Here is a 59,519-nt window from a genome sequence, read left to right on the forward strand (position 1 = left end):
CACACCAGTATTCACCACTGTCCTCTGGATAAACATTTACAATGTGGCAGGATGAACCTGCTGATTTCACCTTATTAGTACCACATGGGGGTATTTTCTCTTTGGACTCATGTACATGTTTACATCCAGTTGAACCATCAAACTCCTCACAATGAAAAGTTACAGACTTATATTGAAAGAACTGCAGTTTGTTTGGGACGATACAGATAACTGGATCTGAGACAAAGAAGAAAGAGTCAATTAAAACATTTGATCCACACAAAACTACTGAAACATGAACATGAACTGAATATAAATGACTGGGAAATGCCTCTAAAATCAAACAATAAAATTAAAACAAATTATTACATAAGTGTAATAAAGGATATAGGTGACGCCATTCCTGTGATGATTAAACAAACGTTTATTTTTTGAGTTTCAAAAAGGGTCAGTTCACCAAAATCACAACATATTTTCCTACTTTTCTCAAATAATTTACCACAAACACTTCCCAGCAAAAAATGTATTGTTCAAAACGGTAAATAATTTTCATATCAACGAGGAAGTCAGTGGTACTTACCATCATTCTGAGCATGTGCACACAGCAGGGTCACCACAGTCACCACTGATGAGAAAATAGAAGAGAGCTCAACATCACATAGACACTTATTTATAGCACCTATATGCTTTGTATTATTTCTGTTCTCTTGCTTAAAAGTATGATACATGATCACTGTAGGGACACAGATAAACCATTCAGATGCTAAAATCTGTGAGTGTATTGCTCGAATTTTCTGAATATTTGTGATCTAGAAATGTCAGCTCAACATCTTAAAGCTAAATTAAAGCAATAATAGCTACTCTTAGGTCTATAACTACTTTTGAAGAGCAGTGTGTCTAAAAAATATAACTGGTAAAGACAAACACATTCTACAGTCTTTTTGTTTTGTTTTGAAACATCACCGAGATGTTCCCGTGCATAAAACAAACCTGTGTTATCTCGTTTTTGCTGCGAGAACCTCTAACTGTAAAATTATTATTTATATTATTATTATCTTAAACTTTAAACAACTTATCATTTTGTTTTCTCGTAAATGTCACAGTAAATGGAAACAGACTCAGTACTCACACAGTCTGATGCAGAGAGCTGCGACCTCCATGTTGTCTTGCTGCGGACTGTGTGAACATCAGACTGAAGTGAAATGTAGGTGGGAAACCTCTTCCTGTATGGCCTATTTCTGCTGATGATTCTATTATACGTGTTTTAGTTTGAGAAGCTTTTTTTCTGAAAGGCGGAGCTGCTTATGAGCAGAAATAGCCTGAGTGGTTGTGTTGTATTAGTGGGTGGAGCCAAAGAACAAAGCAAACTTAAGAAAAGGGTCTCTGGTTAAAATATAGATGAAAACATAAATATCCTAGCTATCACCAAGGCTTAAACATGACTTAAGAGTCTGCAGTCATGCTAGCAGCTCTGTGAGGCTGTACTTAGATATAGTGGTGCTGTGAGATAAATGCTAACTACAGCATGCTAACATGCTCACAATGACAATGTTAACATGCTGGTGTTTAGCAGCTGTTTCATCATCATGTTCACCATCTTAACTTAGTGTGTTAACATGCTAACATGTGCTAATTAGCACTAAACACAGAGTACAGCTGAGGCTGATGGGAATATCTTTAGTTTTGTAGATATTTGGTCATAAACCAAAGTACTTGTCAAATTGAAATTTTGACCTGATGATGGCTGATGGAGAAAGATGTATAACTTTGCTAAGGGAAGATTTGTGGAAGACATTCTGAACCTTAAGATGCCACAGTGTGTGCTGTTGTCCCTTCTTTATATTAAGTGTGGAAGGGAGGCCTCTACACAGCTTATGTCCTGGAAATGTTAAGTTTTTATCTAAACAGACACCCCCTAATTTTTTGTTAATTATTTGAACTAATCTAACTCTGTTTATACAGTTTTGACATCAGGTCAATACTCAAAGATGTCAGTAGGCAGCGCTCTAATGCCACTGTGGATACCTGAGGGAGGTCACTCCTATCTGCTCTGCTCATGCGCAGCTCAATATTAAATGAGCATCGGCTCGAGCAAGACGCTAACTTTGGCTCTCTTCCTTCTTAAGCCACAGGTATGTTAAAACTTGCTTTTCTATGATTAGGTCTGTTTATTAACTAATGTAAATGCATTGCAAATCGTTCTGTGAAGTTGTGACATGGTTTAGAGATGTATTTGGAACGTATTTTTGTTGCTGTATGTTTTCGTGGGCGCCGCCATTGATAATAGTTACCTCCGTGAATTTCGGTTTTCTACTATTTTGTCAGTGAAAGTTACAGACCTTTGCATGTGGTAACGTATAAAAATGTGCTTAAAAGATTGTTTTAGAGTATAAGCCAGTCAGTCGCGAGTTAACGGTAAATAGAGATGCTATATTCAAACCAGTTTCACTTCCGGTCGCTCGTTAACAAGGCAGAGTCGCGCCATTTTGTTAAGAGGTTAAGTGCAAGTGCAAAGAAGTGTTATGCTAATGTTGCAGAAAGGTTCTGTGTGCGTCATATCAGTGTAGGATGAGTGTAAGTGTGGTGTATGTGTTAAAATAGGAGTGATTGTAGTAATGTCAGTAAAGTAAATGTGTGTTTTGGGTGATATAATTTTTGTGCTGTATATTATTACATTATATTGTAGTTAAGCCTATTCTTATTTATTTAGAAATGTAAGTCATATTTTGAATTCCTATGAAGTTATTTTTCTTTAGACAAAATGTTTTATATTGTTTATTGTGAATTTGGTTTCAACATTTATTTTATTTTTGTAACATGTTTAGGTGTGAATGTGAAATATGAACCTTGTAGCTGTAGGTTTCAGGAAACTGACGTAACTGATAAATATGTACAGTTTTATACTGTTGTGTCAATATTAAATGAGCATCGGCTAGAGCAAGACGCTAACTTTGGCTCTCTCCCTTATTAATCCACAGTCCACAGACCATGTGTTTATCGGCTACACAGTGCATCCTTGCCTTTGTAACCTTTGCTGCCGGTCCAGATTTCCCCTAGGTCTGGCGCCGGTAACACTAACGTGACCCCTTTGTGACCTTGGTGTCTGTCTGTTCCACTACATGCCTTATATGCACTTCCATCCTGTTTTCCCTAAGTTTTTGCTAACTATGTAACTGACCGAATAAAGGAAAGAAAGACAGTAAGCATATTATATAACCCCTCGTCCATCCTGTGCTTATTAGAATTTCGTGATGTATCTCTGATACTGACGTGATTTTCGAAAGGCCTCCATCAAGTTTGCTCTACCACCTCTGTTTCCTGGATGATGCAGAAGGATAGAGATCTAATTCAGTTTTTTATCTATCAATGGCGTTAGATGAAAATTCAGAGAATCAAAGTTATTACAATTGACTCTTTGGGGACCATGAATGTCCGTACCAAATTTCTTGACAATCCATCCAATATTTGACTTTTAAGTAACTTATGAAAACTTATTTATTAAGTTATTTTAAGTAGCTTATTAAGTATTTCAAAAAGTCAGAGAATCACCAAAGTCGCTAGAATTTATAATTGAATATCTGTAGCAAATTTCATTATAATCCATCCAATAGTTTTGAAGATATTTCCCTCTGAACCACAAATATCAACCTCATCTTGGCGCCAGAGGAAAAGTCAATGGATCACCAACATCCTCTGGAGAACACAGATGGTTGTACCAAATTTCATAGCAATCCATCCTGTAGTTGTTGGATTATGCACTAAATAAGGACTGAACAGTAAAACAGTTAGGGTTATCTGTGAAAACCACCATCAACAAAAGAAGATAAATAATGACTCAGTGAGTACCAAGCAAATTTAATTTGAAACGCGCATAAATCAGTAAATCATCAGCCTTGTGAACCCTTTCCTGTTTAGTTAGATGTTGCCTAGCAACACTGAGCAGCAGAAATTCTGAGGCCCAGGAACCAAAATTAGTTATATAATTGAATTAATGAATTATTTTATAAAGTCATTACGTATGGCAAAAAAAGCTTAATATCAAAGACATCTATAAGTGGACAGCATCTTCAACACGTGCTTGTTTTCTGATTTATACCCTATGATGACTACAATGTTAATGGTAATATTCAAACTCTGAAATTTTTAAATTGTAAAAATAGAGATTTACTGGATTAGAGTAATAAAAAAATGTAACTCTTTGACCAAATAAATAAATATATCGACTTCTATCCCATACATCCGACATGGACACCAACTTGGGAGCGAGAACATATTCTTGCCTTACCATGGCTGGTAAACGGCCAAAGTCTACTGTAACATCATTATCAAGCACCAAGAAGCTTAACCAGCTTACCTGGAGGTTATAAATCCTGAAGATCTTACTAAGGACTTCGGCTGCTTTCCCTGTGTGCAGCTTTCTTCCTGAACAAGCTCTGAAGACGAGGGGCACGTGGTCCAACTCAGCATAGAAGTAGTTCTTCAGGTTGATGTTCAAGATTCTGTGAAACTCAGCACAGATCTGCAAAAAAATAAAATTACTATTTAAGTAGTAGTAGAGTATAGTGTCCTTTGTGAAAAGGAAAAATAAGACAAACAGCAATGAAAAATGCCACACTAATGCCTGTCAACGGCAAAACACTGACGTTCTTCTATGACCACTTGTCAGCTTTGGAAAAAACTGACACTACCAACCCATGTGGGGTAATTTAATCTACATATGAGTGAAACTATCCAAGTTCTCACAGACAAAGTCATACAAAAGAATTACACTTAATAGATCTGCTCAAATAGGTGTAGTAAGAAAAATATTTTTACCTGTGACTCCATTTTAAGTGCAGGCCAGAGTCATTATCAGCCATCAAAATCTGGATCTTGGTATGATGGGCTGAAGTCAAAGTCTAGTTTAACCTTTTCTTTCATCATAGTTTTTAGCTTATCCACAGTTTCTGGACATGAATACAGAGTCATCTTCCCCACAATGTCTGTGGAGGTGACATGGGCATGAAACAGGAAGTTTTGAGCTGCCTATTATTAAGAAAAAAAGGGAGAATTGATTAATGAAAACCATTCGGTTGGATAACGCATAATCAGGATTTTGCTCAAAAGAAATGCCAGCAATGTACTTCAAAAACAATCTGTTCATTTAGTCTCTATAGGCTTGTTGTGGTGGGCAGTGTCAATGGTGGCGCTGATTATTTTATAATATAATAATATTCAAGACCACTGAGTAATTGAAAAATCCTGTTAATCCTGATTTCTAATTCTCGAGATATATTTTGTTCACCCGTGCAGACCCCCCACTCTTTGGGAGCGGTAGCCGTGAACTTTCAGATATGCCTTTATCCTAGAGGCATAACTTTTCTTTGACTCTAAGCGCTTACAAAAACTCACACTTGTGTTTGTTTTGATTAGGTATGGCAGCAGTCTAATTTAAGAAAACCTTAACATTTGATCTGTTGGGCTGGTTGTGTTCCATGTTATTCCAATCTACCAGATTCAACTTAATGAATGTTCCAGGATGGAGATAACATGCAGCTCCCAACTCAACGCTTAAAATTTTTTTACATTGGGTTAAGAAAACTTCAACACTTAAATCTTTTTTACTTGTTGAGTCCCATAGCATTCCAGTCTACCAGATTCAACTTAATGAATGGTCCAGGATGGAAATGCGATGCGACTCCTAACTTGATGCCTAAATTGATTTTTACATTGGGTGTCAGGGAAATACTGCTCTGATCTTTCTAGCTATCCCTGATTTATTGCCAACCTAATCAACCCTCCCGCAAAAACCACAGTTGCTAACATCCGAACAGCTATACATACATTAAATATGACCTCATCACATTCATTCCTTTCCGCACCATGGTTTTGCTGAGGCATAGCAAACACAAACATCAAAAAACAGACAAAAACACTTAACACATATTACACCCGCTACTTGGCTTCTTATAATTGCTTAAATTTAGACAGGTTAGGTTCAGAGGAATAGATCATTTACCTGGGCGGATCACATCTCCCACACAGACACCACTATTAATTGGCAGATATTAAAAAGGCTCTGCTTACCTTCCCTTCCCTTCCCTTACCTTAATCAACATTAAATCTTGACCACATTAAGATATTACAATGCATCAGTATCACAGTATTTATACTTCCTTTGGCTGGTTTAGATTTTCAACTGGAAATGTCCATCTTCAAATATTTAATGTGTAATTGTTAAAATGTTACCACAGAGCTAAGGTTAATCTGCAAAATTGGACAGTAAAGTTAAAAAGTAGAAACTGCTTTTGTCCCCTTCTGCTTGAAATCAAGGAGCCATTTTGTTTCACAACAGTCTGGTAGGAAATCTTGCTACTTAGCAACAGTAACTAAGGGGGCGGGGTCAAAGTCCAGTAATCTCACAAGAGTTGATATTTAAACTGAAACAGAAACACAATCCATCAGTCAGAGAGGAGACCTGCTGGATTTCACTGACCAGGATCACTACAAGAGCAGAATGGAGGAGAACCAGAACACAGAGCACCACACCAACAACCCTGTTAAAAGAGAAGAACCAGACTCAGCCTCTGCTTCCACCAATAAACAGGTCAGTGTTCATGACTTTATGATAAAACCAGTTTTTTGGGCGTAAAAACTGCAAAAAGTTCTCAGTGTTTGCTGGTTTCACCTTGTTGCAAGTAATATAAACACAACTAGAAAACTGTTTACTTTGTGTTTGAGGAAGAATGAACAGAATCAGACATTTTAGACATTTCTGAAGAGGATTTCCAGTTAATGTCAAGATGATGTGCTTCACTGTGGCTTCACTGCTGCTGTCAGTGTTTTTAACATATGTGCATAATTCCACCCAAAATAAACAGAGTTGTTGAGGTCCTGCAGTTTTCATTTCTAATGAAGGGGAAGACATTGCTTTTCACTTCATAATTTATTTCCTAAAATTCCATGAGATGTAAAAAAGAAAAGATCAATGTTTCTCATGCTTATTCTGCAGAGGCACTGAGATCCTCTCTCGATCCTTCCTAGTTAATAAGTTTTTCCTTTAGCCCAAATTTCTTATTTAAGTTTCATTTTATATTTATGATGGAAATAGAACAATATATATCCACCAACTCACCCTAATTCAAAACATTCAAATCTGTAACACACATCACATCTTTATCTAGATCCACCCTCTAGCTCCTGCCACATTTTTCTCTTACATAATTTCAATATTTTAACTCCTTTATTTTTTTGCCAAATCTTGATTCTACACATGTTGCTATTTTCAAGTGTTGTCACTTGATGTAATGTTGTCTTGTTTATAACACTGACTGCTGTGGTAGTAATAGACAGACCCAGCATTTAATTTGTCTTTCAGAAGTGATATATTTTTTCTTATCGATATGGCTCATGTGATATTTTAGCTAAAAATCTCAGGCCACATTTCAAGACTGTAAGGGGCTGTCACTTCAAGGTTTTGTGTCCAATAATCAGTGTTGGCGGTTTGCTGTATAGCATCAGTCATCATGTTGGATCTCAATATTGATGGCTTTTACTCCATTTGCAGCAGTTTAAAGTTACTCATAATCTTTACTCCAGTACACAAAAACTGGCAAAAATGTGCTCAGTTTCTGACACCAGCTGTCCTAGATGTATCTATCAGTCTCTGTAATTATCTAATTGTCTTGCATTTCTTTTTGTGATTCTTTGTGTTTTGGTCATTATTACTGTCAATGTTCTTATTTTACTGAACAGGGAAAATCTAGTAGTGTTCAAGAGTAAAACATTCAAAAAAAGATCAGCATTGGTCTAGATTTATTTATCCTGACTATTTATGGTCTCTGGTCAGGGTCAAGCTTAAAAAATACTGGATCCCATGTTTCCAACAATGCAACTCTATCTATGATTAAAATCTCACATTTTCTCTCTTTCATTATGTTTGTCCATTGCCATAGAAACAGACAAGAAGAAAGGGACTCAAACATCACCGCTGTCAGCACTGTGACAAAACCTTCACGACATCAAGATATTTAAAGATTCATCAGACAGTTCACACAGGAGAGAAACTTCACAGCTGTGACCAATGTGAGAAAGCTTTCACTAAAGGCAGTAATCTAAAAATCCACCAACGTATTCACACTGGAGAGAAACCATTCAGCTGTGATCAATGTGGGAAAACTTTCATCACGAACAATGATCTAAAACGACACCAACGCATTCACACTGGAGAGAAACCGTACAGCTGTGACCAATGTGGGAAAGCTTTCACTATGGACAGTAATCTAAAAATTCACCAACGCATTCACACTGGAGAGAAACCATTCAGCTGTGAGCAATGCGGGAAAACTTTCACTCAATACAATCAAATAAAAAGGCACCAACGCATTCACACTGGAGAGAAACCATTCAGCTGTGAGCAGTGCGGGAAAACTTTCACTCAATATAGTAATCTAGAAGGCCACAAACGCATTCACACTGGTGAGAAGCCATACTGGTGTGACCAATGTGGGAAACATTTCACTCACCAAAATGATCTAAAACACCACCAATACATTCATACTGGAGAAAAACCATATAGTTGTGATCAATGTGGGAAAGCTTTCACTTCAAGTGGTCATCTAAAAATCCACCAACGTATTCATACTGGAGAGAAACCATACAGCTGTGAACAATGTGGGAAAACTTTCAAGACAAACAGTGAACTAAGAAACCACCAACGTATTCACACTGGTGAGGAGCCATACTGGTGTGAACAATGTGGGAAAACTTTTGCTCACAGGAATTCCCTAAAAGCCCACCAACACAGTCATTCAGCATTGTGTTGAATGTTTTAAAGGCAGGTTAGTGGTGTCCCCCTACCTCCTGTCCATGCCTTCAATAACAATGTTGTTCTATCCTGATCTTCTCTACAGACTGAGGGCAGTCAACAGTAACTTTAGCTGTGCACATGAGTTTTAATGCTCAGTGATTGGCTGTTTCTTGCAGAAATGCACCTTGGGAGTCACAGTTAATTTCTACCCTGAACGATTTTTACTTTTCATTTTTGTTTCATGTGGAGTTTGAATAGAATGTGTCAATCGAGTTTGTATATAATTCAGAGCTCCATAATTTCCCTTTTAAATGATTTTAGAAAGTCAGAAGACAGCAGCTACATTTTTGTAGCTGACCAGCTGACATTAGCCCTGAGTTTAAAGTCTTTCTGTGAACATTTTCTCGATCACTATTGGTTTAAATTCAACATAGTGTTGAGTGTCAATAAATTATAGTTCTGAGTAGTTACTGATAAGGGGGTAGTTTGATCATAAACAAACCAGCCAAAGCAGATGATGACAGGCCGTTTGTCTGTTGCCATAGAAACAAACAGGAAGAAAGAGACTCAAACATCACCGCTGTCAGCAATGTGTCACATAACACATAGAAAGGTTGTAATTTTGTAATTGTATGCCTTTTTGGACAGACTGGTTTTATACCAAAAAGTTAAAATAAATAAAATAATTAAAATAGCTTTCTTCTCCATTATATATAGTTTAAGAAATCAAAATGTGATTATACACCAGCAGTACCTTACAGGAATGGAATGTCTTTAGATTGAGAACAATAGAGTAGTTACTAATAAGGGGACAGTTTTATCGTGAACAAAGCAGATGGTGACAGGCAGCAACTTGATTTGTTGTGAATGTGAAATAGTTGATTCTTCCACTTGCCATTATTAGTCTATTCTTGATATTACTGTAAATTAATTGATTATTGGTTACCTTTACATTTTGATATTATGTGTACTGTTTTAGTGTTTTAATGATAGTGTATTATTATCAGTTCACCACTGAATCTGATGTGTTATGTTTAACATGAACGCCCTCTGCTGGGCTCCTAACTCTGTTACCAGTCTGCTGTTTCACTGTTGTAGGTTGACGCATATAAACTCAGTTAAAAACATCTTAGTAAGTTTGATTTTTATGTAAAAGTATATTGTATGTTCTCCCAATGACCACAGCAACTACCGTTTTTGATGATGTGGTTGGTTTTATTTTGTGTTGTGTTTGTTTGATTTTAGCTTCATTGTAAATCTTCCATAACTTCTTTCATTGTTTTAGTGTTTTGTAGAATTTGTTACCATGAAACTGACTGTGTGAGAGCTGATATCATTTTTTTTACCAGAATAAACTGCTTGATATAACCAAAAGTGATGGTTTGTGCCTCATTGATCAAACTTTGCAGTAGAGTGGTGATAGCATAGTGTTGTGAGTAGGGATGGGTATCATTGTCATTTTATAGATACTATGTATTGGTTGGGTACCCTTACTTGTCCCGTTTCATTTTCATTACTGTACTTTATATATTATTATAAAGAAGAATATATTCAGAACAGGATGAAAGGATATTTTAAACATTGTTTCTAGAATAGCAACAGTGATGTTTACAACAGCAAAGTCACTATAAACTCAGTAATATCTCACTGGAAATTATTCTAAAATGTCAATAACAAATAATATTCCTTACATCAAAACACTGGGTAGGGATGGTTATCGTTAAGATTTTATCAATACTGCTATCTATTGGTTCAATTCTCTTAAGGGCTCTTTTTCATTACTTTTTAAAAATATATTATTATTATGAAAGAATAAATTGAAAACAGGATTAAAATTGATTTATATTTCAAACATAACTAAATATTGTTTTCAGAGTAGCAACAGTAATGTTCACAACAGCAATGTCACGATATAAACTCCATAATAATTCACTGGAAACAAATCTAAATTGTTAATAACATAAATAATAGTCCTTACATCAAAATACTGAGTAAAGTTTAGAAAGAAGACCTGCCTGCAGGTACCACTGGTAGAGGGAGGAGGGCTGGTTTGAGATAGTAATGTACATGTGTAAAGTTTTTACACATAGAAAGGTTGTATTTTGTAATTCCATGTAAAGTTAAAACATGTCTCTTATCCATTTTCAATTGTTTAAGAAAACAAACTTTGATTTTATGCCAGCAATAGTTACATGAATGTAATGTCTTTAGATTTAGATTGAGAACAATACAACACAGTTTGATACATTTTAATATGTGATTTAAAGGTTGGTTAAGCACCAAATCACAAGAATCTCACTAAAGTCAAAAGCTGAGATAGCAGCTACTGAGATAAGCTAAGCCAGCTGCTTCCTCTTTTAGTTATGTAGGATATTTAAGGGAATTTATGTTAATTCCACATGATCTGATGTTCTGTTTTATTGAAAACACTGACCTGTGATAAAATTCAGATTATGATTGATTTGAGAACAGCCTGCAACAAATTGTTATTATTTATTCATCAATTTGAAATAGTTATAAATGCTCATTATTATTTTTTAGTGTCCAAGCTGATGTATTTTAAGTTTGCTTTTGTTTGATCAACAGTAGAAAATCCCAAAATAATTCAGTTTACAGTCATGGGAAACAGAAAAGCTTAAAAAAATTTTTTCCAGAAATAGTTGAATTGTTGGATTCAACGACTATGAGGTCAGGAAGGTGTGAGGTGTTGAGGAGTTTTCAGACTCTGTGTGACGATCTGACGAGTACTTTGTTTGAAACACATTGAGACTTTAATGTCCCTGATCTTTCTGATGGCTGTTCAGTGAGGAGCAGAGATGGTAAACAGGTTTCAATCATTACAGTCTGAGTCGTCCACACCTCCTCATTGTTCTGCTTCAGTGCTGGAATGTAACTAAGTACATGTACTCAAGTACTGCACTTAACTACAATTTAAAGGTACTTTACTTGAATATTTCCATTTTCTGCTACTTCATACGTCTGTACCAACACATTTATTTCACAGCTGTAGTTACTGTTCAGATCAACATTTTATAAGTCTTTCATGTTTATTTTATATGTTCACATGTAAAGATGCTCCTCTTCTCTCTGTTACTCTTATTGCTTGTTGATATTAAATTTGCATGGAATAAATGTTCAGCAGATCCATATGCTGCTATATCAGAGGTTGGGCTAATGTTAGCGGCTCTGTCCTGCTCTTTATTTGCTCATCTGTTAGTCGTCATTTATAAAACTTTTTTTAAAAAATCAAACATACTGTTTGGAAATACAAACAATAAAGCATGAATATATCATTTAATGTACTTCTGCTGTACATTTGAACGTTTTTATGTTAAAAACTCTGTTTAAATGTCTCTGGATCATTCTCTACCGGCTCCATACGGAGATACAAAATGCTGTTTCTTCACGTCTACACTTCTTTTTGCTGGTTCACATTTTCAGTTGGAAACATTAAAATGTTCATCTTCAAAATATGTAATAACAACATGTTAAGATGTTACCACTGAGCTAATGTTTATCTGCAAAATCAAAAAATAAAGCTAAAAAGTAGAAGCTGCTTCTGCTTCTTTCTGCTTTTAATCAAGGAGCCATTTTGTTTTAAAAAAAATTGAGCGGGACCTGGCTGGAGACAAGATGGTGGATGTCTGAGTAGACATGTTTGTAAAAATGAGTCATACTTTATTTATTAAATGTTTATTTTTATTAGAGGTAAAATTCATTTTATCCATACATAAACACATGAAAAAAAGAGACAGATACATTGGTCAGCAGCCCAAAACAGAACAATAACCCAACTTAACTATTCTCTGCAGTCTGAATAAAAAGATGCATCGAGAAGTTACAATATCAATCAATGCCACATATTACAGGATTTATAGTCTAAGCTTTTAAAGAAAATACATTATGCAAAACTGTAAATTTTGTAATTTAATAATGTAAATTTTAAACTCAAGGAGCCATTTTGTTTCAAAACAGAGTGGCGGGAAATCTCGCTCCTTAGCAATAGTAACTAAGGAGGCGGGGCCAGAGTACAGTAATCTCACAAGAGGGGATATTTATGCTGGAACAGAAATGCAGTCTATCAATCAGAGAGGAGACTTGCTGGATTTCATCGCCTGGGACCACTACAAGAGTGGAATGGAGGAGAAGCAGAACACAGAGCACCACACCGACAACCCTGTTAAGAGGGAAGAATCAGGCTCAGCTTCTGCTACCATCAATGAACAGGTCAGTGTTCTTGACTTCATGAAAAAATGGGCTTCATAATGAGACTAAAGACACAAGGATGAGTCTCGAGGGTCTGTGTCTCATTGTGTTGTTGGAGGGAAAGTCCTGAAAAGGAGAACTAAAACACTTCCAGGCTTTGTGTTCACAGAGTTTTTCAGCAGTAAAAAATACAAAAAAGTTTCAGTATTTCATGGTTTCACCTTGTTGTGAGTAATATAAACAGAGCTAGAAATAACCTCCGTTTACTTTGTGTTTGATGAAGAAAAAACAGAAATCAGACATTTTAAATGTTTCTGAAGAGGATTTCTAGTTAATATCAGTACTGAACTTCATTGTGGCTTCACTGCTAACAGGCAGCCTGTATTCAATGTTGCTAATATATCAGCAATGGTGGAAGAAGTATTCTGATCCTTTAAAAGTACCAATACAGGAATGTAAAAATACTTCATTACAAGTAAGTAGAAGCACATGAGTATAAGCAGCAAAGAGAAGATGTATTTAAGTGCTCTGCTTGATAAATTGCTTGTATCTTATCCCTTACTGGCAGATTTTGTTCCACTTATGGCAGCGAGCAGTCATAGTTGAGTTAAATAAAAAAAAAACTGAAGTTTGTTTCATCCTGTCCCAATTTATTTTTCAACCAAACCCCAAATTTACCTGCATTTGGCACTTGGAGGGTGTTAATTTTGGACCCTGAATAGGACCTGATCATCTTCACATGTCTTGTTTTGTCTGACCAACAGTCCAAACCCCAAAAGTATTCAATTTTGCAGTATATAAAAACACACAAAAGCAGAAAATGTTTGCAGTTGAGGAGCTGGAACCAGTAAGTGTTGCATTTTGCTTAAAGAATGACTAAAATGATTAATCAATTATCAAAGTAGTTGCTGATTATTTTGACACTAATCTTCAAACCTCTAAAGTTACTGGATGTCACCTACCATGGGGAAATTACAAATACTTTAAATGCATAGTTTTAAAACCTTTTAAAACAAGATTCAGCATGTTGGTCAGCTTAACTTTTCTCTCTGGCAGGTCAATTCAATTTAGTAATAATGACAGTATTACTACGTTAATTTCACTGTAAAATGTTACTCATAGTTACTTATCATCTCTACTTCACTCTAGAGAGACAAGAAACAATATGCTGAATTGTATGTCAACTGAATGTCATTATTACTGTCAATGTAATAATCCAAATGTTCTGTGGACCTGCTCCTGTAGCTGGTTAGAAACGCTTTACTCTAATTTGAGCACTGTGGTTTATGTTCCACAAACATGATCTAACAGTTACTTTCAGTTAGAGATCATTCATTCCATCATGCAATCTCACTTAATCTCTCTCTCTTTCTCTGTATGTTTAGAAACAGACAGGGAGAGAGGGACTCAAACATCACCGCTGTCAGCACTGTGACAAAGCCTTCACGACATCAAGACATTTAAAGATTCATCAGAAAATTCACAAAGGAGAGAAACTTCACAGCTGTGACCAATGTGGGAAAGCTTTCAACAAAGGAAGTACCCTAAAAGCCCACCAACGCATTCATACTGGAGAGAAACCGTACAGCTGTGACCTTTGTGGAAAAGCTTTCACTCATGCCAGTCATCTAAAAACCCACCAACATATTCACACTGGAGAGAAACCGTACAGCTGTGACCAATGTGGGAAAGCTTTCATTATGGACAGTGATCTAAAAATCCACCAACGCATTCACACTGGAGAGAAACCATTCAGCTGTGAGCAATGTGGGAAAACTTTCACTCAATACAGTCATCTAGAAAGCCACAAACGCATTCACACTGGTGAGAAGCCGTACTGGTGTGACCAATGTGGGAAACATTTCACTCACAAAAATGATCTAAAACACCATCAATACATTCACACTGGAGAGAAACCGTACAGCTGTGACCAATGTGGGAAAGCTTTCAACAAAGGAAGTGCCTTGAAAGTCCACCAACGCATTCATACTGGAGAGAAACCATACAGCTGTGATCAATGTGGGAAAGCTTTCACTTCAAGTGGTCATCTAAAAATCCACCAACGCATTCATACTGGAGAGAAACCATACAGCTGTGACCAATGTGGGAAAACTTTCACGACAAACAGTGATCTAAAAAGCCACCAACGTATTCACACTGGTGAGAAACCGTACAGTTGCGACCAATGTGGGAAAGCTTTCACTACAAAGAGTTCTCTAAAAGTCCACCAACGCATTCACACTGGTGAGAAACCGTACAGTTGCGACCAATGTGGGAAAACTTTCAGTCAGGACGGTCAATTAAAACGCCACCAACGCTGTCACACTGGAGAGAAACCGTACTGGTGTGAACAATGTGGGAAACATTTCAGTCAGGACAGTCATCTAAAAAGCCACCAATGCATTCATACTGGAGAGAAACCATATAGCTGTGACCAATGTGGGAAAGCATTCACTTCAAGTGGTCATCTAAAAATCCACCAACACATTCATACTGGTGAGAAACCATACAGCTGTGACCAATGTGGGAAAACTTTCACTCGAGACAGTCATCTAAAACGCCACCAACGCATTCATACTGGAGAGAAGCCGTACTGGTGTGACCAATGTGGGAAACATTTCACTTGCAACAGTGATCTAAAACGCCACCAATACATTCACACTGGAGAGAGACCATACAGCTGTGAACAATGTGGGAAAACTTTCACTCAAGACATTCATCTAAAAGTCCACCAGCGTATTCATACGGGAGAGAAACCATACAGCTGTGAACAATGTGGGAAAACTTTCACTCAAGACAACCATCTAAAAATCCACCAACGTATTCACACTGGTGAGGAGCCATACTGGTGTGAACAATGTGGGAAAACTTTTGCTCACAGGAATTCCCTAAAAGCCCACCAACACAGTCACTCTGCATTGTGTTGAACATGTTTTAAAGGCAGGTTAGTGGTGTCCCCCTACCTCCTCTCCATGCCTTCAATAACAATGTTGTTCTATCCTGATCTTCTCTACAGACTGAGGGTCAACAGTCAACAGTAACTTTAGCTGTGCACATGAGTTTTAATGCTCAGTGATTGGCTGTTTCTTGCAGAAATGCACCTTGGGAGTCACAGTTAATTTCTACCCTGAACGTTTTTTTATTTTTCATTTTTGTTTCATGTGGAGTTTGAATAGAATGTGTCAATTGAGTTTGTATATGACTCAGAGCTCCATAATTTCCCTTTTAAATGATTTTAGAAAGTCAGAAGACAGCAGCTACATTTTTGTAGCTGACCAGCTGACATTAGCCCTGAGTTTAAAGTCTTTCTGTGAACATTTTCTTGATCACTATTGGTTTAAATTCAACATAGTGTTGAGTGTCAATAAATTATAGTTCTGAATACTTACTGATAAGGGGGTGGTTTGATCATAAACAAACCAGCCAAAGCAGATGATGACAGGCCGTTTGTCTGTTGCCATAGAAACAAACAGGAAGAAAGAGACTCAAACATCACCGCTGTCAGCAATGTGTCACATAACACATAGAAAGGTTGTAATTTTGTATGGTATGCCTTTTTAGACAGACTGGTTTTATACCAAAAAGTTAAAATAAATAAAATAATTAAAATAGCTTTCTTCTCCATTATATATAGTTTAAGAAATCAAAATGTGATTATACACCAGCAGTAGCTTACAGGAATGGAATGTCTTTAGATTGAGAACAATAGAGTAGTTACTAATAAGGGGACAGTTTTATCGTGAACAAAGCAGATGGTGACAGGCAGCAACTTGATTTGTTGTGAATGTGATATAGTTGATTCTTCCACTTGCCATTATTAGTCTATTCTTGATATTACTGTAAATTAATTGATTATTGGTTACCTTTACATTTTGATATTATGTGTACTGTTTTAGTGTTTTAATGTTAGTATATTGTTATCAGTTCACCACTGGATCTGATGTGTTATGTTTAACATGAACGCCCTCTGCTGGGCTCCTAACTCTGTCACCAGTCTGCTGTTTCACTGTTGTAGGTTGACGCATATAAACTCAGTTAAAAACATCTTAGTAAGTTTGATTTTTATGTAAAAGTATATTGTATGTTCTCCCAATGACCACAGCAACTACCGTTTTTGATGATGTGGTTGGTTTTATTTTGTGTTGTGTTTGTTTGATTTTAGCTTCATTGTAAATCTTCCATAACTTCTTTCATTGTTTTAGTGTTTTGTAGAATTTGTTACCATGAAACTGACTGTGTGAGAGCTGATATCATTTATTTACCAGAATAAACTGCTTGATATAACCAAAAGTGATGGTTTGTGCCTCATTGATCAAACTTTGCAGTAGAGTGGTGATAGCATAGTGTTGTGAGTAGGGATGGGTATCATTGTCATTTTATAGATACTACCTATTGGTTGGGTACCCTTACTTGTCCCGTTTCATTTTCATTACTGTACTTTATATATTATTATAAAGAAGAATATATTCAGAACAGGATGAAAGGATATTTTAAACATTGTTTCTAGAATAGCAACAGTGATGTTTACAACAGCAAAGTCACTATAAACTCAGTAATATCTCACTGGAATCTCTTCTAAAATGTCAATAACAAATAATATTCCTTACATCAAAACACTGGGTAGGGATGGTTATCGTTAAGATTTTATCAATACTGCTATCTATTGGTTCAATTCTATTAAGGGCTCTTTTTCATTACTTTTTAAAAATATATTATTATTATAAAAGAATACATTGAAAACAGGATTAAAATTGATTTATATTTCAAACATAACTAAATATTGTTTTCAGAGTAGCAACAGTAATGTTTACAACAGCAATGTCACGATATAAACTCCATAATAATTCACTGGAAACAAATCTAAATTGTTAATAACATAAATAATAGTCCTTACATCAAAATACTGAGTAAAGTTTAGAAAGAAGACCTGCCTGCAGGTACCACTGGTAGAGGGAGGAGGGCTGGTTTGAGATAGTAATGTACATGTGGTGTGTTTAAAGTTTTTACACATAGAAAGGTTGTAATTTTGTAATTCCATGTAAAGTTAAAACATGTCTCTTATCCATTTTCAATTGTTTAAGAAAACAAACTTTGATTTTATGCCAGCAATAGCTTGTATGAATGTAATGTCTTTAGATTTAGATTGAGAACAATACAACACAGTTTGATACATTTTAATATGTGATTTAAAGGTTGGTTAAGCACCAAATCACAAGAATCTCACTAAAGTCAAAAGCTGAGATAGCAGCTACTGAGATATGCTAAGCCAGCTGCTTCCTCTTTTAGTTATGTAGGATATTTAAGGGAATTTATGTTAATTCCACATGATCTGATGTTCTGTTTTATTGAAAACACTGACCTGTGATAAAATTCAGATTATGATTGATTTGAGAACAGCCTGCAACAAATTGTTATTATTTATTCATCAATTTGAAATAGTTATAAATGCTCATTATTATTTCTTAGTGTCCAAGCTGATGTGTTTTAAGTTTGCTTTTGTTTGATCAACAGTAGAAAATCCCAAAATAATTCAGTTTACAGTCATGGGAAACAGAAAAGCTTAAGTTTTTTTTTCCAGAAATAGTTGAATCGTTGGATTCAACGACTATGAGGTCAGAAAGGTGTGAGGTGTTGAGGAGTTTTCAGACTCTGTGTGACGACCTGACGAGTACTTTGTTTGAAACACATTGAGACTTTAATGTCCCTGATCTTTCTGATGGCTGTTCAGTCAGGAGCAGAGATGGTAAACAGGTTTCGATCATTACAGTCTGAGTCGTCCACACCTCCTCATTGTTCTGCTTCAGTGCTGGAATGTAACTAAGTACATGTACTCAAGTACCGCACTTAACTACAATTTAAAGGTACTTTACTTGAATATTTCCATTTTCTGCTACTTCATACGTCTGCACCAACACATTTATTTCACAGCTGTAGTTACTGTTCAGATCAACATTTTATAAGTCTTTAATGTTTATTTTATATGTTCTCATGTAAAGATGCTCCTCTTCTCTCTGTTACTCTTATTGCTTGTTGATATTAAGTTTGCATGGAATAAATGTTAACACCTAAATATATGAATGAATAAACAGCAGATCCATATGCTGCTATATCAGAGGTTGGGCTAATGTTAGCGGCTCTGTCCTGCTCTTTATTTGTTCATCTGTTAGTCGTCATTTATAAAACTTTTTAAAAAAAATCAAACATACTGTTTGGAAATACAAACAATATAGCATGAATATATCATTTAATGTACTTCTGCTGTACATTTGAACGTTTTTATGTTAAAAACTCTGTTAAAATGTTTCTGGATCATTCTCTACCGGCTCTATACGGAGATACAAAATGCTGTTTCTTCACGTCTACACTTCTTTTTGCTGGTTCACATTTTCAGCTGGAAACATGAAAATGTTCATCTTCAAAATATGTAATAACAACATGTTAAGATGTTACCACTGAGCTAATGTTTATCTGCAAAATCGAAAAATAAAGCTAAAAAGTAGAAGCTGCTTCTGCTTCTTTCTGCTTTTAATCAAGGAGCCATTTTGTTTTAAAAAAAATTGAGCGGGACCTGGCTGGAGACAAGATTGTGGATGTCTGAGTAGACATGTTTGTAAAAATGAGTCATACTTTATTTATTAAATGTTTATTTTTATTAGAGGTAAAAGTCATTTTATCCATACATAAACACATGAAAAAAAGAGACAGATACATTGGTCAGCAGCCCAAAACAGAACAATAACCCAACTTAACTATTCTCTGCAGTCTGAATAAAAAGATGCATCGAGAAGTTACAACATCAATCGATGCCACATATTACAGGATTTATAGTCTAAGCTTTTAAAGAAAATACCTTATGCAAAACTGTAAATTTTGTAATTTAATAATGTAAATTTTAAACTCAAGGAGCCATTTTGTTTCAAAACAGAGTGGCGGGAAATCTCGCTCCTTAGCAATAGTAACTAAGGAGGCGTGGCCAGAGTACAGTAATCTCACAAGAGGGGATATTTATGCTGGAACAGAAATGCAGTCTATCAATCAGAGAGGAGACTTGCTGGATTTCATCGCCTGGGACCACTACAAGAGTGGAATGGAGGAGAAGCAGAACACAGAGCACCACACCGACAACCCTGTTAAGAGGGAAGAATCAGGCTCAGCTTCTGCTACCATCAATGAACAGGTCAGTGTTCTTGACTTCATGAAAAAATGGGCTTCATAATGAGACTAAAGACACGAGGATGAGTCTCGAGGGTCTGTGTCTCATTGTGTTGTTGGAGGGAAAGTCCTGAAAAAGAGAACTAAAACACTTCCAGGCTTTGTGTTCACAGAGTTTTTCAGCAGTAAAAAATACAAAAAAGTCTCAGTATTTCATGGTTTCACCTTGTTGTGAGTAATATAAACAGAGCTAGAAATAACCTCCGTTTACTTTGTGTTTGATGAAGAAAAAACAGAAATCAGACATTTTAAATGTTTCTGAAGAGGATTTCTAGTTAATATCAGTACTGAACTTCATTGTGGCTTCACTGCTAACAGGCAGCCTGTATTCAATGTTTCTAATGTATCAGCAATGGTGGAAGAAGTATTCTGATCCTTTAAAAGTACCAATACAGGAATGTAAAAATACTTCATTACAAGTAAGTAGAAGCACATGAGTATAAGCAGCAAAGAGAAGATGTATTTAAGTGCTCCGCTTGATAAATTGCTTGTATCTTATCCCTTACTGGCAGATTTTGTTCCACTTATGGCAGCGAGCAGTCATAGTTGAGTTAAGTAAAAAAAAAAAACTAAAGTTTGTTTCATCCTGTCCCAATTTATTTTTCAACCAAACCCCAAATTTACCTGCATTTGGCACTTGGAGGGTGTTAATTTTGGACCCTGAATAGGACCTTATCATCTTCACATGTCTTGTTTTGTCTGACCAACAGTCCAAACCCCAAAAGTATTCAATTTTGCAGTATATAAAAACACACAAAAGCAGAAAATGTTTGTAGTTGAGGAGCTGGAACCAGTAAGTGTTGCATTTTGCTTAAAGAATGACTAAAATGATTAATCAATTATCAAAGTAGTTGCTGATTATTTTGACACTAATCTTCAAATCTCTAAAGTTACTGGATGTCATCTACCATGGGGAAATTACAAATGCTTTAAATGCATAGTTTTAAAACCTTTTAAAACAAGATTCAGCATGTTGGTCAGCTTAACTTTTCTCTCTGGCGGGACAATTCAATTTAGTAATAATGACAGTATTACTACGTTAATTTCACTGTGAAATGTTACTCAAAGTTACTTATCATCTCTACTTCACTCTAGAGAGACAAGAAACAATATGCTGAATTGTATGTCAACTGAATGTCATTATTACTGTCAATGTAATAATCCAAATGTTCTGTGGACCTGCTCCTGTAGCTGGTTAGAAACGCTTTACTCTAATTTGAGCACTGTGGTTTATGTTCCACAAACATGATCTAACAGTTACTTTCAGTTAGAGATCATTCATTCCATCATGCAATCTCACTTAATCTCTCTCTCTTTCTCTGTATGTTTAGAAACAGACAGGGAGAGAGGGACTCAAACATCACCGCTGTCAGCACTGTGACAAAGCCTTCACGACATCAAGACATTTAAAGATTCATCAGAAAATTCACAAAGGAGAGAAACTTCACAGCTGTGACCAATGTGGGAAAGCTTTCAACAAAGGAAGTACCCTAAAAGCCCACCAACGCATTCATACTGGAGAGAAACCATACAGCTGTGACCTTTGTGGAAAAGCTTTCACTCGTGCCAGTCATCTAAAAACCCACCAACATATTCACACTGGAGAGAAACCGTACAGCTGTGACCAATGTGGGAAAGCTTTCATTATGGACAGGGATCTAAAAATCCACCAACGCATTCACACTGGAGAGAAACCATTCAGCTGTGAGCAATGTGGGAAAACTTTCACTCAATACAGTCAAATAAAAATCCACCAACGCATTCACACTGGAGAGAAACCATTCAGCTGTGAGCAATGTGGGAAAACTTTCACTCAATACAGTCATCTAGAAAGCCACAATCGCATTCACACTGGTGAGAAGCCGTATTGGTGTGACCAATGTGGGAAAGCTTTCAACAAAGGAAGTGCCTTGAAAGTCCACCAACGCATTCATACTGGAGAGAAACCATACAGCTGTGATCAATGTGGGAAAGCTTTCAACAACGGAAGTGCCTTGAAAGTCCACCAACGCATTCATACTGGAGAGAAACCATACAGCTGTGATCAATGTGGGAAAGCTTTCACTTTAAGTGGTCATCTAAAAATCCACCAACGCATTCATACTGGAGAGAAACCATACAGCTGTGAACAATGTGGGAAATTTTTCACGAGAAACAGTGATCTAAAAAGTCACCAACGTATTCACACTGGTGAGAAACCGTACAGCTGTGACCAATGTGGGAAAACTTTCACTCATAAAAATGATCTAAAACACCACCAATACATTCACACTGGAGAGAAACCGTACAGCTGTGACCAATGTGGGAAAGCTTTCACTCATGCCAGTCATCTAAAAGCCCACCAACGCATTCATACTGGAGAGAAACCGTACAGCTGTGACCTTTGTGGAAAAGCTTTCACTCATGCCAGTCATCTAAAAACCCACCATCGTATTCACACTGGAGAGAAACCATACAGCTGTGGCCTTTGTGGAAAAGCTTTCACTCGTGTAAGTCATCTAAAAACTCACCAACGCATTCACACTGGAGAGAAACCGTACAGCTGTGACCTTTGTGGAAAAGCTTTCACTCATGCCAGTCATCTAAAAACCCACCAACGTATTCATACTGGAGAGAAACCGTACAGCTGTGACCAATGTGGGAAAGCATTCAATCAAGAAACTGCTCTAAAAACACATAAACGCATTCACACTGGAGAGAAGCCATATTGGTGTGACCAATGTGGGAAAGCTTTCACTACAGACAGTAATCTAAAAAAACACAAACGCATTCACACCGGAGAGAAACCCTATAGCTGTGAACAATGTGGGAAAGCTTTCACTCACGACAGTGGCCTGAAAAGTCACCAACGTGCTCACACTGGAGCGAAACCATACTGGTGTGAGCAATGTGGGAAAGCTTTCACTTCTGACAGTAGTCTGAAAACCCATCAACGCATTCATACTGGTGAGAAACCATACAGCTGTCATCAGTGTGGGAAAGCTTTCACTCAAGGCAGTACCCTAAAAGTTCACCAACGCATTCACACTGGAGAGAAGCCACACTGGTGTGAACAATGTGGGAAAACTTTTGCTTACAGGAATTCCCTAAAAGTCCACCAACACAGTCACTCAGTATTGTGTTGAACATGTTTTAGAGTAAATGACTCAGAGCTACATAATTTCCCTTACAGCTTCATTTTTGTGAGCTTTCTTTACTCAACATTAAAATCAAAAGGGCTGCGAGCTGAACAGCTGACATTAGCCCTGAGTCTTTCTGTGAACATTTTCTCGATCACTATTGGTTTTAAATTCAACATAGTGTTGAGTGTCAATAAATTATAGTTCTGAATAGTTACTGATAAGGGGGTAGTTTGATTATAAACAAACCAGCCAAAGCAGATGATGACAGGCTGTTTGTCTGTTGCCATAGAAACAAACAGGAAGAAAGAGACTCAAACATCACCGCTGTCAGCAATGTGTCACATAACACATAGAAAGGTTGTAATTTTGTAATTGTATGCCTTTTTAGACAGACTGGTTTTATACCAAAAAGTTAAAGTAAATAGAATAATTAAAATAGCTTTCTTCTCCATTATATGTAGTTTAAGAAATCAAAATGTGATTATACACCAGCAGTAGCTTACAGGAATGGAATGTCTTTAGATTGAGAACAATAGAGTAGTTACTAATAAGGGGGCGGTTTAATCGTGAACAAAGCAGATGGTGACAGGCAGCAACTTGATTTGTTGTGAATGTGAAATAGTTGATTCTTCCACTTGCCATTATTAGTCTATTCTTGATATTACTGTAAATTGATTGAGTAATAGTTACCTTTATATTTTGATATTATGTGTACTGTTTAGTTTTTTAATGATAGTGTATTATTATCAGTTCACCACTGGATCTGATGTGTTATGTTTAACATGAGCACCCTCTGCTGGGCTCCTAACTCTGTTACCAGTCTGCTGTTTCACTGTTGTAGGTTGATGCATATAAACTCAGTTAAAAACATCTTAGTAAGTTTGATTTTTATGGTAAAAGTATATTGTATGTTCTCCCAATGACCACAGCAACTACAGTTTTTGATGATGTGGTTGATTTATTTTGTGTTGTGTTTGTTTGATTTTAGCTTCATTGTAAATCTTCCATAACTTCTTTCATTGTTTTAGTGTTTTGTAGAATTTGTTACCATGAAACTGACTGTGTGAGAGCTGATATCATTTTTTTTACCAGAATAAACTGCTTGATATAACCAAAAGTGATGGTTTGTGCCTCATTGATCACACTTTGCGGTAGAGTGGTGATAGCAGAGTGTTGTGAGTAGGGATGGGTATCATTGTCATTTTATCAATACTACCTATTGGTTGGGTTCCCTTACTTCTCCCTTTTCATTACTAAAGACTTGTTTTTTAAAAATATATTATTATAAAAAAATATATTCAGAGGAGGATGAAAGGATATTTCAAATATAACTAAACATTGTTTCTTGAATAGCAACAGTAATGTTTACAACAGCAAAGTCACTATATAAACTCATATATCTCACTGGAAACTATGCTAAAATGTCATAACAAATTAAAGCTGCAAGCAGCGATGATCGGGCCCTCGCACCCTTGCGCACATCGTGGCATGCGGCAGTTGAAGGGCTTCTGTCACGGGCATGTAGATGTCTCCAGACCTGGGTTGTTTTCAGACAGTGCAAGAAGGAGATAAACATCACTTCCTCTATCCACTATTTTACCTGCTGCTGGGGGTACTGTGTTGAAATGTTGTAGGGGGCACTATGGAGCCAGTTTGCATCACCGACTGAATATTGGCATGTAGACGTGTTAAGGCTTGGACTGTTATTAAACATGAAGTTTCAGGCAGATCCAACCATGTACACTAAAGTTATAGCAATTTCCTCTGTCATGGCGAAACATCAAAACTCAACGCCATGCCACAGCCACACGCTTCAATGATAATGAAATCCTTTAATAACTTTTGATCATGAAATAGCCTAGATGACACACACTGATTTTGAAGTCGTTATGATGAATTCTGTAGGAGGAGTCCGTTAAAACAAGAGCCCTGGAAATGGCCAAAAAAAAGCGAAAATTGACCAGTTTTTCCAAGATGGCCGACTTCCTGTAGGACTTACAATATGGCTCCAAGAGGGTTTTTTGTGTGTCTTGACATGATACATATGCCCTGTGAATTTCATTTTTCTACGTTAATCTGGAAGGCGGTGCTTCCATTTTGAAATTTTCAAGGGAGCGCTGTTCATTCTCATTAAAATCAAAAACTGAGATAGCAGCTATTGAGATATGCTAAGCCAGCTGCTTCCTCTTTTAGTTATGTAGGATATTTATGGGAATTTATGTTAATTCCACATGATCTGATGTTCTGTTTTATTGAAAACACTGACCTGTGATAAAATTCAGATTATAATTCATTTGAGAACAGTCTGTTATTATTTATTCATCAATTTGAAATAGTTATAGATACTCATTATTATTTCTTAGTGTCCAAGCTGATGTATTTTAAGTTTGCTTTTGTTTGATCAACAGTAGAAAATCCCAAAATAATTCAGTTTACAGTCTTGGGAAAGAGAAAAGCTTCAAAAAGTTCCAGAAATAGTTGAATTGTTGGATTCAACGACTATGAGGTCAGGAAGGTGTGAGGTGTTGAGGAGTTTTCAGACTCTGTGTGACGACCTAATGAATACTTTGTCTGAAGAACATTGAGACTTTAATGTCCCTGATCTTTCTGATGGCTGTTCAGTCAAGAGCAGAGATGGTAAACAGGTTTCGATCATTACAGTCTGAGTCGTCCACACCTCCTCATTGTTCTGCTTCAGTGCTGGAATTTATCTAAGTACATGTACTCAAGTACTGCACTTAAGTACAACTTAAAGGTACTTTACTTGAATATTTCCATTTTCTGCTACTTTACTCATCTACGGCATCACATTTATTTCACAGCTGTAGTTACTGTTCAGGTCTGCATTTTAGGAGGAAAACAGATGATGTGTTTTATATGTTTGTATGTTAAAATATGTATGTGCATATTTATATGTACACACATATATGTATGTACATATAAATATGTACATATTTATATGTTGTGTATTGATAAATCCATGGTGCTGTCCGTGGTGCTGAAGTAGCAGATGGATTTGTACTTGGGCTGTTTTCTCTCAATCCAGCGTTTCTGTCAATTTTGTCTTGGATATATAATTTTCTCAAAAATATATACTATAAATAGTCAATTCTGTTCTATATTGTAGCCTATATACTCTAGAGAGTAGTGTGACCTTCATGATCAAAGTCACAAGAAGCAATGTGTAGTCACAGAAGAGGGAGAGGATCATAGACACTCTGCTGCTTGTAGTATTCCTATAATATACCTACAATATTTCTATGACCATTCAGTAGCATCTCTGCTGCTGAAAATACACCCCCAGACCACCTATTCCACCTATGTAACAAAATATTTTACAGATACAGTTCATACTACAGATGTTTGGTGTAAACTGGGAGTGGAACAGGTAATGTGACTGAGGAATTTAACCTGCACTGACCGCACAACGCTCAGATGCTACAGTTACATAATTCAAGTTCAAGTTTATACCTTCAAAACTACAGTGTGTTTTGAAAAATAAGCATTAATTATATAATTATAAAATGCTTAATGTCCATATTTAGTAAAAGACGAGGCCTTCCCAAAATATGGATTTAGTCTAATAGCAGTTCTCAATTAGTTCTAAATTAGTTTTAGAGGCAAGTTAGCAGTGTCCCCCTGTCTCCTCTCCATGCTTTTAATAACAGTGTTGTTCTATCCTGAGCTTCTCTACAAACTGAGGGGACTCTTTTGGGGACAACTGTTTACACCGTCACATTGCAGGGACTCACCTCCCTTTTGTGACAAAAAAAGCAGAAAGACACACATTGTTGTTCCAGGCTATCTCTATCTATCTATCTATCTATCTATCTATCTATCTATCTATCTATCTATCTATCTATCTATCTATCTATCTATCTATCTATCTATCTATCTATTGTGTATATATGTATACATAATGTGTGTGTGTGTGTGTATATATGTGTGTGTTGTTAAGGACTTCAGTACAAAGCAATATCAAATATTAATGAAAAATTCATTTTTAATATAAGACATCATTATTACAGTGTATTCAAATGTGTGTCATGCCCCGGCTGGCTGTGTTATCTTTTTGTTTCTCCCAGTGTTCTTTGTCTTGTACTTCCTGTTTTATTTTGATACTCACCTTTTGTCTCGTTTCAGGTCCTTCACTTCCTGCCCTCGTTTGTCTCCGTCTTGTGTGATTACCTGCCTTGTCCTAATGTGTTTCACCTGTGTCTCGTTGTCTTCCCTCCCCCAGTGTGTATAGTCTCAGTGTGCCAGTTCGTCTTGTTTCCTGTGTGACAGTGTTCCAGCCTATTTTTCCTTGTGAGCCTTCTAGTTTTCCTGACCTGTTTTTGCCTTCGACCTTACCTTTTAGCCTACTGATTTGGATATCTTGTTTTACTGACTGATCACCTGTGTACTGACCCAGCTGTGATTAAAGGACTGATTTTTGAACCTGCCAACTGAGTCTGTCTGCATTTGAGTCCAAGCTGTTGTTCAGTTCCTGACAATGTGAATCTTTAAAAAAGTAATATAATTTTGTAGTTTACAATACAAAGATACATTTCTAAAACTTGAATGCAAAAACATCTCTACTGTGCTTCAGTCTTATTTGATTTAACTGGACATCAACAAAAGGCAACAGTGGAAAAAAAAAACACATCAGGCTTGAAATTAAAAATAAATGCAGTTTTACGCTTTTGCATTACACAGACCAAGTTGCATCTATGGGAGAAAGAGAGAGCAACATCTAGTGACTGAGCAGAATTTCACTTTCTGAATGATGGACAAAAGTGAGGAGAGGAGCACATGACACAAAAGGAGAAAAATGTACTTTATTAAAATGTTTCCTTTAGTAAAAGTACAAAAGTATTATCAGTAAAATGTACTTGTGGACTTTTGTCACACATACCATGGCATATTCATTGTTATTGCATCAAGTCTGTGAGGGCGCTAGCCCCTGAGGGGATAAAAGGTGCTATTACAGGAATTTAGACTTCACTCAATTTAAAAACTCCTGACCCTGTAACACATTTTAATTTTTTTTTTCTGAATGGTAAATAATTTATGAAATATACTGAAATAAACCTCACTACATCAGTGAACTCAGACATCAGTAATAAAAAATGTATGTCTTCACAAGTAAATATAACAGCTAGTAACAGACTGGTTGTTCTGCTTTCAATATTGTTATTGAATTATTATTTATATAAAGCCCCCTTGTGGATTTGATATATTGTGGCTTTTGAGCTCTCAGTACTCGTAGACTTTCCAGCAACACGTCTGTTAAGTCCACAAGTCTGCAAGTGCATTGAAGTCCAGACATTCAGATTCAGCCATTGTAATCATGAATTCAAGTCCCTTGTGGATTTTCTTTGTATCTTTAAGGCATAAAAAATAAAAAAAGAGAATGTTTAAGATGCAGCATGACATTAAAAAGCTGTTAAGTATCAAATAGAAGCTCAGCTAGGTAACTGGCAAAAAAATTACATAATTATTTTTCAGAAATCAGTTCTCTATACATTGAATTGTGATACTTCAGTCAACCTGCGATGGTTATGGCTTTTGCATATGCGGCCTATTATGGTTGTATTATCATCACGAATAGAATATCCTAACACTGACCACAGAGGAGAAAAACATAGTAAGGATAAGTCTATGACACAAAAATCTACATGGAGCAGGTAGGTGAAATTTTTAAATGATTTTCAGAGCAAACATTTAGACAGAGATGCAGGGGGAAAACACACATACCTGATAAATATAATAATTCATCTCAACCAATAGTTAAAAGGTCAATATGACATTAACATTTTTCACATAGTATGGCCACAGTGAGTGTATTTAAAATAATCTGCAGCAGCTCTATTCTTGTAAACAGCGTCTTCAGACATGAACAGGCAGAGCAGAACAAGGTGGTTCCACTATAAAAACCACAACCTCTTAAAATAGGTTTTGATTCCATGAATTTGCCGAAGCTCTCACGCTCAGAGGATGGTGTTGAATCATTGCTGTTAAGGCCATACTCAGTTCATTTCTTTTGGTACTGGAGTGATTAAAATGCAACAGATCAAAATACTTTGGGTTAAAAATTACAAAATGTTCATTAATTCACCAGCTCTTTGTGTGCCCAAATGACTTTCTCCCGTGCACATATAACAGATCTTACAATAGTCTCTCCTCCGTCCTTCAGTCAGGTGTCTCTAAGTAACCTGCAAGACACACATGATACAAAGGCTATAGCTTTCATGGTTCACATGGTTACAACATTAACATTCACGTTTGTGCTAATGCATTTGAACTTAAGATATACAACCCCCCATCAATAAGTAATGTACCCCCTTCTCCACCATCTCTCTTTATAGCAAGACCGAGATGGCATTAAAATAGAGCAAAGAGACACTGGAGACCAGTATTACCCTCAGTCTTGCCTAATCGACTGCACAATAAAGGTGATCCTCTTCTCTTAAAAGTGGGTCAGTACGAGTGGGAACTCGTGTCGCTGAGCAACTGGATAATCCTGGGTCTGTTTTAGAGACAAATTAAATATCAGTCCTTCATTTACCTAAATAACTGAAATCTCTTGATTGCATTTTCTTGAGCTGTTGGAGAATAACACAATGAATGAGTGAGATTCTGAACCACAGTGGGACCCGTGATTTTAGATACCTCCTCCTCCAGGAAAAAAAAAAAAAGACCAGACGGCAACTGCTCAGTCACATTTTTTTGAAAATTGTATTTCCTAACATTACAATTTACGTACTGTTTAAAAACCTTCTCCAAAGTGTCATGAATAAAATTATGGTGATGGAAATGGTGTATGCATTATTTATACATCTGGCCCCAGATGTGGCATACAGGTCTAAGCAAGGATGCATTTTTATCTGATGGAAAAGAACTTCAGAGAGCCTGAGATATACAATACATAAATAAATGACTGAACATGGCCATCATTTAAGCACTGGAGGGTTATATCTGGTTGTGTCTTGTTGCCTACTTGCGGGGTACCACAGCACTTAATTATTGTCCATTTTTTTCTCATGAAATATTTTTTCCTGAGACAAACTGTCCACAGCTCAGATTGTGTTTTTGAATCATGACCTACTTAATATTTGTGCTAAAATGTATTCAATGACTGCCTTGGTGCAGTTAAAGAGGGGACAGAAACAGATTCTTTTTAACACAATTCTTGAAAATGTCAGCATGAAAGAGAACTTTGGCCATTTGATCTTGACAAAGGTCAACATGTTAAAATTCTTGCATATAAGAGTCAAATCTTTTACTTGAATTTTATATTAATTGTTGCCCTATTTCATACATTTAGTCCCCTTCCGTGTTATTTATTGTAATGTCATGTGCATCGAGAACAGAAAGTATCTGTGAGAAAATTAGGGTCCAAATATACTTCATCTAGCCCCATAGTTTATTTATAAAACACTGAGTACCTGCTTGCTCTGAGGCTGCAAAGTGGTTTAGAGTACTTGCTGCTCTTATCTAATTATTCTATTGTCATGTAGTATTTTTATGGTGGTGGTGGTATATTTAACTTAGACAGCGTCCCCTCAAGATGTAAGTTCACCCCACAGAAGTGCTGCTACACGGTGAGCAGAGGGGCCCATCTACGTGTTTCTGTTTGTGGGTTTCTCGTGTGGGTTTGTCTGAGACGCTAAAAAAGAGGCTCTAACTATCACTAGGGCTAAAAGGACCGGCAACAGACGCAGTGTAATTCTATAAATGTCAATGTAGTCATTCAGTGGTTCTTTCCATTTTCTGGTTGTGACACCAAAGCAACTACTGTTCACAAGCACTGCTGAAAGCTTTAACCTGAAGGGAGGTCATCTGTTATAGTAGTACTTTTCATTTAGTAGCTTTTTTTTACCCAATCAAAGGTGTTGCATGTTTTGCTGCATTATGTGTTCATCAGTGTCAAGTAATTTACCTTTCTCCCTCCTGGGTTTTGTGATGACAGCATATGTTGCCTGGATCGGTTCAGCAACACTGGCCTGTCCAAACACTGAAACATAATAAAGTAGAAAATATATGTACAGTACATAGACTATTATTCACCTTGGGCCTTCTTTAGCACACATAACATTGTTGTTGAAGTATCATGACTTATTGTAGACCCCCCAATACAAATATAAAAAATATAATATTCATTCTTTCCCCAGACTGATAGGAATTATAAGGCGGCATTCGGACCGACTAGCAAAAAAGCTGAACCGGGTTCAACTTTTGGTGCAACGCAACATCATCAACAAGGAGCTGCTTTGGTCAATCACATACATGCAAGTGCACATTCCATCAGTGTCAAGTAATTTACCTTTCTCACCCCTGGGTTTTGTGATGACAGCATATGTTGCCTGGCTCGGTTCAGCAACACTGGCCTGTCCAAACACTGAAACATAATAAAGTAGAAAATATATGTACAGTACATAGACAGACTCATATTCACCTTGGGCCTTCTTTAGCACACTTAACATTGTTGTTGAAGTATCATGACTTATTGTAAACCCCCCCAATACAAATATAAAAAATATAATATTCATTCTTTCCCCAGACTGATAGGAATTATAAGGCGGCATTCGGACCGACCAGCAAAAAAGCTGAACCAGGTTCAACTTTTGGTGCAACGCAAGATCATCAACAAGGAGCTGCTTTGGTCAATCACATACATGCAAGCGCACATTCCTGGTGGATTATTTTGTCATGTGAACGCTGTGTTTCCGCTGTTAACCTCATGATCATCGCGAGGGAAGATAAAAAAGTTAACTTTCCAGAATTGTAAAATCCTGTCTGAGTACTACAAACCACCGTGCAGTGTTTTGGCATCTGATAAGTCTTTAAATATATAAAACTGTAACTCCAACTAGACTTCCTGGACTGTATTTAATTTTCTCACTGGTACCTTAAACAACACATCCCCACCAACACAACCTCTTGCATTGTTTTAAGGCTTTTATTGATTTAGTCTGAAAGCAGCCTAATTCCCACAGTTGCCAGAGCGCAAGTGGTTTTATCTGCTTGAAATTAATGTGTAAATCTGTTTTCCGGCATCATTCCACGATCAAACTTTGGCAATACTTCATGGTGCCTTAACCCTTCCAACCTAAACATCTTGTAAGGCTAACCATTTGGTCTGCGTCCGGCATTCCTGTAGTATTACTGTGTTATGTTAAATATGTACATGGTTTGTCTTACGGAAGAGGGGTCTGCATCTGGGAATGCTTAGGTTTAAGAGGTTGCTACAACTGAATAATGTATATAACTTTAAAAACTGTTAACAGAATAAATAGGGATTCAGTGTATGATAGAAAGGAGGGTGGGGTAATTACCCAAGTCAACTTTCCTACCTAATATCTATAATTTCCATAGTGGCAAAATACAAATCCACAGTTATGCTGAAAGGAGGTTAGTGATTCTTACCTGTTTGTGGAGAAGAGGATGGCTGGACAGAGGAAGGAGAGGTTGGGGAACCTGTTTCAGAACCTGAAAAACAAAACAAAGCAAAAAAAACAAAAAAAAAAGTAATATTCTACAAGTTTGTGTCACTGATTTGAGTGTTTTTTCTCTTTTTCATTGTCTGTACCTGTGATGATTGTTTGACGTTTCCTACATTGAAGTAGTCCCACCAACAGCAGCAGAGCCACCAGCACAACTGTGATGCTAATGCAGAGCAGCAGAATGAGATGAGGGGGGCCGTGGTGGGAAGAGTGAGGTTGCTCATGAGCTTCTAGAAGGGTAATATATTCAGTATAATATACATTTAATACTTAAAATGAAACAAATTCCATACAATTAGTGTCCATTCCTGCACCAAGCTTTAAAATGTAGAACTTGGTAGATATGGTCATCTGTTAAAACACCAAAATCCTTTTTGATTTATTTTCAAACACTGTGGTGTCTCACCTCTGACAGCCAACCAGCTCTCTGATGATTCTCCAACACCAGAAATGCTGCACTTGTAGAGTCCTTCAACAGATTTAGAAATGTGCTGGATGGTCATCTCTCCTGTAGAGCTGCTCCCCCTGATGAAGTCATCTTTATAGAAGTTAGCAGTGAGGTTCGAGGAGTTTATCTTGTTTCTACAGCGCAGAGTCACATTTTCCCCTTCCATCACAGGAAGAACGGGACTCTCCAGAATCACAGAACCAGCTGAACAACCAGGGTTTTGAAAAAAATTTGTGTTAAGAATTGTTTTATATTGTAAGTATTTTTTTTTACATATAAATCTTTCTTTCATGCACAACAGAAAACAGGTTATCAATCATGCTATAAGTAGAACAAAGCTGGCCAATATAGCAGATCAGGACTTTATATAATATATGTGATAAGACCTTTTCAAAAAAGGATACTTAGTGTTTTACGATTTGCATACCAGTGACGGTGATGTTGACGGTGTTGCTTCTCTTTGCTCCTATTACACACCAGTATTCTCCGCTGTCAAAGTCTGGATAGGCAGTTTTAATTTCACAGGGTCCTGTTGATTTCTCCCAGGTAGAAGCACATATTCTTATATCACCTTTGACCTTCCTCATTACTCTCCATCCAGTCAGTCCATCCAACCCTTCACAGCTGACAGTGATGGGTGCGTACTGAAAGTGCTGTTGTCTGTTTGGAACAATCTGAGGAAAATCTAGGACGGAGAATCCCAGAATGACACATATTGAACTAGATCAATTCTTTTCTGAAATGACTATGTCCTAGAAATCTTATTACTTTAGGCAAAATTTTAAAATACAATTTGCACAGTTTTGAGGAGATTTCAAACAGATGTGAATTCAGTTCTCTGCCTATTTGTTATTTCCATTTCTGCTCACCAGAATAAGTGAGGTGCAGCTGTGGTACGAGCAGCAACAACGCATTCATGACTGCAGAGACAACGGAAGAAAGTTGAGTATCAGATATATTAAAACGTAAATGTCTGGCTCTACCATGAGTTTATCAGTGATAAATATTTTATTACTATACATTATTGTGACTGTGCTTTTCCATCAATCTGCAAGGTCCCATAAAGAACTATAACTGAGCATCAAAGCATTTTGGATAATTAATATCACTTTGCACATGAACCAACAAAACTTTACAGACACACGTGTTATTTCAAAATGATTCACTCAATTTATTTTTTATACATGTTGGCAAAATGTATCGACAAACAGACTCAGTACTCACACAGTCTGATGCAGAGAGCTGTGACCTCCATGTTGTCTTGCTGCTGACTGACCACCAGACTGAATGTAAGATATAATGTAGGTCAGAGACACCACTTCCTGTGTCTATTCAGGCAGCAGCAGGTCCGGGGTCTCTGAGAGAGCTGCTCTGAAAAAGTCCAATGTCAGCAGGTGGCGCCAAATAACTTTATTTTTATGGCATGTAACGGAGTAAACACACTATAACAATGTAACTTTAAGCATTGTTTAAATCAAAGCTAACCTTTATAGCTTTACCACCTATAAACACTTTCAGGACATAGAAATGGGGAATTAAAGAATATATAGACCTGTAGAGAAAAGAATCATACAAATATACATTACTGATAATAACTCATAATAATTACCATCCTAATCATCATTGTTAGACATCCTCCTTTAAATTTGTTTGGTTTATTCAAGCATATTCTTGCAATCTGTTGTGCTGTTCTCATGCCAGTTTATAACAGTTTTTTGGGGGGTATTTTCTTTCAGTTCCACCCCATATCTTTTCTTTTGTTGCTGTCTCATGCACACTCACTCACTCACTCACTCACTCACTCACTCACTCACTCACTCACTCACTCACTCACTCACTAACAAAGACATCTGTTCTTATTATTCACATTTTCTACTGACACAACTTCCTTCTTTTACCTAACTGTAGATAAATGCTCTATTGTTTATTTCATACAACTTGTCCTTAAAGGCTGCCAGCAGGTCCAAACTTCAACTTCAACTGATAAGATATAGGCAAGTCATAAATAAACACCCTGAAGGAAAATGAAAGTACTAAGCGCTGTAAGGACACACACATGTTCAGTCTCAAGATGTCAGACCAACCTTTTTGACCTTTTGTTATCAAGAAGTCAGTCAGTCAATCTATTGTGTTTAGAAGTTTACTTTTATTGGCTTTATTTACTTCTAGATACATTTTATGTTCTTTCTTTTCTGAGTTCTGTACAGAAATGTCATCTTGTATTCATTTTATTTCCGTTTACACTAAAAAGAAAAACAGACAATCAATACAACAGCTCTAAAGGTTCACAGCACATAGAGTGTTTCATGTTTCATGCAGGCTAAAAATCTAAAAGCTGCACACATTCATTTGTGTTAAACTGTAAAGGAGCTATAAAATCATGTGATTACAGAGGGCGGGGATTAAAGTACACATGATTTTTTAGAGGCAGTTCTATTTCAGACTTTGACCGTGCAGCGTACTTTCCTCAGAGGTGACACTTTGACTCACACAATAGGTATGTAGGACACATTTATGTTTTAACTGATTATTTTAGTGACATTTTCTTAACATATTGACAATTATGACATGCATTTTTACAGACTGTTTCAAGATTAAAAACCAAACTGCAACAGCTACAACCTTCTTCTGCCATCTTGTTTCATACATATTTATGGATTTTTATAACACCAGTCAGTTGGTTATTGCAAACACAATGAGGTCAATTTCTTTTGTTACATTTCATTTTTTGAGAATTATGTACAGAGAAGCTGCATTATAGAAAATCAAGAGTGATGTACAAAAAAACAGGAATTAACAAACTGATGAATGATTGCATCTAAAACAAAGCAAAGGAAATGAATGAAACATGAATGGAAAATCTGTAAAGTTGTTTAGATTTTTCCTAAATTTTTTACTGTTTTGGTTTTTCACATATTTGTCCGTTTGGAAATCTACTTGGTCCTAGCTTTCCTCCTCTTTTGACTACAATATTCAACTCCCTCTTACTTAAATTACTGATAAAAAATCAATAACATTAATTGAAAGGCTGAACCATTTGAGCAATTACACTGTCTTCAGATTGTTCAATAAGCTTCCCCTCAGAATGGATAGAGAGATACTGTACTTTAGATTTTATTGGTCTCACACGATTTACAGTTGACTTATTTTTATTTTCAGGACTTCATAATGTTGCACATGAAGGACAAACTCTTCCTGAAATCTGAGCTCAGTGACTTCAAGGCTTTGGTCTTGCATCGTGCTGTTGTCCTCCTCCTCCTCTTCATACACTCTTGCAGAGGTATATTACACACAAGCAAAATGATGAAAGCCTTTGTCTTAATTTCATAATCATACTACATTTTCAGAATCATATTTACTCCAATATTTTAAAAACAAAAGTACTTTACACATTAAAAAAAAGATGATAATAATTCTTAAGACCAAGGGACCCCATTGGCTCCTGGGCCCTGGGCATGTGCCCACTTTACCCATGCAGTATCAGCTAGTAAAACATTTCCATGAAGCCTGCTCTCGTGTATCCTCGCTCATGGCTCCTTAGAGATCTCTTCTCACTCCCCGTTCCTCACTCCTCAGAGCAGAAATAAGCGCTTTGGGACGGCCTGCAAGATGGTGGACCAGAATGACTTCTGGTTCAAGTGAGGATCGAGGAGTAAGGCAAGATCAAATGAGGGACTTGGGATGTACCCATAGTAACCTTCAAGAGAGACTCTTGTAAGTCAGACCCCACTGAGCATGTGCAGGAATGCAGCTCTGTTTACAGCTTGACTAGGTGATTATGCTACATATCACAACCTTTTACTGAAGTTCTTTGAGAAATTTACAGTGTTGTAAAAAGTCTAGACATTGTTATACGTATGTAGCACAATAAGCTAGCAAAGCTGTAAACAGAACCGAGTACCTGCACATGCTTAGTAGCGTCTGCCTTAGACAGAGGCTGAAAATGTGATTGTAGTTATTTGTCTTTGGATCCGTTTCTAAACAAACTAACATAACCAAACTCTTTATAATGAAGGAAAATGTCACCTAGTGCAGTGGTGTGCATGTTTGTTTCCTATTTTTGGTCTCAGTGAGACTTCAAAGGAGTCTTGGGAAATGATGCAATGTGATGCAATGATGCAATGTGTCTTGTAATTTCCGTGTGTGGTCAATGTTCACCAAAGTCAGTTACATATTGTAGCCTCACTTTAACATAGTGATTTTAATCTGCCAGGACTGACTGATGTTAAGAAAACAGAAAAGATGCTATCCTAATAAGTAGGAATTAAACAAACATACTTGTTTCTTCCTCAGGTCAGTCTCATCTGATTGGTCCAACTCAGACAATAGTGGCAATGGTTGGTGATGACATAGTTCTTCCATGTCACCTGGAACCTTCTGTGGATGCTTCTGACATGACAGTGGAATGGTCGAGATCTGACCTGGATCCCAGATTTGTCTATCTAAGACGAGACGGTGTGGAACTTCTAACTGAGCAGAATCCATCGTACAAAAGAAGAACGTCACTGTCCATCAACAAACTGAAGTGTGGAGACATTTCACTGAAACTCTCCAAAGTGAAACTCTCTGATGCAGGAGCATACAGATGCCTCGTTCCCACACTGCATACAGAATCTGTGGTCGAGGTCGCTGCAGGTAAGTTGGCATTAATCCACTCTGTACTTAAAAAAAAAAAAACAGATTGTAATGATACAAGAAAAGCATAAATGCATATAGAATTATATAGTCATAAGTTATAAGAGTCATCTATCTTTGTGAGGACCAATTACAGTTTTAGATCCACTACGAAATGACAAACAGCGAAGAAAATTAGTTTATTGGCTATTCTGTATAGTTGTGGTAATGTAGGCAATAGCTTATATTTTTTTTCAGAATGAATGCTCAAGCAGATTCTGAAAGTTTGTACACTGTTATTTTTTAACACTAACTTTTATAACAGTCACACGCTTCTTCAGATTCTGTGTGCACTCAAAGTATGGTTTGGTCCACGCAGGCTACAATATTGTTCATATGAGCAGAGATATTCAGAATATCCCATCATTAAGTTGTAAACATCATGGTTCAACAAAGAGCATCTTGAAAACCAGATCAAAAGGGCAGACATTACTTTTACTCTCAGCATAACTTTATTCAACCAACAGAAAGCTACAAAAAGTATATTTCAGCTGAAAAGGTGTGTTTGACAAGGATATATACTGTGAGCATAGTGTATATAGAGTATATATATACTGTGTCAAGTTCATTGAAGAAGTGCTGTGATTTTCATTCTTGTTGACATTTCTACTTTTCTATTAGGTTCTGTCTCCTCACCTGACATCAAGTTTTCCATAGTCAGCAATGGAGTGATGTTAGAGTGTAAATCTGATGGCTGGTATCCAGAGCCTGAGGTGTTTTGGTTGGACGGTGAGGGAAACCTCCTCCCTGCTGGACCCCCAGAGACAGTTAGAGGTCCTGATGACCTCTATACTGTCAGCAGCAGAGTGACTATAGAGAAGAGCAACAGCTTCACCTGTAGAGTCCAACAGAACAACATCAACCAGACCAGAGAGACACGCATCCATGTTCCAGGTAGAAAAATGGTTTAATGAGTTAATAATCACATTGTTAGTTTCAGACAGCTGAAGTCACCTCTGTTATGTGTTTTATCATTTCAGGTGATCTCTTTGTGGTCCAGTCTAGTTCTGCTGTTCGCATCATCATCTGCTTGGCTGTTTGCTTCACGTCTGTAGCTGCAGTTGTCTTTGTTGTGTGGAAATGGGGACAAAACAGTAAGTCACAACTTCATTCAAAGTTACTGTCAGATTGCTTCAATGGTTAATTTGACATGAGTGATTCAATTACATAGCAATAAGAACCTATTGTTCAGTCACTGTTGTTGTCTCAAATAGTAATCTCTATCATGTTTTTTTTTTTTTAAATGATCAGAGGCAGATAAAACTGAACAAGAAAAGGCAGAGATCAAAACATTTCATGATGTTGAACTTCAGCTTCTGATGGAAGGACAAAGAGACGGTAAGCGGACCCTGACAGAAGAAATGAAGCATGTGGACATGAAAATGGCAAAACTTGATGAAGCGTTTGAGAGGAATGAGGATGAATTACAACATGTGCAACAAGTGATTACAACATTGACGGAGCAGAAGAAGGATCTGAAGAACCAGAGAGAGAAACTCAACTCACTACTGCAGGAGGTGAATACACAGCTGAAGGAGAGTGAGAAGAAGCTGAATGAAGAACCAAAAGTAGACAAAGAGAGAAAAAAAACTAAGCGTATAAAGACCAACGAGGATCTGAAGAGCAGAAAGGCAAAATATGAGGAACTGTTACAGAACACAGAGGAACTACTGGAGACTACAGAGGACATGATTATTAAAATGACAGAAGGGAAGGGAAAACTAGAGAAGGACAAGGAACAAATTAATAAACAACTGAAAGAGACAAAGAAACAGAGAGAAGAGATTCAGAAGAAACTTTCAGAGTCGAAGAAAAAAGAGGAAAAACATGATCAATTATCCAAAGATGCTGAATGATTTTGCTTACTTTTAACTGTCTTCAGTTAAAATCACTAAAATAGTAAACAGTAAGAACATTTTATTTTCTCATTTCATGTTTTGCTCACATGTGGTTGAAGAAACATTAAAAGGAGGAATGAGCTGAGTAGGTTGCTTCAATAACCCAATGCTTGAATTTCAGCTTTGAATTTCAGTTTAGCACTATGTATTTTTTTCTTATAGTGAAATATGATGTTTTGTTCTTATAACTGTATTGAATATGCTGTGATTTTACATTATCTTGCTGTATTACTTCAGTTCACATGAGACTGTCCTCCACTGACATTAGTAATACTTTGTATAAGTGATTCAGTCAATGATTGATTGTGCTTTGGATAAGATTTAGCCTTTTTAGTGATTAAAGCTTAATATTTTACTCAATGTTACGTTTTTTAAAAGAGGTTTGAGTCACTTTAAAACTTCTTTTCACCCAGATTTAATTTTTTTTCCCCCCTTACTGAGATGCTATGGTTTTGTCAGATTACAGTGAATGACATCCTCTGGTGGTCAGTTCAAAACTGAAGTAGGGAAAAAAACTGTTGATCAGCAGCAGCAGAAGCAGTAGATCGACAACATCTACTCTTGAAAAATAAAGAGTTAAAGAAGAAGAAAATCTAATTATAAAAGAAATGTGAAAATAAGCCTTTTTGCTGCTTTATTTTATACTTTTACTTTAGATATACAGATTATTGTGTCCTTTTTATGATAACTGAATATGTTGTTTTTCATGTTTTGTGATGTTTGATTAATAACTTTTGCCTCTCTGATATGAAAAAGAAGCGAAACAAGAGGATGTGATTTTGTAAAGTGTGTTGTGTGTGTGTGTGTGTGTGTGTGTGTGTGTGTGTGTGTGTGTGTGTGTGCGTGTGTGTGTGTGTGTGTGTGTGTGTGCATACCAGTTTGCCAATAAAAGAGATGGATGATGAATAAACCTTAATCATGATGATGATGAACATACAGTATATATTCTTATGAGTGGTTATAGACATGAAAAAATACAGGACTTTATGGTTTAATAACTCTACAAATGTCTTTATTTGATTTCTGAGGATCTTTATTTCTTGATACTTTACACTAAATTATAGACCCTTGAAAATAAATTCATCAATTCAACAAAGAAGATGCACTCAATGGGACTCTCCAGCTGTACTTTGATATAAAACATCTCCATCGATATCATAAAACAATGAGGGGGCAAGGGACATTCCTGGTAAATGCCCACAATTAAAATAGTGAATAGCAAATTAAACTAGTGAAATTAAAAAAATAGTAAATTACCTATCCATAGATATATAATGTAATTCAGAAGTGGCTTCAGGTACTACCTTTTAAATGGAATGAACTACAATAGTACCTACAGTCCTAGTAGGGCTGCATGATAATAGCCAAAATTATTTGGCAAAATAATTGATTATTTTGCTCAATATTGTAATCATGATTTCTCCACCATTTCAGAACAAAACATTTCTATTGCACTTCAACAATGTACACACAGAAGGTGGCTTTGTTAAAAAGTAATCAGTGTCTCAATGTCTGGAAGGAAAGTCATGTGACTTTATCTCAGGACTTTGACCATGTGGTTTCCAGTCCTCTTCAGTAAGACGACTCGCTTACGCCTGCAACGGGTATGTGAGCTTTTATAATAATTTTTTGTGCTTCTTGTAATCCTGGTTTATCTACATTATAGCTAAGAGAAACTAATCAAACGTAAAACAGTGAGATTTAATAAGAAGATTACACAACCTCATGACTGTAAACATTCTTTGTTTAAGACTGTTTTAACAAACTACCGAGATTGTGGTTCCTCTGGAGAGGACAGAATTACATCTACAGATTCGTGGACTGATGTAAAAGTGGTACATTTGTAAAAGCTCACTCGACGCAAATATGCGCTTAAACTATGATCCTTAAGAGTTTCATGAACGTGAGTCCCATTTTGATGCTTTTTATAGACTGCAGCTATTCTGTAATAGCCATTCAACGCATTTATATTCTGTAATTACCTCTCTGTATGGTGGTCTTCGTTATTAGTGACAGAGTCCGCCATTTTCATACTAAATGCAAGCCACCTTCACTCTTCTGAGGGATTTACAGGAAGTAATGTAGCATGCAATCCAGTGTAATTTAATCTCATTAATATCAGCCTCACAGTTTACCGTTCACTCTCTTTACACCATGTCAGAGCTCCATTATATTACTTAAAATGCAAATGGAACATTTCCTACTGTGCCAGCTTCACATTAAAAGCATTCAAGTTGCAAAAAACACAGGGTGGCGTTTACTGAGAAACTAAAGGAGACATAGTTTTTAAGCGTGCTCATGACATCAGTTTATACTGGTTAAAGAAATATTCTGGAATTCAAACATGTTATTTGCATACAGTCATCCTGGGAAATAATGATTTTTAAATGGTTCAACTTTCAGAGCTCCAGGATGTTTCATGGATGGTCCCTTAAAGCTCGATTTAGTGCCCTCACTGCCCTGCTTCTCCTAACACACTGCTCTGAAGGTAACACAAACACAGGTCAACAACTCACTTGTGATTTGAAATGATTAATGTATGAAATCATATTTATTTGGAAATTATTTATTTATTATATTTAGGGCTCAAACCCAGAGGGGGTAGAACCCTATTGTTTTTGCTCTGATTGTTATTTTTCTCTGCTAAAAGTCCATTACTCTATATTTTTCAAAATATGCAAAATCAATTAACATCTATATCTCCACAAGTCTTCATTCAAATGCTACCAAAATAGACACAGACATTCTCTAGATGGCAGATATCAAGTGTGTCAAATGGTGTTCAGATCGGTCAAACAGTGAGTCTGCAGTGATATTCAGTGTCTTATTGTTATTGTTACTGTAAGTACACCATTTTCTATTTCATCCAATTTTTTTTAACAAATGTCACCAAAATATTTGACAGTACATCTGTAACCAGCAGAATGATGTGTGATTTTTTTCAGAATTTTCTCACCAACATTTTGACTGTTGTAAGTGTTTTAATTTTAAACAGATAAAAATACTCAAACCTGCCAACCATGTGGCAATTTATGCATTTGGCATGTTTTCAAATTCTTCTGGCCGTATTAAGACCTCCTTTTGTGCTTGGACATTAGATTCTTTTATCAAACTTCTATCTAATATATCTGATTTGGTTAATCTAATAATAATTATGGGCAAATACCATGTTCATACATCAAAGGGGAAACGCTCCAAACCCTTATATACTTTTTTTATGATGGATTTTGTAAATTATTTTGAATCCCTAAGAGGTATTACAAATAAATCAAATTTGTTGAATTTAGAAATTCTCCTGGTCTCTCTCCTTCTTTTAACAGAATAAAACTAGCTGAACTGACTTTGCTCAGCTTTGTGAAGCCTGAAACTAGCTCATTGCTGTTCGTGGCTTTAATTTTGACTGATTGAGCTGCGTCCTCCTGCTGAGTACGGAATGGTTTGAACCCGGAAATAACCGTTTGCGGCTATATCAATATTTGGTCTTGTTCCACCACTGAAAACATCACCTACTTTTTCATCAATCAATCAATCAATCAATCTTTATTTATATAGCGCCATATCACAACAGAAGTCATCTCAAGGCACTTTTCACATAGAGCAGGTCAAGACCGTACTCTTTAATTACATAATTTTCATGTTGGCAGCAGACACACCTGTCAAAGTTAGTTCTCACTAACAATATAAAACAACATTGTTTCTTCACAGGTCAGTCTCAGGTGATTGGTTCACTTCAGCCAATAGTGGCAGAGGTTGGTGACGACGTAATTTTGCCGTGTCACCTGGAACCTCCAGTGGATGCTATTTCCACAGCGGTGGAGTGGATAAGACCTGACCTGAAACCCAAACATGTCCATGTGTGGCGTGCTGGTCAGGACCTGCTGGTCAGCCAAAACCCGTCCTACAAAGGAAGAACATCAGTGTCCATCAACAAACCAAAGCATGGAGACATTTTTCTGAAACTCTCCAAAGTGAAGCTCTCTGATAGGGGAACATACAGATGCTTCATTCCCATATTTGATAGAGAATCTACTGTTCACCTTGTTATTCGTAAGTGGACAATCTTCATTTCCACATTTATGTAAAAGTGCAGTTAAATGATTTTTTTTCCACAGCATTCCAACACTTCTTCCAGGATGCAGCCAAAATATAAACTGTCAAATTATGTGCCAATAAAGTATTAAAATGTCAACTCTCCTTCATTATCAGGCGTTGTGTCCTCACCTGTCATCACTTTAACATGGTGGGAAAAGGGAAGACCGCTGTTAGAGTGTGAGTCTAAAGGCTGGTATCCAGAGCCTGAGGTGTTTTGGTTGGACGGTGAGGGAAACCTCCTCTCTGCTGGACCCCCAGAGACAGTCAGAGGTCCTGATGACCTCTATACTGTCAGCAGCAGAGTGACTGTAGAGAAGAGCGACAGCTTCACCTGTAGAGTCCAACAGAACAACATCAACCAGACCAGAGAGACACGCATCCATGTTCAAGGTAGAAAAATGGTTTAATGAGTTAATAATCACATTGTTAGTTTCAGACAGCTGAAGTCACCTCTGTTATGTGTTTTATCATTTCAGATGATCTCTTTGTGGTCCAGGCTAATTCTGCTGTTCGCATCATCATCTGCTTGGCTGTTTGCTTCATGTCTGTAGCTGCAGTTGTCTTTGTTGTGTGGAAATGGGGACAAAACAGTAAGTTACAACTTCATTCAAAGTTACTGTCAGATTGCTTGGATGGTTAGTTTGACATGAGTGATTCAATTACATAGCAATAAGAACCTATTGGTCAGTCACTGTTGTTGTCTCAAATAGTAATCTCTATCATGTTATTTTCTTTTAAATGATCAGAGGCAGATAAAACTGAACAACAAAAGGCAGAGATCAAAACATTTCATGATGTTGAACTTCAGCTTCTGATGGAAGGACAAAGAGACGGTAAGTGGACCCTGACAGAAGAAATGAAGCATGTGGACATGAAAATGGCAAAACTTGATAAAGCGTTTGAGAGGAATGAGGATGAATTACAACATGTGCAACAAGTGATTACAACATTGACGGACCAGAAGAAGGATCTGAAGAACCAGAGAGAGACACTCAACTCACTACTGCAGGAGGTGAATACACAGCTGAAGGAGAGTGAGAAGAGGCTGAATGAAGAACCAAAAGTAGACAAAGAGAGAAAAAAAGCTAAGCGTAAAAAGACCAACGAGGATCTGAAGAGCAGAAAGGCAGAACATGAGGAACTGTTACAGAACACAGAGGAACTACTGGAGACTACAGAGGATATGATTATTAAAATGACAGAAGGGAAGGGAACACTAGAGAAGGACAAAGAACGAATTAATAAACAACTAAAAGAGACAAAGAAACAGAGAGAAGAGATTCAGAGGAAACTTTCAGAGTCGAAGAAAAAAGAGGAAAAACATGATCAATTATCCAAAGATGCTGAATGAATTTGCTTACTTTTAACTATCTTCAGTTAAAATCACTAACATAGTAAACAGTAAGAACATTTTATTTTCTCATTTCATGCTCTGCTCACATGTGGTTGAATAAACATTAAAAGGAGGAATGAGCTGAGTAGGTTGATTCAATAACCCAATGCTTGAATTTCAGCTTTGAATTTCAGTTTAGCACTATGTATTTTTTTCTTATAGTGAAATATGATGTTTTGTTCTTATAACTGTATTGAATATGCTGTGATTTTACATTATTTTGCTGTATTACTGGTCAGTTCACATGAGACTGTCCCCCACTGACACAAATAATACTTTGTATAAGTGATTCAGTTAATGATTGATTGTGCTTTGTATCAGATGTAGTCTTCTTAGTGGTTAAAGCTAAATATTTTACTCAATGTTACGTTATTTTAAAGGAGGTTTGAGTCACTTTAAAACTTCTTTTCACCCAGATATATTTTTTTGTCCCCACTTACTGAGATGCTGTTTCTGTCAGATTACAGTGAACGACGTCCTCTGGTGGTTAGTTCAAAACTGAAGTAGGGAAAAAACTGTTGATCAGCAGCAGCAGAAGCAGTAGATTGACAACATCTACTCTTGAAAAATAAAGAGTTAAAGAGGAAGAAAATCTAATTATAAAAGAAATGTGAAAATAAGCATGTTTGCTGTCACAGTTGGCTTTATTTTATACTTTTACTTTAGAAATACAGATCATAGTGTCTTTTTTTAATGATAACTGGGTATGTTGGTTTTTATGTTTTGTGATGTTTGATTAATAACTTTTGCCTCTCTGATATGAAAAAGCAGCAAAACAAGAGGATGTGATTTTGATATTGTTTATAAAGTGTATGGTGTGTGTGTGTGTGTGTGTGTGTGTGTGTGTGTGTGTGTGTGTGTGTGTGTGTGTTTGTGTGTGTGTGTGTGTGTGTGTGTGTGTGCATGCCAGTTTGCCAATAAAAGATGGATGATGAACAAACCTTAATCATGATGATGATGAACATACAGTATATATTCTTATGAACTACAGACAGTCTGTTCATAGATATGAGTGGCTATAGATATGAAAAAATACAGGACTTTACTTTATGGTTTAATAACTCTACAAATATCTTTATTTGATTTCTGAGGATCTTTATTTCTTGATACTGTAAATTACACTAAATTATAGACCCTTGAAAATTAATTCATCAATTCAACAAAGAAGATGCAGTCAATGGGACTCTCCAGCTGTACTTTGATATAAAACATCTCCATCGATATCATAAAACAATGAGGGGGCAAGGGACATTCCTGGTAAATGCCCACAATTAAAATAGTGAATAGCAAATTAAACTAGTGAAATAAAAAAATAGTAAATTACCTATCCATAGATATATAATATAATTCAGAAGTGGCTTCAGGTACTACCTTTTAAATGGAATGAACTACAATAGTACCTACAGTCCTAGTAGGGCTGCATGATAATAGCCAAAATTATTTGGCAAAATAATTGATTATTTTGCTCAATATTGTAATCATGATTTCTCCACCATTTCAGAACAAAACATTTTTATTGCACTTCAACAATGTACACACAGAAGGTGGCTTTGTTAAAAAGTAATCATTGTCTAAATGTCTGGAAGGAAAGTCATGTGACTTTATCTCAGGACTTTGACCATGTGGTTTCCAGTCCTCTTCAGTAAGATGACTCTCTTACGCCTGCAACAGGTATGTGAGCTTTTCTAATAATTTTTTGTGCTTCTTGTAATCCTGGTTTATCTACATTATAGCTAAGAGAAACTAATCAAACGTAAAACAGTGAGATTTAATAAGAAGATTACACAACCTCCTGACATACAGTATATATTCTTATGAACTACAGACAGTCTGTTCATAGAGATGAGTTGTTAAAGACACATGAAAAAATACACCACATTATGGTTTAATAACTCTACTAATGACTTTATTTGATTTCTTAAAGGTGGCTTTGGTGGTGCTCATGGATCACCAACCAGTTTTGGTCACAAAGCACCATAGTTAAATATAAATTTGAGGTAAGATTTGTACTTAATTTGTATGTGCTATTGTACTATTGCTCACATCCTCCACATACAGCGATTGAAGTTACATGTTACATGGGTCAGTGCTGTCAGTCCTGCAGGAGACAAACTCAGTTCAGGACAAAACACACCAGCAGCCCACATGTAGCAAGAGAAAATGCATATTTTTCTCCATCTTGCATTGTATTATTGTGATATTGCTTTTTATTCCTTGAATACTTTTTTTCACTGAATGTAATCTGTACAATGTGAAACCAAATGACTTAAATATATTTTTCTATGTGTGAATAAATAATGTTGTATGTTGTTATATGCATTTTTTTTATACCAGTGTTGCAAAATCTCTCCACTTAAAAACTCTGAAGTTACTGATTTTATTTCAGGATTTGCAGATTTTTCCATCCATTTTTATTGCAACTTGAAAATATCTTGAAGTATCATTAAATAATTGATGTGATGTCTATATATTATTTTAGACTTCATTGAGGTTTCGACACAGACTCAGTACTCACACACTGTGATGCAGAAAAAGGTTGTCTGTACGTTGTGTAGCTGTTGACTGTCATAACACCACAAAATACAGTTAAGATATAATGTGGGCAACAACAGCTGTTGGCAGAGCTGCTCAAAGTTATCCAATGAGAGCTTGACACATGGATGGCCAGCATACAGAGGATGAAAATACCGTCACATAAATAGGATATGATCAAAAACCTATGTAAATGGCACTTGGGGCGTCATCTAGCTAACCTGATGTAGTAGTAAACTGCTGTATTTTCTTAGCTGTAGTACTTTTATGCCATTTAAGTATTTTTAGACAAGACAAAACAAAATGAACAAGAAAAAAAACAAACAAATTTTGATGTGAACGTTAATTGTAAGAAGCTTTAATACAGGTCAGTAACTTGATGCTCCAGAAGGCTGAAGTCATCATTTTTGCTAAATGCTGCTACTGTTTCTGTTTCAGTTGTTGTAATGAATGCAACATACACGTGCATGTCAGATTTATATTATTTTCCCTTTTGTTTATGGTTTATGGTCATGATCTAATTCATTGTAATAATATGATAATAATACTGTATTCCATAGTGACAATTCTCATAAGGCTCTTCTAAATTAGCTAATGCTAAATATGTATAATGAATAATTCCAATAATTTACATTGTATTCCAGGCCAATATTTTTCAAAGTTTAATGAGCATTTAACCTGGGTTTTCTGTCCCACTCAAAATACTGCAAAATACCCTGCAGTGCTGCACTTTAGAGTCAACAAAATCCTCATGTGATGAAGCTATTATCTGTAAAATGCTTCCTGGTATGAATTTATTCTCATGTTGTGATTATAACTCTTATCTTCCCACACTCACATACTCTCTTGTTTTTTTATCTTTGTTCTGTAGGTCTATCAATATAAATGTTCAGCGTGACATTAGTGTGTGCATGTGTGAGCACATAGTATTTAGTTTCTTTCATGTGTGAGAAAGTTCTAAAAAAAAAAACTTGGAGACATGTAAAGATGCTGTGATCATCCTGTAGAGGTTTATAGAAACACTTGATCACCATGATCAGAGTGGATTATAAACATATCTTATGAAAGAAATACACATCACAGACTGTGCAGTTTGAAAGCACGTCAAGTCTTTATTAACGCTGAATCTACATTTCTTGATAAATTCCCTATAAAATCAAAAGAGCAAACAGGAGACAGACTCTACAAAACACTATTTATACAAAATATATTATTTTCCTTTTAAAATCTGAAAATGACTAATTGATGACATAGATTAATGTCACCCTCAAACAATTCAGGTTTTCTCTGTTAGGATTTATGCTCATTTATGCTCAGCTTTATTGTCTTACCTTGAAAGTTTCTCTAAAGTGGCTGCTGCACAGCATCTTCTGCTTTTTGTCCGTTATCTTATTATGTGGCTTTGTCTTAGAAGCTCAAATTATCATCTGTATCTGCAGCATCTAAAATAAAAGATATAAGGCACGCTTTTTGAAAATAGGTCACACGTCTGCGTACTACCTCTGTGGTTTTCAACCTTTACTTTAACCTCAACAGCCAACGTACAGTTATAGAGGCTTGTGAAGCAAGTCTAACAGCTTGTGTATCTATTTTGCTTGATGAAAGCTGCCACTTTTTTTGCCATGCTAAAAAAAAATATTATCGTACGTGCTTATAAAACTTACTGGTACACAAGCTGCCATATTGCCATAAATTAGACAATACTACCAACCAGTAAACTTATAAGAAGTATACATAGGAGAAATTAAATAAGAAAATAAAACAAAACACCATCATAAAGTGTATTTAAAGTGTGATGGTTCACCAGCAACAGAAGAGACAATGCATGCTAACTGCCTTCATGTTAACTCTGCTGAAGGGACGTCAAACCCAAATCGCTTTATCATGTTTTCTGCTTCATTAACTTTGTGACCAAACTGCCTTACAAGATAAAAATCATTCCAGCATCATCCTCACTTTGGCAGCAACCTTTACATGTGAGCATGTATCCATTATTTTTATGTAACTTTGAGTTTCCCAAAGTGAAGTAGTCCCACCAGCAGCAGCAGCAGCAGAGCCACCATCACGATGGTGAACACAGTCCTTAAGATGAGGTAAATATGACAGGAGTGATCTGAGGTGTCGTCTGAGGAAGAGCACTGAGTTTCTTCATGATGTGCTGCGAAGAATATAAGAAGATGAGACTTTATTGATCCCCGGAGGGAAAATTCACATGTTACAGGAATACAGGAGTTACAAGGAGGGTGAATCGTGGGCAATTGGACTTGGTTGTAGATACCTGAACGTTTTGCCTCTCAGGTATCTACAATCAAGTCCAATTGCCCTCGATTCAACCCTCTTTGGATAACAATGACCTGGATGACTGATAATATTAACAGACATATAGTTTTGAAATATAATGATAATAATATATTTCAATTATCTTTGGTTGTGCTTAAATCTTCACAATCTCAAAAACTTTTAAGAAGTAGGTGTAAGTAGCTCCTTATAACTCATCTGGAACAGCAAACATAGTAAAAAGAGTTACAGTATAAATTATCTTTTACTTATAAACTATCATATGAATTTTCTTTGTTTTGGAGTCAAACCCTTTAGTGTCTCACCTCTGACAGCCAGCCAGCTCTCTGATGATTCTCCAACACCAGAAATGCTGCACTTGTAGAAACCTTCATCAGATTTAGAAACATGCTGGATGGTCATCTCTCCTGTAGAGCTGCTGCCCATGGTGATGTCATCTTTATAGAAGTCAGCAGGCAGGTTTGAGGAGTTTATCTTGTTTCTACAGCGCAGAATCACATTTTCCCTTTCCATCACAGGAAGAATGGGACTCTCCAGAATCACAGAACCAGCTGAACAACAAGGGTTTTGAAAATATTTAGTTTTAAGAATTGTTGTACGTTAAAAATATGTTTTGATTAGATCAATTGTGCCATAACGGGAACAAAGCAGTCCAATATGGCAGACACTTCTTGTGTTTTCATATCTTAAAAAATAATGTTTTATTAAGCATATTACATTATACTCAGTAGCACCAGGACAAATTGATTGTTTGAAATAGCAGTAGGTGAGGCACAATTTTACTTTACTAAGTAACATTATATTTATACAGTATGTAGTGCATGGGACGTCATATCATATATATTTTTATATTTCATATAGCATATGCAATGAATGAATTAACTTCAGAGGTGTTTTACGATTTGCATACCAGTGATGGTGATGTTGACGGTGTTGCTTCTCTTTACTTCTATTTCACACCAGTATTCTCCGCTGTCATAGTCTGGATAGGCAGTTTTAATTTCACAGGGTCCTGTTGATTTCTCCCAGGTAGAAGCACATATTCTTACACCTCCTTTGATCTTCCTCATTACTCTCCATCCGGTCAGTCCATCCAACCCTTCACAGCTGACAGTGATGGGTTTGTATTGAAAGTGCTGTTGTCTGTTTGGAACAACCTGAGGAAAATCTACATCAAAGACAGAGAATTGGAGAATGAGACATATGAAAGCTGATACATTTTTTAATGAAATATATACTATTCTAACAAAATAACTTTTTCACAACAAAATAAACACAACTTAGTGTACCTGTGCTGTGATACATGATCACAAGTCTGAGAAAACATATTGCTTTAGGGAAAAGTTTAAATGCTTTTTGCATGAATTCGGGTAAGCATCTCATCAGAATGAGTATCTCATCTTTAAAGATCTTGAAATCAAAATTATGGCTCAGTTTCAAGTGCAAAAGTCAGATAAGGATACAAGAACAAATAAATTATTATTAAGCCAAAATATATAGCATGAATCACAATCATGCATAGAGGAAACAGTTATGATTGAAACTATAGAAATATAGGGTTTGAATGACAAAAGCAAAGTAGCAATTGGCTAAAATTTATATTAATACCTACAACAAAGAAATAAAGACAAACAAAAGTAAGGAACAAAGGGGGGGGGGGGGGGGGGGGGGTGATGCATCAACAAATAACAACAGATCAACTTCTGTCTGTTCTCTTCTCTTCTCTCTTTGTTTAATTAAATTTGCTGGCAGCTATCGGTACAGTATGCAGGTCGTCTATCTGACTTTTGTCTTCAGTTTGTTTTTTGATCCATCACCTTTTGCAGTTTCTGTGGATGTGTGTGCCCTACATTCTGTTCATTTTTAAATGCAAACATTAAAGATTAAATATTTCCATCCTTACTACTGATATACAGAACTGTGCAAAGGTTTCAGCCACATTAGATGTTTAGATTATTATTCATAATGCGATGCCATCAGCAAATTTATTTCTTAACACATAGCTTTTTAGGTATTACACGGGAAATAGACTTCTCAACCTTTTTTGGCTTGTGCCCTTTGTTGGTCTAAAAGTTCTCAGCACCCCAGCAGTTTTCTACATTCAGCCTATTTGTTGTTTCTATTTCTAAGACTACATCAAACTGTATATCAACGTGATTACACAAAAATAACAATAAATAATATATTTATTTCTGAACTATTGTTCATCTTACTGCTGCAGTACTCACCAGCTTTCTGAGAATAAGTGAGGTGCAGCTGTGTGACCAGCAGCAACAACACATTCACTGCAGAGACAAAGGAAGAAAGTTGAATATCAGATATATTAAAATGTAAATGTCTGGCTCTATCATGAGGTTTTCAGTAATAAATATTACATTATTTTACATTATAATAACTGTGATTTTCCATCAATCTGCCAGGTCCCACTGAGAACTATAACTGTGCATCAATGCATTTGTACATGAACCAACAAGACTAGAGAAACGCATCAACAAACAGACTCAGTACTCACACAGTCTGATGCAGAGAGCTGTGACCTCCATGTTGTCTTGCTGCTGACTGTCTGAACACCAGACTGAATGTAAGTTATAGTGTAGGTTGCCAGAGCCGCCTCTTCCTGTGTCTACTCAGACAACTCAGGAAGTAAGTATGGTGAAAAGAAAGTAAGCAAATAAATATGTAATTTTAAGCACTGTTTATTATAAGTCACTGGCAAGCTCTTTTATAGCTTTACCACCTATAAATCCAATAAGGAGAGCTTAATTGGAAGTGTATAACAATATTTGTTGACGTTAGTGACAGAAAGATTGTTGCCGATTTGACTCCATCAATGTGAAGCATCTTCATAAAGCATCAGCCCTTGTGAAGATAAGACAGGATCCCTCCAGAGTTGTGATCATTACCTTGGTTGCTGGCTTCATGTGCATCCTAGCTAGTTATATTTACCACTGATTGCTCACACACACATTAGTTGTTTCTTTGTTAGCCTCATCAGGAGCAGGGGTGCTGTTTTTATCGTGTTCATGTTTTCTAAACCTCTGAAGACCAGGTCTAGAGAGTGAAGTATTATGTTTGTTGTTTTCTTTGTTAGTTAGTTTAGCTCTGATTTAGGAGTCCTCTTTAGGCTATATAGTTTTTTTTATTTGAACAGCACCCCCGGCCTCTCTTCCTCAGTTAGTAGCTTGCCTTTTGTGTATGTGTTTTCTGTAAATCACCTGCCTTCCCGGCAATAAATAACTGTTTAACTAAAAACATCTGGTTTGATGGTGCTTCCCTTTCCCCTGGTGAGCTGGGTTGTAACAGTGACATAGAGATTTCTTTAGCTTCTTGTTTTTTTTTTCTGTCAAGAAAGTCAGTCAGGATTTTTCAATGAGACATCAGTGTTTGTGTGTGTGTGTGTCGGTGTGTGAACAAATAAGTTGGCTGGTTTAAAATATATGCATTACTAACTTGATAATACCAACACAATTCTCAATTAACTAGGCAAGAATGAAAGGTGTGAAACACAGCAGCGCTTCCCTCAGGAAATCAAATAAGTTTTAACCTAATTTATATCCATTTTTATTGTCCCCACCTGTACATTTCTCTAAATTGTCTAAACTTTTTGTTGGTGCTACAGAAAATCTTTTTTTTGTCTATTTTTTATGTGCCTCTGTTGTAGAAGCTCAAATAATCATGTGTATCTGTATCTAAAATAAAACACAGATGAAGATTTAAGCAGCGCTTTTCAAAAATAGGTCACACGTCTGTCCACTACCTCTGTGGTTTTCAACCTTTTATTTTAACCTTAGCAGTCAACATAAGAATATACATGCAGGGGGAGTAAGTCTAACAGCTTGTGCAGCTATTTACCTGATGAAAGTAGCCACAGTGTTTTAAATGCTAAAGAAAATAATCATAATCATAACTGATATAAAACTAAATGGTACACAATATTATATTGTCTCATCCAAAATTTGGCAACACTACCAACCAATAAAAAGTGCTAATAATTGAATAGATAAGTTTTATAATTGATATGAATTTTGTAGCTTCTTGTTTTTCTTTCAACAAAGTCAGTCAAGGTAAATTTTTCAATGTGACATGAGCGTGTGTGTGTAAACAAATCAGTTGGCTGGCTTAAAATAGATGTATTAATAAGCTTGATTTCTGTTCAGATCAAATATGAATCTTGTCTTTTCTTGTTGAGAAAAAAACACCAAACAAAGCAGACAATACCTCTCCGTCTCTGAGATAAATAATTTAATTATCACAAACAGGTGAAGGGGCAAAGGACATCCTATTTTATTATGTTTGTTTTTTCACTTTTTATACAATAATACAAACACAATTCTCATTAAATTAGAAGAAAATCTGCTGCAGTCTGTACAACACAACAACGCTTCACACAGGCAATCAAACAAATTTCAACCTAATTTATACTAGTTTTATTGTCTTCACCTGTACATTTCTCTAAACTGTCTAAACAATTCATTGGTGTTTCAGAGCATCATTTTTTATCTGTTATTTTCTCATGTGCCTCTGTCTTAGAAGCTCAAATCATCACATGCATCTACATCTAAAATAAAAAAACAGATGAAGATTAAAGGCACGCCTTTTGAAAAATAGGTCTCACATCTCTGTGGTTTTCAACCTTTTATTTTAACCTTACCATACTAACGTATGCAGGGGAAGCAAGTCTAACAGCATATGTAGCTATGTTGCCTGATGAAAGCTGCCACAGTGTTTGCAGTTCTAAAAAAGACATGATTGTAAGTGCTTATAAAACTTCTGTACTTTAAAACTTTTGTATTGCTCCTGCCTAATCCAAAATTAGGCAATACTGCGCGCTGATAAACATGATAATAAAACACCATCATAAAGTGTATTTAAATTGTGAGGGTTCACCAGGAACAGAAGAGACAATGCATGCCAACGGTCATCATGTTAACTCAAACCCAAACCACTATATCATGTTTTCTGCTTCACTATCTTTGTGACTAAAACTATCTTGCACTTTTGCAGCTACCTTTACATGTAAGCGGGTGTCAGTTATTTTTTATGTAACTTTGAGTTTCCCATAGTGAAGTAGTCCCACCAGCAGCAGCAGCAGAGCCACAATCACAATGGTGAACACAGTCCTTAAGACGAGGTAAATATGACAGGAGTGATCTGAGGTGTCGTCTGAGGAAGGGCGCTGAGTTTCATTGTGACGTGCTGCAAAGACAGAAAAAGTATTCAAGTGAATAATTAACATGTAACAGGAGACAATATACATGATGTCTCAAGTTGAAGATATACAGTAAATCTGAATATTGCACTGCAGAAAATTCATTTAATGGATGGATTTTGTTAGGTGGATTTTGTTACCTTAGAACAAAGCCAGGCTAACTGTTTCCCCCTGCTCACAGTCCTCATGCAATGCTAAGCTAGGCAGTGAATGGACAGTGATAAAAGTGGTATGAAAAAAATAAGTGTATTTCCCAAAATGTCAAGCTATTCTTTTAAGAGAGGCTTTTTACTTCTCGCAACATAAACCCACCTGGAAGGACAAACAGATTGAGAAGAGTTACACTATATGTTATCTCATACTTAACCTTTCCAATGAACTGACTTTCTGCTTTACATTAAATTCTTAATGTCTCACCTCTGACAGCGAGCCAGCTCTCTGGTGATTCTCCAAAGTCAGAGATGCTGCACTTGTAGAGTCCTTCATTAGATTTTGAAACACTTTGGATGGTCATCTCTCCAATGGAGCTGGTGCCAAAAAAGAGGCCATCTTTATAGAAATCAGCTATGTGGGCAGCAGAGGTCTTTTTACTTCTGCAGCGCAGAGTGGCACCGTCTCCCTCCATCACAGGAAGAACAGGACCCTCCAGGATCACAGACCCAGCTGATTATAAAGAATTATGTCAAACATTAGTTAAATTGGAAGTGTACATAAACTAATCAGTCATTTGTGAGAAGTTAGTGGTGGCACCAATATACAGTAGACATCAGCAAAATAAGTTAAAAACTTAGTTAAACAAGATCAAACATTTTTAGCATATGAACTATCACACAACAAAACATATAGTAAATGTTGGTAGTTTCTGTATTTAGCTTAACGACTTTTTTACTTTTATTGTTATAAACTAATTCTATAGAGTACATGTGTTTGAGATATGGAGTGCCTCAGGGTTCAATTCTAAGACCACTAATCTTTTTTCTGTATGCTTCCCCTCAGTCACATCGTAAGTAGGCATGGTGTTGCATTTCATTATTATGCAGATGATACTTGGTTATATCTCACTGTGGTACCCAATAACCTCTCTGATCTGTCCTTTCTTTATTAGATGTCTAACAGATATCAAAGATTGAATGTCAGCAAGTATGCTTTGAATAAATTCAGAAAAAAACAGAAATTCTTTTCATTGGCCCAGAAAACTTGCATGCATAGATCAGTTCATGTGCCTGTACCTGTGTTCACAACCTAAAATATTACAAGATTAAAGCTGTTTCGAGTTTAAAGATGCCAGAGTTGTTGTACGGTATATGCTTTTGTTTCTCTATGAATCGACTACAATGGTGTTTTAACAGGTGTGGCTAGTATACTTTTAACCAAACCAGGAAACTTCACTTTTAGTGTCTTTAATTATTATTTTTAAGGATATTCGTGGCTGGGCTCCAGATTATATTTCTCTCTTCTTACCAAACTGTGTGCATCCTGAGAAGAGGTCTGCACTCTCTTCCTTTAAAATGCCTCTTAAAAAATTATCTATAAACCTGTCAATCATTTTTGTTTTTTATGACATCATATTATGTTTTAGATTTTTATGTCTTTTTAATTTTTGTTATGTGTAACACTGGTCTTGAGAAGTGTCTACAGAAATAATATATACATATACAGTCAACACACATACTGAACACAGAACAAAGAAAATTACACAATAACTGAGCTGTGGTACTCTAATGCTTTTTATAATATAAAAAAGTAAATATAAAAAACTATAATAGCTGTTGTCTCAAAAGCCTAGAAAATGAGACAAGGTAAATGATTAAATTAGTATTTACATTATTTTTTTCTGTTGTTTGGAAATATATAAGCAGCAACTCTGGTCCAGACTTGTATGAGTTTGTGGTGTCTTGTAAGCCTATGCAGGCTGGGCATAGTTATAGGCACGGCACAATAATAGTACGTTTAATTAATTAATCAATATAATATAGAACTGTCAAGTTACTGCAAACATACTAGTGATAGTGATGTTGACAGTGTTGCTTCTCTCTCCTTCTCCAGCCTCACACCAGTACTCTCCACTGTCTGTTGGATAAGCTGGTTTGATGGCACAGACATATGCTGTCGTCACCCAGTTACTGACACACGGACTGACTTCTCCCTTTATCTTCCTCACCACGCTCCATTCATCTGTGGTGTAACCCTCACAATTAAAAGAGATGGAGCTGTAGTCAAAGACCTGTAGTCTGGTTGGAATGATCCGAGCAAAAGCTGCATCTGAGACAGAGATGCAAAGAAAAAAAAAGAACAAAGAAATCACAAATCAAAAAGACAGCATATAAAACTTAATTATGGAGATCGATGCTTTGGTTATTCAGATCTTCAGTACTTGAGAACCAGGAATTGAGGTTAACATTCTAGTTTTTGTGTAGGAATAGATAAAGGCACTGTATAAAATAGCTGATTAGCTAACTTACTGTCTTCCAGAGCATGACTTTGCTGGATGTGAGCGACCAGCATCAATACATTCAACACTGGGGACACAAAGGAAGAGCTGAACATGAGGATTGTAGATTTGTGTCCATTAGATGAGAAAAAATATCCAATATACAGTATATCATAATAATATTCAATTGCACAATACTTTATATGTATCTATAAAGTCACATGTTAACAGTGAAAACACATTTCTCTCCAAAAACTTATGAATCATGTCTTTATATAACTTTTTATTGCTCCTCAAAATGTTTTTACCTTATTTCTTTATTCAATTTGAGTAAATTTGTGTATTATATTAGGTTGATCTAAAAATCTGAGCAGCAATTAAAAGCCAAAACAAACACTTAAATGAAAAGGTGAACATTTGAGCTCCTTACCATCGATATTAAATGTGACATAAAGACAGACTAAGTACTCACACAGTCTGATGCAGAGAGCTGCAACCTCCATGTTGTCTTGCTGCAGACTGTCTGACCAGTATAACTTAGATACAGATATAGACAAGAACCTCGTATTTCTGGGGTGGAGTTTATTCACTTAGCAACAGAGCTAAAGACTTTTTGTTAGTATGTGTCTGGACTCAAGACAAACATCATGTTGTTTTGTCTTAGCCGATAAAAAAAAAAAAAAGTTTGACTGAATAGCACATCTCAGAGATTCTCCTCATGAGAACTGCAGTCACTGTAATTTATATTTGCGAGTATTAATGTGGTGCATGTTTTAATAAAATGTGTTGCAAAGCAAAGAACAACTCTCGTTCACACCTTACAGCAGGGGTTCTCAAACTTATTACCCAAAGGTCCACATCTGATTTTATTCAAGATCAGAGGTCTGGAACAATTGGCGATAACAAAATCACATTTAATCTACTCATTTACAACTTTTAAGTAACACACATCCAAGTTCAAGACAGTCAAGATAGTCAAAATACATTCAAGCCTAGTGGGAGATATGGCATTGTTTTCCTGCAATCAGTTGCTTGAACCTATAGGCACAAATGGTGTGATTGCCAGAGAGTTCATTGGTCAAGCTGCTGCGGTATGAGCTACTGGTAGGCTACTCATTGTTGCAATTATTTAACGTCACATATCTTGTGATTGGGCCAGCATGCATAGAAACCTTAAGTTTTAATTATGTCGATGATAGAAACCAAGGCAGACATGGCTTAGATAGTTAGTTCATATTTCTTTCTGACTCAGACTTTCTTAGAGATACATTTACACTAGTTGTAGAAATAGTGTGCTAGAGAGAACAAGACATATATCACATCCCTCTGTTGCCTTTTAAAGGTGAGTCAGCCAGTCAGTATGTCTGTGAAATTCTCATCCAGGTCATGGTATATCCAGAAGATTCTTGAAGATGTTTGGCCTCTCATCCAAAAGGCTTCTTCAGTTCTGACTGGCTGGTGGGGAGAGTCACCGAGTGGAAAATTCAGAAACTATCTCATCTTCATTTAACCTAACCCTCAATCAATCATCAGGCAAGTCTTAACCCTAAAATAAGCAACTCAGCTTGTGGGGACCTGACTTTTGTCTTCAGATAGGAGATGTGACAGTGAACACGTTTTTGTCTCCACATTGAAAATAACACCAGTACACATATTATATTATAATACGACGCTACACTGTACTATACACTCAGTATAGATGTTCTGAGCATGAACAGCAGTAAACCAACAAACCTGTCATCTCCTGTC

At 36.4% G+C, this 59,519-nt stretch overlaps 4 protein-coding genes across 4 annotated transcripts; 3 read left to right on the plus strand and 1 right to left on the minus strand.

Moving 5' to 3' along the window:
• Window positions 1-1,652: 1,652 nt before the first annotated feature.
• Window positions 1,653-23,724, plus strand: LOC122974285 (zinc finger protein 850-like). Its single transcript, XM_044342309.1, has 4 exons — window positions 1,653-2,111; window positions 6,408-6,565; window positions 14,359-15,821; window positions 22,392-23,724. Exons 2-4 carry the CDS (start codon window positions 6,476-6,478, stop codon window positions 23,308-23,310), a joined length of 2,472 nt encoding a protein of 823 aa, XP_044198244.1. The 5' UTR covers window positions 1,653-2,111; window positions 6,408-6,475; the 3' UTR covers window positions 23,311-23,724.
• A 7,796-nt stretch (window positions 23,725-31,520) lies between these two features.
• LOC122974437 (low affinity immunoglobulin gamma Fc region receptor II-like) lies at window positions 31,521-34,498 on the minus strand. The gene is made up of 7 exons (XM_044342470.1): window positions 34,468-34,498; window positions 34,113-34,163; window positions 33,671-33,928; window positions 33,202-33,447; window positions 32,882-33,025; window positions 32,719-32,781; window positions 31,521-31,690 (listed from the first exon to the last, which is right to left on the minus strand). Exons 1-7 carry the CDS (start codon window positions 34,496-34,498, stop codon window positions 31,521-31,523), a joined length of 963 nt encoding a protein of 320 aa, XP_044198405.1.
• Window positions 34,499-37,538: 3,040 nt separating this feature from the next.
• On the plus strand, window positions 37,539-40,612 carry LOC122974227 (butyrophilin subfamily 1 member A1-like). The gene is made up of 4 exons (XM_044342211.1): window positions 37,539-37,878; window positions 38,539-38,811; window positions 38,898-39,011; window positions 39,169-40,612. Exons 1-4 carry the CDS (start codon window positions 37,578-37,580, stop codon window positions 39,771-39,773), a joined length of 1,293 nt encoding a protein of 430 aa, XP_044198146.1. The 5' UTR covers window positions 37,539-37,577; the 3' UTR covers window positions 39,774-40,612.
• Window positions 40,613-42,227: 1,615 nt separating this feature from the next.
• On the plus strand, window positions 42,228-45,960 carry LOC122974438 (butyrophilin subfamily 3 member A2-like). Its single transcript, XM_044342471.1, has 5 exons — window positions 42,228-42,303; window positions 43,521-43,862; window positions 44,022-44,297; window positions 44,384-44,497; window positions 44,654-45,960. The coding sequence occupies exons 1-5, from the start codon at window positions 42,228-42,230 to the stop codon at window positions 45,256-45,258; spliced, it is 1,413 nt and encodes a 470-aa protein (XP_044198406.1). The 3' UTR covers window positions 45,259-45,960.
• The last annotated feature ends 13,559 nt before the right edge of the window (window positions 45,961-59,519 follow it).

The sequence above is a fragment of the Thunnus albacares genome, chromosome 22, assembly GCF_914725855.1.
Source record: "Thunnus albacares chromosome 22, fThuAlb1.1, whole genome shotgun sequence".
Classification (NCBI taxonomy): Eukaryota; Metazoa; Chordata; class Actinopteri; order Scombriformes; family Scombridae; genus Thunnus; species Thunnus albacares.

Bases quoted from the DNA above. Each gene is read 5' to 3' on its own strand.
- LOC122974285 (XM_044342309.1), top strand. From the start codon at position 6,476: ATGGAGGAGAACCAGAACACAGAGCACCACACCAACAACCCTGTTAAA. The intron at 6,566-14,358 runs GTCAGTGTTCAT...CTGTATGTTTAG, and splicing joins CTGCTTCCACCAATAAACAG to AAACAGACAGGGAGAGAGGG. The intron at 15,822-22,391 runs GTGTGAACAATG...GAAACCGTACAG, and splicing joins ACTGGTGAGGAGCCATACTG to CTGTGACCAATGTGGGAAAA.
- LOC122974437 (XM_044342470.1), bottom strand. From the start codon at position 34,498: ATGGAGGTCACAGCTCTCTGCATCAGACTGT. The intron at 33,929-34,112 runs GTGAGCAGAAAT...TCTCCGTCCTAG, and splicing joins GCTGCACCTCACTTATTCTG to ATTTTCCTCAGATTGTTCCA. The intron at 33,448-33,670 runs GTATGCAAATCG...CTGGTTGTTCAG, and splicing joins CGTCAACATCACCGTCACTG to CTGGTTCTGTGATTCTGGAG.
- LOC122974227 (XM_044342211.1), top strand. From the start codon at position 37,578: ATGGTTGGTGATGACATAGTTCTTCCATGTCACCTGGAACCTTCTGTG. The intron at 37,879-38,538 runs GTAAGTTGGCAT...CTTTTCTATTAG, and splicing joins TGTGGTCGAGGTCGCTGCAG to GTTCTGTCTCCTCACCTGAC. The intron at 39,012-39,168 runs GTAAGTCACAAC...TTAAATGATCAG, and splicing joins GTGGAAATGGGGACAAAACA to AGGCAGATAAAACTGAACAA.
- LOC122974438 (XM_044342471.1), top strand. From the start codon at position 42,228: ATGTTTCATGGATGGTCCCTTAAAGCTCGATTTAGTGCCCTCACTGCC. The intron at 42,304-43,520 runs GTAACACAAACA...GTTTCTTCACAG, and splicing joins CCTAACACACTGCTCTGAAG to GTCAGTCTCAGGTGATTGGT. The intron at 44,298-44,383 runs GTAGAAAAATGG...TTATCATTTCAG, and splicing joins GACACGCATCCATGTTCAAG to ATGATCTCTTTGTGGTCCAG.